Here is a 72,089-nt window from a genome sequence, read left to right on the forward strand (position 1 = left end):
AAGATGCAAGGTTCAAATGTGATTTATAGAACCAGATAACCACAATCAACTGAATGTCAGCTAGTGATAAGCATTTATTTCTATTTATTTTATACAGAATAAATCCTTGGGAAGATAACGAACAATATGACCCAGCTTTACTGGGCATAATGACGTTTGCAAGAATGATCTTATAATTTCCGTTTTTGAAAGCGCATTAATGGGAGTAGACATACACGAACCTGAAAAAGGGGCAACGAGTTGAATGCGACTAAAAGGACGTATAAGTGAAAGTACACACCTGGTATTTTCATCCCCGACTGTGTTTGGGCAGTTTGACATTGGTACACATTGTGTGTGACTTGTAAGTCACATTTAAAACGCTTTATGTAAGAATATTTCCGTTGTTTTATGAAAAGCAATGACAAAACACCAGGCATTAACTGTTTTGTACGTCAGTTTAAAGAAAACCATGGCATATGTATATAACACTTTTGAACAATTATGAGTATCCATGAGTCAGTGGCAGTGGCTTTTATACCATATCAAGATGCAAGGTTCAAATGTGATTTATAGAACCAGATAACCACAATCAACTGAATGTCAGCTAGTGATAAGCATTTATTTCTAGTTATTTTATACAGAATAAATCCTTGGGAAGATAACGAACAATATGACCCAGCTTTACTGGGCATAATGACGTTTGCAAGAATGATCTTATAATTTCCGTTTTTGAAAGCACATTAATGGGAGTAGACATACACGAACCTGGATTATATTTATCGCAAACTGGCATTTGAAAAAAAGGACAACGAATTGAATGCGACTAAAAGGACGTATAAGTGAAAGTACACACCTGGTATTTTCATCCCCGACTGTGTTTGGGCAGTTTGACATTGGTACACATTGTGTGTGACTTGTAAGTCACATTTAAAACGCTTTATGTAAGAATATTTCCGTTGTTTTATGAAAAGCAATGACAAAACACCAGGCATTAACTTTGTTTTGTACGTCAGTTTAAAGAAAACATTGCCTTGTTTTAATATATACATTGTTCTAAGATGCTTCGGTGAAAGATCAAAGGCGCCGACAGTTTTTTTCAGACGATAATGTGCACTTTTTGCATAACGCCACAATGCATTGGCGTCACAGCGCCATTCTCGCCTCGTACAGCCTCCTACAGTAAAGTACTCCGTTGCATCCCGTTTCTTGCTTTGCAGTTGCTTCACTCAGCTAACATCACTGGTGGAAACATTACGTTTATGTTTTCCGACGGATAAAATGTCTCAGTTCGACTGACAATTTTAGAGTGACACGGTAACGTTCGCAAAGTTTACATTCCCACAATGCAATCGTGGAATGTCGATTTACTAGTCAGCTTCATCTGGATATACTGATCAAAACTTACGTTGGTAGTAGAAATGTGACGTTCATATTGCTCCATGTCGTCTACGTTAATCACAGATGTAATTAAAATAATCTAGAGAAGATATTTAACCCGAACGTAAACCGTCATCAAACTGTTTATCATTTATTTTTCTGGTAGCGTTGTCTTAACGTAGGAGGGCAGACACATCTATAGAACAGCGCGTCAGTTAGCCCTGTGAGAATTCGCAATTTAGGTCACCGACACGGCGTTTGTTTTCTGCCTAAGATTAATCGTAATTATCCTTAGAAAGTATTAAATTTGGCATCTTAGAAAAGAAATACAGTTCGCTCTACCACCATATATACATGTAGTGTAATAATGAACACTTTCGCCCTGAACTATTATAGTTAAAGCACGGGGACGCTTGCGTTCTCGTGCTTTAACTATAATAGTTCAGGGCGAAAGTGTGTTTTATTAATCTATACACGGTGGTAGAGAGAACTGTATTTCTTAATTACAAGGTAAACAACCACGAACACATGTCCTTCTCCGTCGTAAATGAATAGATCACATCTGACTTGTGTGTAATTTTGATTTTATCATTTAGATACGAAAACTGTACTTTGTCCGTTAGATTTCTGAAGTCACATATACACACATCACATCCCACCTCAGGAACTGGCAGCTGTTGTAGACACGTCAATATGTGCGATGCAAATGTATGGAGTTGCAGGACAGAATTGTATAATGCATCATTATCTGGAATCTTTGACTGTTATAGATGTAGTTCGTATTAAATGGATTTTCATACTTGACTTCGCATTAATTCCAGAGATGTTATACCAGCTTATCTCAAGCGACTACTCCATTCTGCACACATCAACCCAAATATGTTGAGTTATGTTTAGTCTAAGATATATCTGGAGATTATTAGCTGTGTTACAAAAGGGATCTTCGAGAGTCATAACGTTTCACAGAAAAAGAAACGTTGGATTCGATTTGTTTTAAAGACTTGAGATCAAAAGGTTTGGTTTCCGTTTTCTAGTGTGTTTTGGCATCGGAGAAAAATTTAGCTAATCCTGTGCCGAGCGAAGCAAAATGTAAGGACGTATGTTTGAAATTGATATTTGGTCAAGTGTTTGTCTATTTAATCCTGACATTGATCTAACTGAGTTATTTTGAATGCCCATTATAGGTTGGCGTTAATTCAATCCTTAAACATCTTTACAAAAATCTCGTTGTCAATGTCATTATCACGCGTTTGAAATTGTCAGATTGTAGCAATAGTAAACAAATCCAACAATAATGACAAAAACCTGGATGTAAACAAACTCATAAAATATAAATGAAAAGTAAATACGCTGTATTTGCTCAGATTGAGAGCAGTGAAATGTCGAGATCTTATCGGCAAATGACATGGACATCCCACTGTTGATTAAATAAGTCACAAGTGTTAAATGACGTTACAATCACCTTTCAAATACATGAAATGGAAAACCGTTTTTTATGGAGAGTTCCAGTTAAAAGAACTTGAATCTTGTCATCTTTTACGTTTCAAGTTTGTCTCATTTTGAATAGATTCGTAAGGAATGAATTATTCCACTGAATGCAGTACCAAAACATTGGCTTTTGACTTGGCTTCAAATTGACAATAGATATGACCTCAGAAAGTATTAATATTTCCCTAAGCAGAAAAAGGCTGATGCCAACATTTCCAAACGGTGATAAGTTATTACTTACGGTTTAATTAGCAGTTGACTGCTTGGCCATCTTTACCAGTAGTAGTTCTCGGCAACTGAAAATGGTTGTGTACTGTAAATCATGAAATTAATGCGTCACGAATTTAATGCGAGCTCAGGAATCTGATTATAAAATATGACATCCTGAATCTTTGATGTTGTTCATTTTCTTTTCACACTTGTTATTTACCGAATAAGCTGAATTGAGTTTGTTAAGCATGAATGGAAATGAGCTAACGATGATTTGATTACGCTGCCATGTTTGATCACGTGATTGCTTGCTACTTCAGGATTCAGGATTCAGGATTTTATTCTCATAAATCATACAAAATGATATCGAGAACATACATATATTTTGATAAATACAAAGTGCCATTTTGGCTTATATGCATATGAATATAATATAAATGTATAACTAAACAGGGATAATACAATTTTCGTTAAACTTGACAATTTCTGTACCAAAGAATGATAGTACTATCATAATATATCATTCCTTACGAATCTATTCAAAATGAGACAAACTTGAAACGTAAAAGATGACAAGATTCATGTTCTTTTAACTGGAACTCTCCATAAAAAACGGTTTTCATTTCATATATTTGAAAGGTGATTGTAACGTCATTTAACACTTGTGACTTATTTAATCAACAGTGGGATGTCCATGTCATTTGCCGATAAGATCTCGACATTTCACTGCTACTACTTGTCTTATGACAACACTTATAAACGTAATCCGACTTGAAAAACTTCTGTTGAAAGGAAGCCGCGATTTCAAAGGTGAGCACAGATCGCGATTTACAGTATTCTAAAATATCAGTTGTGGTATGGAAGAGGAGGTAATTATAACTGTTCATATGCTTATCTTGTAGATGCCTCAGCCATGAAACTGGTGAACCATCTAGTGGAAAAGGTTACAGTCAAGACATTCTGTCGAGCAGATAGCAGTGAATTTGGTTCCGTCGCGTGTAATACACGAGCGTTACTTGTTGACCACACATGTAAATACGGAATGCACCAACAGCCAATACCACTTCAGACAACACTTAATTGTCCCTAACCTAAGTGTCAGACCCTTAAAAGACGAAAATGTGCTAGTATCACCATACATCTTATACTTTCTTTCTTGCAACACAGAGATTTTAAAGTTTGTGATGAAGATTCCCTCGTACAGCAAGAAGTTGGTTTGTTTTCTAGCGTCCCCACATAGTCTGTCCTAGTTATAAGAAGACACCTTAGGCTGAATTCTTCACAGAGATATTTTCCTTTTGAATACATTTAGACTATGTTATTTTCAAAAGTGATAGTTTTCGGTTTGTCATTATCAGCACCATATCCATAATTGTAGGTTTCATCAAAGTGGTAAACTTCAGAGACGTTAATATCTTTGGGCGTTCAACCTATATGAAGCTGATAGAACGTAACTAGAACATAACCGGACATGTACAAGATATAGTTAAATCCCACCCACTCACTCACTATTAAACGAAAACACCAGAGAATAATCAGTCTCTATTATCACATGACACGACACGATTATCACTTAAAAAGGAAAAGAAGATGTGAACAATTTATGGTTGATAACTGAAAGTTATAGACAGCAAAGGTTAAGCATGACATTGTCTTGCTCCACCCGTATGACCCGTCAGGAGTTGCTGCCTGGCATCGCACAGCATTGACACCTGTCATGCGACCTCGACCTGGAAACATACCAGAACAAGCACATCTCTACACCTGTTATACGTTTATGTATTCCTGGAGATGATGTTTGAATTGTATTACCCTGAATGGAATAGCGAGCAAGATTAAAATCAATATTCATGATATACGTGTCGGCAGAATAATTCATTTGTAAAATAATGTTCACCACACTTTGTTGCTTCTGACATGATCATTACTGTTATAATCTCTGGTTAAATTGTGGGAAAGGGAATGGTGCTTAAATCCAATTGTGAAATTGGATATAAAAATGAAATGTGTCCCCACAGAATAAGTCTGTCTTGATATGCAATCACAAAATCCTGCTTGACATGTGAATTATCTCTTGCGACCAAGACAGATCTTTTACCAATATCGATTCGCTGAATGCCAATGGTACTGCTGTCCATGTGCATAGTTCCAATGACTTCATTCAAATCTGAGAGGGGCAATATCACACAAAAAAACAACCTGTTAGGAGACTCATCTGTGTAATGGGAAAGGTGAATGCCACTTGTCAGAGGATGGATTCATGTCGCTTCTGTCGTAAATTGGTAACAGACATGGCATTTCCTACATGTTATTATTCCTTGCACTTTTACAGTAGTGTAAGCTTTGTGTGACTGTGTAATGTAACCCACTCGCAAATTCAGAGTCAGATACATAATGTACTGTTATTTATGAGACCATGGAAAATAAATAGTCTGCCTGTCTCTCTCAGTGTAAATACACTCAATTTCTACCGGAAATCGACGTTGGTTTATATGTCTGGCTCATATTTATTACCTATAAGTGATACATAACCTTCTTTTTGATTAAAAAACGCATGAAGTAGACATCAAAGTACCCTAGTCTGAAAGACCAGTAATATTCAGTGACGAACGTAGGTGTGTCAAAATAGTTACCACGTTTTCTCCTGAGTAAAGTGTATGTCAAATAATATAAAAAAAACATTTATAAGAACACTGCATTTGCAGATGAATGAAACATCTTGGTTTTATCAATACATTATTTTCGTTTGTCGACCTGAAATGAATGTTTTATCATTGAGAACTACTGAAACAAATATCCATCGTTTCCTTTTAACAGTAGAGTAACACAGTTTATGCACGATATTGTGCAGTTCATATAGAATACGACGATTTATTGATAAGTTCTAAACCTTAGAAGAATGGGTGAAATCAGCTCTGCATTTAGAAGATATGATATAATAACAATGCTCATTTTTTCGCCTAGCATACGACGCAATGCCGTTCTCTGGCGTTACATTATTACCCTGGCGGAATTGTACTTTCAAATCCGCTACTACGCGCTTCGCTCGACCTTATAGGTCCGTACATCCGCTTCTCAGGTACCCATTTTAAACAGCTGGGTGGACTGTGTGCAATGTGGAAGAAGTGCCTTACACAACACAGTATGAGACCCGGGTCAGAAATGTTTGGTGTCTCCACCGGGATTCGCACCCGGGCCTTTTGCGTGAGAGGCCAGCATGCTAACCACTACACCACTGTGATCCATACAGATATTTCTTGTGGAAACACTTATTTTGGACTCCTAGCAAGGGTTTTGGCAACAATTGGGGTGCATTATAGACGAATGCAACAGCTGATGAATCAACCCCAAACCCTTGGAAAACTTGGACAAGAACTCTTTGGCCTGTGCAGTGGCCGATTAGAGTGTTTTCCTGTCCACGAGGAGACGCTGTCAAGGCCACTCTAGGAGCTCACACTCCGTTCCAACAATTCTGACAGGGTGAAAGTTTGCAGTGGATGGTCATCGTTTATTTTTCTAATAATTCGTTTCATCGTTTATATTACTACCTGGATGATAACAGCACGATAAGCACACGCTACTTGCATTGTGTATTAACTCCTAATTCCCTTCAATTTTTCCTTTCCAAGACTAATATAACATTGGAAAAGTGATGCATATACATTTATCAAACTTGCTCGTTTTCTAATTTAGTCAGTATCTATTTGGATACAAAACATGACTTACTGCCGAACTAAACACCGAATGCAGAGTTCAGTGCATCATTTAAGGAAATGGTTCTTACAAAATTGATTTTCATTGTCCCAAAAGGCCCCCTTTAATACCATATTTTTAACTTTTACGTTCATTTCTTTCGATAGAATCTATTTTAACATGTGAAAATCTGATCTAAGAAAATAATGAATGTTTAACGCATCTGAGGATTATTCCCTTGATACACTCAATAACGAACATGAATAAACTATATGAGCACATCAATTCAAAACAACATTCTGGAGAGACCTTAATTAGATGTAATACTTTATAAATATGTTTCGAATAAGTTTGATGTGAAGGACATTTAGTAAGTGGATGAAAATAAAAAATCTTCAAAGTTCTCAGAATATACTGCAGGCATCCATAAAATAGTATGTTCTGATGTTACAAAACAAAGTATAGTGTCATCCGTGAAAGTGTCAATTGCGGGTGTTGGCATGGCCTTCTGGTGCTTTATGAAAACATGGCTTTTTAGATTATGAATAATCTATTAATGTTCAAATAATCGTACGTAATTTTAAAGCGTTGTCTAATAATGTTTATACTATTCAGAGCAGTTACTCTGAAGTGATATTTATAAGCATTCAATAACGATATACATGAATAATCGTATTTATTCAGTTCTGTGCATTTGGACTGGATCCAATTGACTGAACCATTGGTTCCCGCAAACTAAAAACATGGATTTGTGATAATTGACTTCACTGACAAATGTTAAGATAGATAGTTTTTCATGGAAATGAATCTGCACGTAAGGTGACATAACGAGAACAGTTTTTTTGGTATGGTACAGGTAATCTCTTGACAAAAGCACCACAGTGACGCGATTTTTCACGGGTCGATACGGTATGAAATATACTATATACTTACAAATGATTGGGTGTAAATATTTGTATCAGTAACCCCACCATGTGTATGTCAGCGCTGGTAATATCCAAAACACAGAATACCAATGCAAAAATGCCAAATTGGAGCAAATTATAGCGCATTATGTTCTTTGACACAATGCAGTCTGAGACAGATTAAGACATTTTCCTGTTCGTCCAATTAATTGATTCAACAGTGAGGATGACTGCCTCTCTTTGATCGGAAGTCCTGACACGACGAGGACAAGTGTCTCAGCACACATAGTTTCAGAAGTTCAATTGGTTAGATGGATTGATAGGCCATTTAATACATTGATAAGTATAGATCGTTGGATTAAGACGCCCATCTCATAAGAATTACCAGGCACTTTTGGTAATATCCAAGTCATGGGGAAAACTTGCAATTCGTTTGAAATGTACTTTGATTTTGGGTTTGCAAAAGTCATACGCGATCACGTGGCCAAACTCGAGATTGTATCTCGTATTTAGAGAGCGCTCTTGACATCAAGAAATATATTTGTTTTAGCTTTCCTACACGCTTTCGAACACTTGAAGTATCATTATCAGTCTCACATACGAATTGAAACCGATGAACGCATTAATTACTTGTAAGCAACAAACTAAGAATTTACTAAGCTTTATGCCTTGCAATGATTCAAACAGCTGGTGACGTTAAGCAATGGCAGCTAGTACCTTGCACACAGCAACATGTAGAGAAAGAGATTATATATCACATTCATTTGCATGATACAAAAATGCCCAATTATGTTAAAAACTGTTCATCTAAAGCGTCTTTATACAGTTGACTGAGGAACAATTCACCTTCGATAAGTCCAGAAGGTTTTTTTTCTTCAAAATTTAGTCGCAAGAAGAGATTTATAAAATCAATGGTGAAGGGATATCCTGTAAAATATCTGTTGAAATACTATGTATATCCACTTGCCGCAAGAACGACACAGCATAGAGACCCTCACCGCAGTACCGCTCAACACTAAAATCCGTTGTTGCTTATGCCCAAGAAGAGAGTTTTGCAACGACATCCATATTGTCATTGGGGCGATTAGTCAAATTTAGGAGTGAAACATCACGAGAAGTACAACATATGATTTGCGAAGGAAAATATAATTCTTTATTCCAGTTTATACTTTCAGATACATCTAGCAATGCAGCAGTTAGTCCACAATATATAACACAATCATATCCTCTTTATTCACGATGTACCTGTAGGGTATGAGTGACAGGCCAACAATCTACGATTACTAAACAATACAGACAAAACGAAGAACTATGTTACATGTATCAAATGCTTCACAATTGAATAATAGCTTTTCTTTGGGTTCGATTTTAGTTTTTAGTTTAATATGCATAATCAGTTGCATCTGTCAATGGGGACTAAACATGAATTTCTAAACTTATGAAGTTATGAATAGAAACACAATTGCCAGTCCAATGTCCAGAGTAATAAAGATTTAGTTGTGTTGTTTACCAATTGTAAACAGGTAATGGTTTGAGTTAACGATGGTGCTTGATTAAAGCCTAATACGCTAAATAGTCATTCCTTATCAACCAACACTACATGTAGTTTCCTAGCTAATGACACAGTGGCACCGGAAAACCATTAAACTTCTTGTCACGTTTTCCTTCTTTAATTCTGTTATGGCGGACCGTCCCAGCATGCAGCTGATAATTAACGGAGCTCACAACGTGAAGTGGACAGGCCACTGATTCACTGTCAGTTGATGAATTACTAATGAACCGTATCATTCACACATGTTGCAAATATTCTAGCAGTACATAAATGACCATGAAAAGAATAACATATAAACATGAACTAACAGACATGAATATAAAAGTAACTTGCCCATTAAAAAAAAAGTCGAATTTTTAATGGTATTTCGTATGTACCGCACAAGCTGACCCACATATGTTTTAAAACCCCACTAAAGGCAAAAAATGAATGGCCGATGAAACTGCATAGAAACAGAAGGAACAATCTTTGCTCAAGAACGTGTTTTTTGTATGACGTCCCGAGGGAGTAGAAGTTGGTTTATAGAAAGCACTCGAGCATCCTGTCCGTGACACTGAAAGATAACGTGATAGGTTCCTTCCTATGTTGCTAAATAAAAGACATGCTGCGCTACTGGTGGATACCATTAGGATCATTGATCTGAGAGGAAAAATATAGATTTTTATCCTACAGCGTTTTTACAAGATGAGAATGCCCTCAAATTAATGACAACATAATTTACAGATTTTGTATTCCTGTTTTTTGTTCAATTAAATATACATCAACTCTGATGCAGATACTTTCTTGCAAAGCTGACATCTGTGCTAGACAAATGTCAGGAATTAATTCTGTTGGGTAATGATATCAGAGAATCTCAACAAAGGTCATGTCCTGTGAGATATTTCTCTGCACCAGGAATGGCTTTTGAGTAGTCTCTAACTTATTTTTTTTTCTGTCCCTGTGTGGAATCAGATAAGTTTAACCACCACCGTAAACTCTTCTGATTTCAGGCAGAAATCAAAGAAAAATATGCAAGACTGCGGTATATAATTTGTGACATGTGACGTGTTGAGTTTATTCAAATTGTGATGTGTAACAAGTTCTGGTTAGATAAAGTGTGATGTGATAGACCAGATGTGAGACCAGTGTACAGTTTCACGTTGTAAACCTGGGGATACTTAATATAAAAGTATGAAATACATGTTTGGGGCGTCAGCTGTGTTATCGATTTAAAAGAAACCACTGATACGCCACATTCAAATATAGTAATATTTTCACAAAATATGTATACTTGTATATTTGCTTTTTAAGAGAGCTTGGTGAACCAGCATTACGATTCCATTGTAGATATTGGTGCATTTGATCGATGTATCAAATCCTCTTGTGCCTTCAACAATTTCGTACACTATATGAGTAGATGTGAGTAAGTGGATTTTACGCCATATCAAGATCCGTGACACCAAGAGTGGGCTATAAACGGCACCCATGTGGGTAATCGACCCAGATAACGTCAAGCCTGCCCAACCACCACAACCAATGAGTAATAAGTATTTATTGTTATGAAAGACAGAATACACCCCTGTGCAGATGAAAATAGCATAGCAACACACAATGAGAGCTTTGCTATGCATAAAACATTTGCAAGAATGAACTTGTAATTGATTATATTTATCGCATTTACTGGTATTTGAAAAAAGGCAACGAATTAAATGCCAGTAAACGGAGGTACATAAGAAAGTACGCACAATCCCCAAACACCAGGTGTTTACTTTGTTTTCTACATCAGTTTAGAAGAACAGTTTCGTGCTATAATTTATGTATTTGCAACTACAAGGATCACAGCCACGAACATATGTCCTTTTGCGTCGTAACGAGCTAGTGTGTAATTTTGATTTGATATTGATGCGGCAAATGTACTTAATCCGGTATACTCGATTACGTCAAGATGTGCGATGCAAATGCATGGTGGTCTTGGACAGAATTGTATAATGCATCGTCTTAAAGACGTACGTAGTTCGTATTGGATTCACTTTCATACTTGACTTTGCATTTATTCCAGAGATGTCATACCAGCTTATCTCAAGCGACCACTCAATTCTGAACACATCAAAGCAAATATGTTGAGTTTTGTTTCTTGTCTAAGATATGTCTGGAGATTATTAGCTGTGTTACAAAGGATTCTTCGAGAGCCATAACGTTTCACAGAAATAGAAACGTTGGCTTGATTTGTTTTATAAAGACTAGAGATCAAAGTTTTGGTTTGCGTTTATCATGTGTGTTTTTTGGCATCGGAGAAAACTTTAGCCGAGTGAAAAAAATTATAAGGACGTATGTTTAAAGTTGATTTGGACAAATATTTGTTTATTTTTTTTGTCATTGATATAACTGAGTTATTGTCTGAACACATGAGTAATACCCATTATAGGTTGACGTTAATGTCATTTGAACGCTCTTACCTTAAATGGAATAGCGAACAAGATGTAAAATCAATATTCATGACAAACATGTAGGCAGCATAACGATTATAATTTAATTAATTTTAGTTTAATAATTATTTGTTCACCACAACATAATGTTCACCACAGTTTGTTGTTTCTCAGAAATTGAATGTCTTGAGATATAACCACAAAATCGTGCTTTATATGTAAATTATATCTCGCAAACAAGACAGATCTTTTACCAATATCGATTCGCTGAATGCCAACGGTGCAGCTGTCCATGTGTATAGTTCCAATGACTTCACTCAAATCTGAGAGGGACAATATCACCCAAAAACTGTTAGGAGATTAATCTGTGTAATGGAAAAGGTGAATACCACTTGTCAAAGGATGGATATATGTCGTTTCAACGACTGAATTGGTAACATACATTGCCTACATGTTATTTTTCCGCTTACTTTGTCTGTAGTGCAACCTTTGTGTGAGTGGGTAATGTAACACGCTCGTCAAACCAGAGTCAAACACATAATGTAATGTTGTTCATGAGACCATGGCAAATTATCAGTCTGCCTGTCTGTCTAAGTGTAAATACACTCAGTTCCTAACGGAAATCGACATGGGTTTACGGGAAATTTGTTGAAATCAGAAGCAATGTCTGGCTCATATTTATGACCCATTGGCGATACACCACCTTCTGTTTGATTCTAAAACACATTAAGTAGACATCAAAGAACCCTAGTCTGAAAGGCCAGTAATTATCAGCGACGAACAAAAGTGTATAACCATCGTTACCACGTTACCATGTATACAAAATGACATAAAAATATACATTTAATCATGGGAGGCAAACCATTTATCAGACCAATGCACTTGCTAATCAATGATTCAACTTGATTTTATCAATACATTATGACATTTGTTGACCTGAAATGAATGTTTAACAACTATCCAGAAATATCCATCGTTTTCCATAAATAGTAAACACATTTGCTACACGATATTATGTAATTCGTATGGAAATTCGACGGTTGATTGATATGTTCTAAGCCTTACAATGAATTGCATAATAGTGAACTATTTTGTTCTTGACATAAATTGTATGAGTCATTTGATCGTAGTGTTTCTAATGGAAACTGAGCAAACTTGACACCAAAACACCCCCCTCGAGGTATGAGTAAATGTATTAGCATCGGGAGGGTCAGTAGGCTGGGGAGATTCTATGATATTTTCACACTGGAACATACATATGGCTTTTATGAAATGAAATGAAAATGCAAACAGACTACAGGCAACAACCTGTATCTATACCATAACAAGAAAAGGGCACTGATATAGTAAACTTGTTGGATGGTGAAACGTGGCCACTCCTCGATACAGAAGTAGAGGGCATGTTATCCGTACAAATTCTTTTGTTAGGTTCAGTCTCATCAGGGATTCGAACCCACACTCAGCCACCACGTTATCCGGGTTAGATCGTTGACTTTGTGTGTTCTAGAATCTGTACTTTACCGAGAAAGTGTAATCCGAATTAAACAAACATTACACTATTTGATCACTTTCTAAATGGCATGATGTGTTTATACCTGTATTCAATTTGAGATCTTATGTATGAGTCACTTGAGAAAGAACAGTCTTGGATTGAATACATAGATACGATCATCTTCAGTCAGTTTGTATTCATTAGACTTTATGTCTTGTGTATGTGTTTCGAAAGTATTTACATAAAACAAGTTATATGGTGAATATAAAACCAGTGATTGATGCAGCTGAGAGGGGATCATGTTAACACAAACCTTTTTCACACTACACAACCATAACCTTCTAGTGAGTCAATGAGATGTGTGAGAGAACTTCTAGAATGATTTATAAGCGTTTGTAAATAGCCTGTGTAACATACGGATTCATTTGCAATGTATGCAAAACACTGTAAATAACACGAGTGCATCAATGTAATCATCGTATTAAATGTATAATACAGCATTTAGTCTATTCATATCTTCATTCAGGTTAATAAATACGGCGTTATACTAAGTGTGACAGGTTGGGAATCTCTTCTTCGTAATACCTAAACGTAGGCATTGTTTCATTAAAATTTGTATTGGACCTTATGAGTAGCTAAATAGTATCATCTCATTTAACGCCATATTCTATATCACTTCATCGTAAAATATGTATATGTATAAACAGTATGTGCATTTACATTTGGTATCAATGTTAATTAGGTTTCTCCCTTGTTGTATCTATCTCAAGATTATATTGTGCGTCATATGTATGTGTATTGCTGTAAATTTGTTCGTATTAGCGTTTGACGTATAAACAACTGATTATGTTTAATGGAATACTGATATGTTTTATGTGTTGTAATACCTCTTGTGGCAAGCCTATGGCAATCTTAAAATGTGTAGGGTGTCGTTGATTCTTGCCTTGTCAGGTAATGTCACATTTGTAAAATGCTTACACTCATTCGAAAACAAGTGATGATCTCTGTCTTGTTCTTGGCAACCCAACAACGTACATCGGCGTCATATGTCTGTATCTGTGTCTCTAATGCCGTAACGGAGGGATGTTTCTTATGGTATGTATGCTCATGTGCATTAGTGCTGATCCATGAACGTGAAATAAGTAACGGGGTCAGTGCATCAATCGGTACTCTGTGTTTAGACCCATGTACAACAAGGTCTTTTAGCATATGCAAGTATGCAATTGTTCCTGTATGTTGGTATTACTGTATCACAGCTTTCCCTGTCATAGACGGTCGTTAGGCGTATCCAAATGGCTTTGGCACCGTTTTCACAATTCTGTAATATATGTCCCTGCTTACATAAATGCCATGTTTGGTCAGTGTTCACATGCCCCAGAATAATTTATTCCTGTTCAGAAAATATTTCCCTTCAATGTCAAACAGGCTACATATAAAATGACTAGCCTTTTGTTAAGTTAAAATAACTTTTAACTCTACAAATTATTAGTTCAGTGGGATGCACTCTGAACCATTGGTTGTCGAGTGTCTCCACACACTGAAACAAATATTACCTTTAAAACAAGACGCCAGTCAGGAACAGAAATGCCAATGATCCAATGATTAAGAATTGTAACACAGTGTTAACTGTTTCATGTTACTTGGCCAAAACGTTTATCTTAAGCTTTCGGTATTCGATGACCTGAAATTGTCAAAATGGCATTTGCTTTCATTCATTTACCTTCCTGAACCAGAAATGACTGAGTATCGTGAAAGCGCCTCATAATATTTCATACTTTGACAGAAAAAACTATCCTTAAAACCATGTCAAGAAGGGTGGCTTTCAATTAGTCATTTTTTTCTTTATATCGGACAATATTCCAGAAGCTCCAGCCATAGGGACCAACCGTTTAACGTTTGAGGTATAATCTTCTAAGAAAATTTTAAAGAGCGTCATACAACTTTTCCTCAAACGTTGTTGATCAGGGCTAGAACATTCAAGGCCTTAGAAAGCCCTTAAAATATGGTATATATATATACTCGTCAAATACATTTTCAAATGTCACACATCCGTGACCAAACTGAGGTCAGATCCAATTTTCTAGTTTGACATGTACCACATGTTCCCGTGTTTTTCAGAGCAATTGACTCGACTCTGCATGGGTTTGTGACGAGCGAACACCCGTTTTCATGACTTTGTGATAATGATCAAATACATGATTATGATATCGTCAGAATCTTACAATGAACTCAGAGATATCTTGTGATTATGGAAAGGATATCGTCCATCATATATAAATATTATACATTCTATGTTACAATATGAATAGTGCTGTCCCCAAAAATTCTGATATTACTACCACTGGAAAATACACAGTAACTATATCTAAACATCTTATACTTAAAGTTAATTTGTTGACATAAGTACCCATGTTCGTTTACAGAAGAACATGTGACTTGACTTTGTATGTGCAAACAAATTACACCATTGCTACCAGTGGGACAGGATACGCTTATCTTGCAAGGAGGACCTGGTATCATTATTCTTTTATAGTGCTTCTTCAATACCTGATATAGCAGATTTCCTCTGATGATCGAAATGATGTTGGTCACTTGTATACCATTAACTACCTTCATTGGTTTCCTTGATGTATTAGGCATAGTTGTTAAGAATTTATCGGTAATAACAAATGTATTCCTGTCTTTACTTACACATCTAGAAACGTTTATTCAATCTTGTTTTATCATGTTGGAAGTGTGAATTGCACCGTTTTGTGTAGTACATGTCGCATAACAACGTTTTCAGGATCCTGGCATCCCAGGCTTCGGAATCCTGATCACAAATGCTTCGGGTTCATCATCTGTCGTGAAACTCTACACCGTTTCGAACACAAACAGCTTATTTACTAAACGTTGTGTAACCATGAATAATTTTTACGCGCAGCACTTTCAGTTAAACATTAAACAGGTGACAAAGCAGCGGAATCGTATATAACGTCTTCTTCTCTAAGAAACGTCCGTTGCATCGCTTGGCAATTGCAAGATTATGTCTTTCAATTTTTTCATGCACATACCTGTACAAAAAGGTCAAAACACTTCTTGCCAACGTAATGATAATATGCTCAGTCGACCGTATGGCAGGTCTATCACCATGATGCAGTAGAAGACTGTGGCTTTTGACGCAATTGTCAGAATTATAAAAGTTTCTGCTGTGACACCACCAGGAGAAAGTCTGCACCAGTGGCATCTAAGCATTCCATCACCTTTGCATCATCACTTGCTGATATGAAACAACAAAGTGACCCAATGTATACATTTGCAACTTCAGCGTTACATATACATTGTTGATGCTTTACGAACCATGGTCCTCATCCCAAACCGTGTTTTTGCACCTAAGAGAAGTGTGAATCACATATGCCAGTTAATATTCACTCTTCCCTATGGTGACACAGTAGCTACAGACCCAGACTAACTAGATTAGCGGACACAGATTCGAATTTGTGTTGGAACAAATACCCAAGCACTGTTTGTGTTTCCATAGAAAGGAATGTTTTGTTAACAATAAGGATACGCATGTTGTTTCAATCTGAATGTTACACATATACGACCATGATGGAAAAATATGTACACATTATACAGCAATAGAAGCGACTAAGATTAAAAGCAGGAATATTAAGCTAAAGCGGTTATTCCATGGCTCCCTCCAACCGGCCCCCAGAAAAGAGGACACACACAGAGAATTATTTAAACCAGTTTCTGTCAAATTGTCAAATAAGTAGGGAAAGGCTATCACGGTTAACAAGACTTATTATTTTGTTTCTTTTTCAATGAAATGCCACTTGTACAGTAATGGCCAGGTATATCACAAAAACCTAAATTTGCATGCAGGCTCCAGATTAGACAGAAAAACAACACGTGGCGAATCTTTAGCATTTATTTGTCTTATAGTCTGACAATAATTACACCTGTTCATGTGGCAAGTGAACTTTAAGTGATGTACGGGATTGTGTGAAACGAGACATATAATACTCATAATCATTAGCATAGTTCTTTCATGAAACGTGAAATAGATGGTCTCATTGTTTGCTAAGCTTTGCATCTAAAACGCAGGAAAGCGTATCATTTCTAGTCACTGTATGCTTCAAAGTAAGCAGTTTCCAGGACACAGTGGCATTCAGTAGAGTCAGTCGGTAAGTAAACTCATAATACATGTTGAAGAGAACACAATGAATGGAAAAGGTTAAGAGCTTTTCTCACCCTGCTTTGGTACACCTTAGACAGTTTGTACATCTATAAAATAAACAGAAGGAAATGAATGCAAAATATACCTCAGACCAAATACACATTGAAATACAATCGCAGAATATTGAACTACATGAAAAACAAGGAAGAACCTTTACAATTATCTGTTCTTCAAATACAAGTTACACCGCTCTTCATGCGCAGAATAGCAATGGTTGATTTGGGCAAAGGAATGGGGAGATATATCTTTGATGAATCAGCCTGAGTCACATTTGAAGATTAGCTAGTAAACTGGCTATTACTATTGTGTTTTTAAGAGAACATACGAAATAATGATATTATAATATACATATATCTAATAAAATTCATTCAGGCACCTGGATACCATGCCTGTTCAACATAATTCAGCAGGAAGAGAATCTGGTCTTCGTCTTGTTCTAACACTATACCTGCAAAATTGACAAGTTAAACAAGGTTTGGGCAATGCCGTTATAATTATCTTCGTGATTTTGTATGGAATGTTACACATATGTCATTATTATTTTCGAATAATCGTTACTATGTCCCATACAACTGTATATATGAAGTTGTCGCAGTGATGGTTCCTGCTAGTTTAAATGATATGGGTATTTGGTCAAGATTCATGTTTGTTCTCAATGACAGATCACAAAATATGCACACAGCAGCCACCGCGTTTCAAGCAATAATACGTTTGTCAGTTTTCTCAGAGTGTCAAAAACTACACTCGACACTGACAGTGGCTGCTTCGTGAGGTCCATCGACTATTCACTGTTTGCCTTGTCTCCGGAGAACCCGAAACATACTTAACTTTTCCATCGCAACATGTTAACAGATCCTTGAATCCTTTCCTGAACTTACGGCTGAAAAAGCAATATATCAACGGGTTAACGCAGCAATTCGATGACCCCAGCCATTGAGCAACAGGGAATATAATATCGCTGACAATTTTCTGTGAATTGACGTCAACTTCAGGTTGGATCATTCGCCAGAATTTTAAGCCATACAATGGCAGCCATGAAAATGCAAACAGAATGCAAACAACAGCCAACATCTTTATGACCTTGACCTTTGATCTCTGTATAACGCCTGTACTACTGTTTCTTTCCCCCAGTGTACCGCGTCGCCAAACTTTAATTCCAATAAGAACATAGCATACAACGATCATAGCCAATGGTATCGTGTAGCAACAGAAGAATATGACACCCATGTAGTAAGCTTGTTGGATGGTGAAGCGTGGCCACTCTTCAATACAGAAGTACAGAACCTGTTTGCTGTTGATATACTCCACTTCCTTATAGAAGACAAGCCAAGGAACCATTATGGCAAAAGCTGTCACCCAAATTCCAAGCAGGATAAGACGAGACTTGCGAGTATCGATTTTTAACACAAGGGTGTGGCAGATGGCGAAGTACCTGTAATGAAAAACAAAGATTTGATAAAGTCAACAGAACATTTCACTGTGCTCTGTAAGCAAATGTTCATTTGAATATAAAAATATATTTATGGCGATTTTCATTTACCGTTCGAAGTTGTACATGTTATGAACGGTGAAATGAACAAAAAACATAGAAATTATTTTGAAATGCTTTCATTATACGGAGATAGAAAAATCCAGCATATTTTTTTATGGATGAGATATTTGAAATGTGTTGATAACAGTTTTAAGATGTCATAAACTTCGTTCACCGACATATTATTCTTGGCTTTATTGCGACAGGGACAATTCCCAATACACTGACGGGTTAAAATATTGCTAGGCATTACATTAATGTGAAAAAGGAACTGTTAGCAATCGTTCTAATGAACTATTCCAATATTCCTTGAAACGTATGCGAAATCGTAAAGACGTCTTTTTTCTAATCCTCAATGTTCAGCAATTCGACTGATTAAAGCTTCTTGAAACGATAGCGGTAGCGTCACAAGAGAACGAAATTCTGACAATATTGCATAGCTAAATCACAAGGAACTCGCAGTAGTATCCAAAGGAAATGTATACTGGTTACGACTTTTCATAGAGAAGAATGCTACTTGTGTAGGTCACAATAAAGTTTAAACAGTACAGCATAATTAAAAGGAGAGATGATGAATATTATGGAACCGACAACGTCACAATGCTATTTGGTCCATATATGGAACCGGGGATGCATCTTGCTTCCAAGGGAACGGTTACGGTTATCACAGAGTCTGATGCCAATCATCACATCTACAGTCTATTTGTCTCAAAATGGGGAGATGAATGGCAAACTAACTCAATTCGGGACCAGTTCATGAAATGTTAGCACGGTACATGACGATGGATCCTGGTACTCAACAATATCTGCTGTTTCGTATTTATACCCATCACTGGTAAAAGTTGTTTGAGATACTTTAATTATCTTATGTATACAAGTTGGAAACTTCATCGTGAATGTGTGTGTGGTGGGTAGGAGGAATAGCGCAAACAGGCACTGTACGTGCTACAATATTCGCTACCCAGCTGATTTCGAAACAGTTGATTTTTAAAGGTGTATGATTCTGTCAATGTGAAGCTGAAATAGGAAAATCATTTTTGCCGTAGATAAATACTTGAAACGAGCTTCTAAACCTCCTGGACCCCATTTCACAAAGCTATCCTAGAGCTACGACTGTCGTACCTCCTATACTGTAACATAGACTTAAGACATATGTATGACCAATGGTATATCAAGCTGAAAGTTGCTTTCTCTCGATGGAACTCGAACAATATGGGCAAACGGGTGGGGAACATGTCAAGACCACGTAGTGTTGTTACATTAGTCAGTTTTCAGAAAAATCAAGTCAGACGTGCAATTGTTAAACTGCATTCAGAAAATAAGTACATGTCGCCGAGACTCTGAATGGAATTCCTCGAAACTGTCATTTAATTCTTACAGCACACAAGCTATGGTATCTTTTGCATACATATGGATACAGATACAAAAATAGAGTTAGTGAAAATATATGTTAGGTTGTGTTATGTGAAAAACACAAAATTGTTCGTCTCCAAAATCATTATCTGCGTCTCCGAGTTTCATTATGGGCTAAATAAATTGTATTTATGCTGAATCAACTACAAAATAGTTTTGACCATCAGCAGTGACACAAGCAAGTCCGACGACGCTGGCTGTGACATGGGCGCCTGCGACTCAAATTTTCATGAGACGACCCCTCCACCTTGTCGCGCTGTTCCTCCTCCCGTATGTATTGTTAAAGATGTCAATTTCCACAACATGATAGTTTTTTAACAGCACATATTGTTGGGAACAGGATATTCATTTCCGTGCATCGTATTGACATTTAATAGACCATTCCCGATATTAAGCTACTTTGCAATTCATCGTTCCGAATGGGAGTCAAACGGACTGCAGCTATACGTTCACAAAGATTAAAAGATTTCCCTAGTGGTAAGAGTAGGTGTAATGTGTTTGTCATTCCGGTTGAAGGAAAGTGCTTCATCTGAAAAACCAATAACCCAGAGATGGATTTGTTAATTGTTTCTTTAACATGACATAACTATGTCGCATCAACGTTTCTACAGTAGATTCTGATTGATGAAAGCAAATATGACAAGATGACTCCCGGGAATCCATAATTCCTCCCAAACCGCTACTGACAGTGTTTATCTGTTAAAACCGTTAGGTAATTATAAAGAAGTGGCTAGACATAAAGGTGAAATAATTACTGACGTTAGATTAGACTCGGAATTAACTCGAAACTTAGACAGTAAAGGGGTAAATGTTCTTCCGCACATCAATGTGGCTACAATAGAAAAACGAATGACTGAACTGAATTTACCCTTGGCGGTGTAACTGCTTTGATCCCTTTCAGCGCACCTCAGATGTATTCGGTTATAAAACAGTCTATCAACAGGTCGCACGTCCAAATTATTTACGAACAGAAATCTATTAGGCAATGCTCGCGATGAGGAGTAATTTTGGTTAAATCAGTTATTTTCACGCCTTGCACACCGACAGCGAATGAGAAAAGGCGGCCATTTTGTAAGATGGCCTATAACATTCGTGATGGGTTTTACGGGTGTCATAGGACCTTTCCGGGAACACCTGGCCATGGGATCGTCACTATATGATTAATAGAACATAATAAAAAACAATCATTCAAGATATAATCAGTTTAATAGTTTGTCCCTTTTTATTATCAATACAGTTCAATGATATAAATATGTTCATTAAATGTATGAAAAACGGCAAGGTCAGTCTTGTTGGTTTGTATACATCTAAGGCTGAATATGGGCTACCCCGATGTGTTTTATAATTGTCATTTCCCAGGAGGCCACACATACGAAAACCATGGTTTAACACTGATTGCAAACAAGCTAGGAAGTCACGGAAGAAAGCCGAGCACTATTTCCGTCGTCATCCTATGGTCCACAATTTGGACAAATTTAAAATTTTAAACGCAAAAGCACGACGTACTTTCAAGCAAACTAAACGCCACTCTTGGCGAAACTATGTCTCAAAAAATCAATTCGCGCACACCTATATCAAAGGTGTGGAATATGATCCAGAAAATCAAGGGTAAGGGCTCTAAGTCTAGCATTCACCATCTCAAAGATGGGAATCAGTTATTGACTGATAAATCAGATATTGCAAATAAGCTTGGTGAGACATTGGCCAAACATTCTTCCTCATCTAATTATTTACCTGAATTCCAAAAGTATCAAAACAGCAAGAAAAGAAATCTCTTAATTTCAATTCAGATAATGGGGAAGACTACAATGAAACCTTTTCGATACATGAGCTTCATACTGCTCTTGATCAGGTTTCACGATATTGCTTCTGGAGCTGATAACATACATTATCAACTCCTGAAGCACTTACCTGAATCATGTTTAGAGACGCTCTTACATATTTTTGATGACATTTGGACATCTGGAAATTTTCCTTTGTCGTGGCGGGATGCTATTATTGTTCCCATACCTAAACCTGGACGTGATCATACTGATCCCTCTAATTATAGACCAATTTCACTGACTAGCTGCGTTTGCAAAACCATGGAACGTATGATCAACAATCGACTTGTTTGGTACTTGGAAACCAATAACCTTATAACTAATATCCAATGTGGTTTCCGTAAAAACCGTAGTACCATCGATCATTTAGTGCGTTTAGAGTCTTTTGTAAAAATGCTATAATTAATAAACAGCATACAGTGTCGATCTTTTTTCGATTTAGAAAAGCATACGACACAACATGGAAACATGGTATTTTAAGAGATTTACATGACTTTGGATTACGAGGCCGTTTGCCTTACTTTATATCCAACTTTTTAAATGACAGGCAATTTCAAGTCCGAGTGGGTTCTACCCTGTCTGACCATTATAATCAGGATCAGGGTGTTCCACAAGGAAGTATTTTGTCTGTCACATTATTTAGCATTAAGATTAACAGTTTATCCAAGGTTTTAAATGATTCAATTGATGGATCACTTTTTGTGGATGATTTTAATATTTCTTGTCGCGGTAAAAATATGCATACTATTGAACGGCAAATGCAGTTGTGTTTAAATAAAATAAATAAATGGTGTCTTGAAAACGGCTTTCAATTTTCTAAATCCAAAACTAATTGTATACATTTCTGCCGTAAATATAAGCCTCATAAGGACCCAGAACTATCTTTAAATGGCACTCCCATCAAAGTTGTAAAGGAGGCCAAATTCTTGGGCCTAATTTTCGACTCCCATTTAACATTCCTGCCACATATTAAATCCCTTAAAGCTAAATGCCTGAAGGCACTCGATTTGTTAAAGGTTGTCTCCAATTCAAAGTGGGGAAGGGATCAAACTACGCTCCTCCACTTATACCGATCATTGGTACGATCTAAACTTGATTATGGTTCGATCGTATATGGTGGAGCCTGCAAAAGCAACCTTAAACTACTTGATTCTGTTCACCACCAAGGTCTACGACTCTGTCTTGGATCATTCAGAACCTCTCCAGTTGATAGTCTCTCTGTTGAGGCAGATGAGCCTTCTCTTTCCCAACGCCGTATTAAATTATCTTTACAATATATTACCAAACTATATTCAAACGAATCTAATCCTGCATTTAACTGTGTTTTCAATCCTCTTTATGAGGATTTGTATAACAAAAAGCCTTCTCTTGTTCCGCCTCTTGGGCACAGAATTAAACCATTCCTTTCTGCTGCTGGCATTGAGCTGGAGAATATATCTCCTTCTCGTCTTCTTTCTTCTCCTCCTTGGCAATTGGTGAGGCCAGAAGTTGACTTAACATTAACCACATTTAAAAAAATCAGAAACTAATGATTTACAGTATAAACAAGAATTTAATCAATTAAGAAATAAATATAATACCTATAAATCCTTATATACAGATGGATCCAAGGATGGTGGCGCGGTGGCTTGTGCCACTGTCATTGGGTCCAAAACAATATCTTCCAGACTACCCAATGACAGTTCAATTTTCACAGCAGAAGCAAACGCAATACTAACAGCTCTTAAATATGTTAATAAACACCGTAAATATAAACAATATATCATCTTTTCAGATTCTCTTTCGTGTCTTCAGGCTATTAAAAATCTTTCTTGCAAACATCCACTTTTATTAGAAATTGTTGAATTGTACAATGCACTTGCTACTGGCCAATGCGACATCGTCTTTTGTTGGTTACCCAGCCACGTTGGCATTTCTGGGAACACAATGGCTGATATTGCTGCTAAGGCAGCACTCAACAAATCTGTGACACCACTTCTGATCCCATACTCTGATTACAAAGCTGCTATAAGATCTTACATCCGTGATCTGATGCAAAAGAAGTGGGACACCCAAGTAGGTATCAATAAATTACATGCAATAAAACCCTATATCGGTTACACTTACTTGGGTTGTCAGTCCAGATTTGAAGAGGTCATTATGCGACGATGTCGTATTGGCCACACTAGATATACTCATGAGTACCTATTAAAAGGTGAGGATCCTCCGTTTTGTATCCCTTGTGACGAAAGAATCACGGTCAAGCATGTCCTGCTTGACTGTGTTGAATATTCCATCACAAGGGATATTTATTTCAACGTAAAAACTATGAAGGATCTTTTTAGTCATATAAGTTCTCATTTAATTATTGCCTTTTTAAAAAAATTAGACTTGCTAACTGATTTGTAAATAGATATATATTTTATTATTGGTGGTTTAAATTAGTAACTGATATTGTTCGTGGCTGTACCCTCAAAGGGGGTTGAAGTAGCGTAAAATTATTGTCCTCCTGAGAGGGTACGTAAGTCCCAAAACATTTAGTCAATTTAAGTGTACCAGGGTTTTAATCGTAGAATATGTGTACTTTTAATTTATGGCTAGGTTTCTCTTCTGTCGCCAATGGCTGAAGGGATGGTGTAAATCCAGCTAGGGTCCATGCAGGAAGCAAATGTACTGTAAGTCCCCATGGGCCCTAGTATGGTGATCTACCTTCAGTTGTTGGCGATCAATAGCCTGTTTTTTATATTGTATCGTCTTGTATAGTTCAAATGTTTTAGATTTGTGTTACTAGTTTTATATCTATACCTGTGATACCTAGTTATTTTACTGTCCTTCGTCGGCAGAATTTTATCATTTCACTTAAATTATCGATATATTTATAACTTGCTTTAGTCACGATATGGCTGAAATATTGCCGATGTGACTTAAAATCTTAACTCACTCACTCACTCACTCCCAGGAGGCACTGAACATGTTCAGGATCATACGGTAGATGGACGAGTGACGCTGTCATGTCGCTTAATGTACTGTGTGCTACCGCTGAACAGAAAAGTGTTAGACAGTCTCTTTACATTAATTGCATAATCTAGGTTTCATGTTTACGTTTTGGTGCAAAGTCACACATTAACGGCTGTGAGTAGGAAGTGACTAGGGCTGTGCAGCAGACAGAAGTCCTTCTGTTTAACTTTTCAGACCAGCCAACTTCATCCAGGTGAAGAACTTCGTAAGGTTATTCTTCTCATCAACACGCTTCACAGAAACTGGATGCAGTGGTCGTTCAGGGACCAGAGATTCATTACGCAGTCGAGATTTAATTAAGCATTTCATTTGAGATGACATTTTGGTGATTTCGATGTGACTGGTCCTCTGAAGCCAAAAGAAAGCCATCTGATTTTCGTTTAAGACCCTCCGATTTTATTAAGACAAAAGATTCGGTTGGTCTGCTATTCTTTTCCTCACGTTGCAGATATACACGGAACAGTGGTTTCCCTGAAGTCTTCTCCTTAAATAGTCGACTCTTGGCAGACATAGTTTACATTCATCACTGCACCGTCCAGTTGTACATCGCAACAAAAACATCTGCAACGTTCATATCCATATCCACCTTCTATTATTATTAAAACTGGGCATGGAGTCCTTTCAATACTGTACTAGAAGACCCCCCCTTAAATTATTTTGCATCTTGGCAGGATGGTGATTGGCTGTTTTTCACTGTCAATATGTCACTTTTTCTGAAGACAAATACCCCTGACTCCGAAATACCGTGAGGCGAACGAAAACCCTTCCAAAACTAATGTGATCGCATCTTTACTTTTAACCCTAATCCCTTTAATTCATAAATTAGCCATAGGCTAATGACATCTAAAGTGGAATGGTTGAAGGGCCTTTTGCCTCAAACAACACGTTGAAATTTTGATCGGTCGCTCATAGCGTCATCGAGGCCGAACTGATGAGATATCTAACTGCAATCAGTCCGGATACTTTAACCTAAACGATTCAATCACTGTCCGGGCCTAGCTTTCAGTTCACTGGGTCAATTAAACAGTGTCCTGGACTACACTCTTGACCAGCTACTAACTCAACACTATATATGGGGAGTGTGGCCAAGGCAAGATTAAACACAACATATCAGGTTTATTACGGAGACGAAGGAGATGTGTGCCTTTGGTCTCGAGTATAAAATCTTCTTATGTGGCCTTTGTGGAGAAAGAAAGGCAACTAAAGAGATGCAAATACTGCTCATTATTGAGGGAGAATGGCGTCTGGTGGCAATTCAAGGTACATGGGTCCAATGATTACTAGATGGGCATGTCACTGAGTTATAACAGGAGCCTATTCCAAGAAAACTTGAGGTCCAGTGTCTTTCTAAAGAAATGGCACAAACCTTGCCACCAGTTACTATTGATTGGAATGAGAGACATTTAGGATTTTATGTGGCATGCCTGCTGGAAAACATCAGACAAATTGGAAATTTCCTCTACAGGTCGGAAATGATTTATAGATTTGGTATTTATATGTACTGTGCAAATGTAGTGAGTAGTCAAATAATTAAGAAGAAGAGTTGGATGCACTCAGAATTGCCATTTTCTGTCCGGAGTCTCCAGACGGTTGTCTACATATATAACATCAGAGAACCCTTTTACAGACTAAAAAGATTCACCAAACTATTCAATAATTAAGAATGATCTATTATGTGCCTTTACTTCGATTTAATTATGGCCAACTATTTACAAATATGTCTACGCTACCTACATTAAGGTATATAAATGTGTGTTTCTATACAGTGTGTCCGTCGACATGATCATTTAAGTGCCCCGAGCAGGAATTGTGTCCCTGCACACGTAATCACTCTAACCACAGAAATGTATTTTCTATACAATGATATATGTTTGTCGACATCATTCATACACGGACTCAGTTTGTCCTTCTTTTGAGCAGTATGGTGATAACTTACCTGTCTAATGCAATTGCTGCAAGGGTATTAACGGACGCACACACAGCAACACCTTGGAGATAGGGCGTCAGTTTGCACATGAAGGCACCCAGTTGCCATCCTGAAAACAAACGCAAGCGTTATTTAAAGGGGAAGTGTACACGAAAATTAACCTTTTTGTCTTCCACTTTTTTATTGTAAGAAATGTTTGTCAAGTTGTTTTATAGCCAAAACAACACAGATATCAGAAGTAACGAATTTATTTTTTGCGTTATACCAATTCAAAGTTTCCACATTAACCGAATGTTCTGTCCACAATGAACACATCATGGCTTATGTCCCTTGGAAATGACGTCATTGGTGCCCAAATGATAAATGAATGACGTCGTTAGACCTTATTAGAACCATTTCACGTAGTGCAGGTATAGGTGTGGTTCTTGTGTCTCGATGCGCAGGCTACTGTTTTAATCCACCTGTTGCCTGGCCGTCAGCTGGCTCTGTGGTTGGTTGCACACTAGCTGTGACATTGTACAAAAAGTGTTACCACTTAACCAAATTTTATAACATGCAACCTGAGTCGGTGGTCTTTCCAATCAACTTCTTTCACCAAAATTCGAACGTACCTATGCACTAAATCTAGCGTGCCACCGGTGAACGTGAAGGCATTCTACGTTTGGTACATTCCTACATTTAAATCGTACAATATATGTCCGTCCTGTTCAACCTTCACATTGATGCCGAAACCATATCCAAAAACATCACAAAGATACGCACGCCATTTTGAGGAAGTCGCTTCCCGATAGTGATGTCATACGTACGTCAACATTGTTATACATATTTGATATTTCCATTGAGGTGAGGTTATGAATGAAAATACACACGATCATTTCTATCTTGCTGCTTACATTGTCAGTTCTAATGCTTCTTTCGTATTTGACATCCGTGTTTTTACGTGATTAATGTCAGAATTTACATCTTTTGGCTTTGGGACTAGACAGGAGACCAGTTTAAATCAGCTGGCACCAATTACGTCATAATCAAAGGGCAGTAACTCTGGTCTGTTTAGCTCGGCAAACTGAGGCCTCATAATAGCATAACATTTCAGCACTTATAGTGCGGGTTATACACTCATTGTAAGAAAAATTAGTGTATATTTTCAAACACTGATATTAAGTAATTAAAAAATTCCATTTTGGTTCACATAAGAAAAAACATGACTTTTTCGTGTACACTTCCCCTTTAACGATAATACATAAACGAGATAATACGAGATGTGTAACGCTGCGTTATCTCTTTCGTCTGTATCGGTCCCTGTAATATTTTGTCCATTTCATATTCATGTATTCATGTCATTGTAGGGATTCCGGTTCAGAATCTCCATTACATCATGCCTGTCGATGGCCCCACTAAGATACCTCGGCATGTCTCAAATCAACTTGTTTCCAATAGTTGGATGCCTGCCCAAGGTTATCACCACTTCCCGGTACACGAATGCTCATGTTTTCGTTGCTCATATGCATAAATTTGAATCAGCAAGTTGTCTGAGGCAGAAAAGCTACACAGAGATGCTTATCCTCACACAAAGATTTCACAAACTGTCTACAGGACACATTGTCTGAACACATTCATTAATACTATCGGGTGGAGTTATTTCCATTACAATATTTAAACTTTATTTTGTTTGAATGTCTTTAGGATGAGTTAGAAGTGGATACCATGCATCAATTGACAATAGTTAACTTTTTGTACAACTGCAAACATTGTTGAGAAATATGCCAATATTAACACATGTATAATGTCATTATCGAATATTTCAAAAGCTTGTTTTGGGCACTTGACCTGTATATAACCTGAACAATGTATTCATTGGGTAAGTGTGAAGTTAGTTAATTTGGGCAATGACCCTCTGAATGAAAGTAAGTGAGTGAGTAAGTATGGTTTTACGCCGAGTTTAGTAGTGGTCTGGTAATATAATTGACGTGGGGGAACACTAGAAATAGGCTATACACATTCTACGACTGCAAAGATTAGCACCGGGGCTTTCGCCTTGACAAGCGAACGCTTTAACGACTGGGCTAAAACTACCCACCCCGCCCTATTGTAAATGAAAGCATGCGGTTTTCTTTTTCTAATTTATTACGTTATAACCGATATCAAGAATGAGTGAGTCAATACTTCTTAATCATCATCTTCTAGCTATTTGCGGTGACACAAATATAGATTTACGAATAAGGTGATTAATGTTCATGTATTACAAGATTATGTGAACACTCTGAGATACCATGCATTTTGACAATGATACCTCGCTTATTGTCATTATACTGAGGCGACCGGTCCCCGCCCAGTTGCCTTAATACCAAGCGTCACTTAGGGTAATGGAATATACCATCTCTTAGCTCGTGTTGGATGTAACACCACCAAAGGATCGAACCACTAACCTTCCGCCGCTCTTTTGGCTGATGGTTTATCCACAAAACATCGGAGGCGGTTAACCATTGAAGTAGTTAGACTTTCTAAAAGCAATCTAGTACTTTTCATCGGAGGCGGTTAACCATTGAAGTAGTTAGACTTTCTAAAAGCAAACTAGTACTTTTCTTAACCACTTCCTTGGAAAATCGGAACTATACATATATACAAATATGTTTGTAACCTAATGTTAGGTATAACCGATGCAATGTGTAATCTCAGTACCGTGATTCCAGTCACAGTGTACATTTAGCATTATTTGAAAACGTTTCATTTTGGATAATTAACGTGTTTATTTGTTTTATTTCAAAGACACAAGCCCATTGTCACTTCAAAGCCAGTCAATAAAAATCAGCACTTTCATAACATGGACAAAAACAACTAGTTTGGGGCAAACCTTTGAACTATATCCAACTGTTCATTATATGGAATCAGACAGGGTAAGATCAAAGACCTCTAACCGTCCCATTGTTGAAGGGTATCAAGTCAAAGACAGGTAATTAAACGTGCGCTACTGACGCACCGGGCTAACAGGTCTGATCGAATGATTGACATCAATACCGATCTCGCAAGGCGGTTGTGGCCAAAATTGGCCCTCCCGAAAGGGAAGCTCGATAAACTGTCATCTGTTCATGGATTAAAACAAATAGGAAGGCAGTAACGAGGAACACCAGATTATATACCCGCAATTCTACTTGCTGTAGTCGCCAAATGCAGAACAAGACAGATGACTTGCCAAAGGAAACTATCGAATCCGATTCTGAAAAGTACCGAATGCAGTCAGTTGTATTGACGAGAACAATAAATGATTGGAAATGATGCTATGCCTAAACGTCACGTCTCAAACATAAGAACAATTTGGTTTGTCTGTATGGTTGGAGTTAAGGATAAATTGAATGAAATATGTTCACGTCGTCTTGGATGAAGTTAATGCATTGCCAGAGGCTCTGATCTTAATTTTTCATTGAAAAATCATCCTTATTTCATCCCTGCTAGCCTTTTGCTCCCACCTTTACATAACAAAAAATAATGTCGAATGAAGCATTCATTCAATTGATAGAGAAAGGGAGAGTGACTTTTGATGTTTGTTTTCTAATGGCTTTTGTTGTATCGTCGTGGCTTGAATGACATTCCTTTCAAAGAAATAAAACAACAACACAAATAGTCCTGATTTCATAACTGGTTATCGAAGATGAAAGCATTATTTGATATCTGGGAACTGTAAGCATGGTTTATTACTCTTGACGTGAACATTGTGAATTTGCAACATGTGGAATGTACAAAGTTTGTATCTTTGCAATGATGGCATTTTTCATCATATATCAATTGTCTGCTATTGATCTTAAGAACTTAAAATGGAAACTGACTGTGGTGAAAACCAATTACGTTTTCATACTACGTAATCATAAACTCGCATTCACCCAAACGTTATTGAATCAAGACGAATGGTACTATCTGGAACGCATACGGGCGCCAATCGATCTGACCGTGCTGTTGAAACGATGAAAACGAATTAAGGAACTCGGTAATGGCCACATCTTGAGATTTTGCAATCATATGAGGCGTCACTTAGAAGACATATATTTGTCTAGTGCAAATACGGTACTGGGTATAATGTCACACATATCTGTCAGTCTTGGAAAATCTCCTTACACATAAATGGAGTGCAAACCAGCTGCTCGCCGAAAGTACTCATTTTACAGTTTGTAATTAAGCCTATTTGACTCAAACGTACATCCATTACCTTGAAAAAAGGAAGATTGGCTTCTAAACCGGATGTTCTGACATATTAACTTTAGAAATGTGGTGAAGTCGCGTAATTATACCTTTTGGAACGCTCCTTTTGGCTTTGCTTCTCATAGGGGAATTTTCTAACATTAGGGAGCATTACTATTTAGAAATGCTCACTGTCTCGAAATCTCAGAACTTGCATTAGTGACCAGTCACTGAAGAGGCAAACATTCAAATGTACAGTCTGATAATGTATCGGAGTCAATCTTGTGTGTGTTCCCCTCGAAGGAACGGTGCAATTTCTGCATACATAGCGTTGGATAGATAGAGCTCTGTACTAAATGAGAATTGTAAGCTTCTGAACAACTTTCAAGGGGCAGGTCTTGTACAACGTGAAGAGTCATATTATTTTTATTGCAAATTAATGTGTTCATACAAAGTAGTACATACGCCTTTTTCTGGGCATAAACCGTCATCGCAAAAGAATACCCAGTCTTGACTTTTCAAAACCATAGACTATCATCAGGATCAGTTCAGTAAGTATTCATGTAATGTCGTACAAGCATATATTAGTTACGATACACATGACTACTTGGGGCATATGACCAGTGTTAATGTATAGTAAGCATTTTGTAACCTTCAAATTTACCATTTAAGACTTTGCCAAAGATAACCCCGGCACCCTCAGCCCCAAATAAGAAAGAAAGGAAAAACAAGAAAGCAAAACAACAACAAGAAACTACCAACAAACCCAAATCAAACAAACAAACAAAACAAAACAAATCTAAACATTAACAAAACAACATCAACAACAAAAACAATAATGGTAAAAATATTGGTTTACATCCTAAGGTAACCTACAATGCAGCTCCGAGCAGTGTGTTTTTGTACATATTTTGTACAGATCTTTTGTACATATCGTTTGGTTGGAATTGTTTTTTACATATTTTTCAATTGCTTCTTTTTTCTAACTCGTAAGATAATGATTGGGTGGAGCACAGGTAAGCAAACGCACGCGCACACGAACGAACCAATTTACCTATGATTGACAATAATATGATTGTCACGAATTTAGCTGAATCCATGAGTAATTGAGTTCATTTACGGATATACTCGGACGAACTGATCAAGAGCTATCATTGTGAGTGTTCCCTAATACATCATTTTCTGACAGTACAATTTGCAACTCCTTTCTGGCATAGTCTTTGTGGGAGGCTGTAATTCAATATTAAGGGGATTGCAGAAGCTATATCACATGTGCTTGGCATAACGCCCAATTTATATGATAATTTCGTCGTTCGTATATAATATTAATTGCAAGTTTAATACATTCTTTCTCTAAGTGACAGCAAAAGACGATAAATGTTAGGAATATCCAAAACGTATTACGTCGGATTAGCAATTTTAATACTGCAAATATTAGTTTGGAAGGCTACTGTCGAATTGTGTATTCCGTCCAAACACCAGTTAGACTAAATGTCAACACATCGCTGGATTTACCATCGCTTGACGCATCAATCCTGTATTACTGTTTTATTGGCTCAGTGCAGATTGTCATTAAACGACAGATGGATAACCCGTGTGAGGCTTGCCCATAAACTGACAGGGGAAAAGGTCAACAGCTATTACGACATACCGTCGGCAACAGCACATTAGTTTCTGGATGGAGTTAATTAAACGAGGAACGACTCATAACATGCAATTTTCTTGTTGTTGTGAGACCAACGTTTTGAGCCAGGGCTCCATCAGAAAGTCCAAATGATTTGTTCAAGTTTGAAGAAAAGCAATTTGAAATCCATCGTTATCTACGCATTATGATTGTTTACTTGTTTACGATAACGGCTACGCGTGATACTTTTCATGTATTTGGCTTGAAGTTTGATCAACGAGGATGGGTTCGAGATCTGACCAGGCAAAGAAGACGCCACACGCATAGAAGGCAGTATAATTTACAAGATGGGTGGTATGATTAGAAATCAATGGAAACAAATTACCTGGAGGTTGAATGCATTTGCGGTCCTGAACTGCCCAGATCCGCATTTATCTTGGCTGTGAACGGTACACTTTGGTTTTCACATACATGAAGACGCGGTGACAGAATTGAAAATGTTGTGCTATAAGAGAAGTGCCACCCTAGTCCAAACTAACACTAAGGAGTCAGGATATTTTACAAAACATGCCATCACATTGATCCTGCTTCATGGACGCTGGGTTATGATACTCTAATTTGTTTTTGGTCTTGAACGCCGTAGTCGGCTACTTTCCACCGACATGTGTATCATGGCAGCCTGTATATAAACGAATCTGAACCAGACAAACTCAGTTTGTTATTTCAGCAGCTTCATTCCACGCCAGCAGCTACGTATCAAGCCTGGCCGTCCAATCCTATTTACTCGCCTTTTACCGGCCTTTTAACGGTTTGCGGTTGCCCATGTGAATGTATCCTTACCCCGGTCCCCTGGTTTTGGTACCTAAAATGAGAGGGTAGTATCCTACGGAATCTGCATGTTGGATCTGTCAGCACCTTTCGAGACATGTTAGTGTTGAATAAACTCTCAAAAAGTCACTAAGCGATACAAACCCACGAGCTTCAGGTTCATTTAGACAATAACTACGAAAACTGGCAGAATTAGCCACTATCACGCGAGGTGGTTCAGCGCCAAACAAACGGTTTCTCCAGGGACTTTGTCAATACCTTATAATGTGAACCTTGATACTCGAACATGATACAGGAACTCAAATAAGAAAGGTAATATGGATATATTCGGATCTCAGTGATTGCCAATCAATGTACCATCCGCCGTCTGTATGCATAGTGATTTACTGTTTAAACAAACGTACTATGATTAAGCACACACGTTGTATTATTATCTATGTATTCTAAGCAATCTATTTCACGTTTACCTTAACCTTGTATCGTATGCGTATTGATTTTTCCAAAACTTTACATTAACGTGATCATGCAACTGAAAAACTGTTTAAGGAGGTTTTAAACTAAACCTCATTCACCCACTAGCTCCAAAAGACATTTTGCCAAGAAGAAAGGCTAATATTTCACATACTTATTTGTGCACGTTTGCTTTAAAATAAGTATTAAAAATATATTCCACTCATTGTCAGTTAACTGGGACAATTGCTGTCGCCGAGTTTTTTGCTGTCGGTGATTTCAAATTTGATATTAAATCGAGGTGTATATGTGCAGATATTCTAAATAACACTGTTTACAATCAGTGCCGACATTCAAAAAGATTGCAGTAAGTCATATTGCAGCGTCAGAAGCAAACATTTGGTTCTAAGACGGCATTTTTGCTATGTCGAGAGTGCGTATTCTTTGCATTTAAGCTTGTGCAAAACTTTTATCCAACGGACGTTTTGTTATATTTAATGTCATGAAAGAACCGAAATACATACCGGTTAATTCGCGTCAGATACATAAGGCTCCATCTGATGCAGTTACATACTCGATAATGTGTTTCGGCTTTGATGAATTTCATAAACGTAACTTGTTTGAGAGTCATTTTAGCAGTTGGGACGTACAATGTTGAACAGACTTTATGGAAAACAACTTCTTTATTTCGTGAGTGCGACATTTTGATACATATTCTTTTACCGTTGTCAAGCAGGAATCATTCAAAAACCTCTATCGAAACGTCGCACTCACGAAATAAAGAAATTGTTATCCATAAAGTTTGTTCAACATTCATAAGCGTATTAATAATATCTTCAAAGAAATAACATTTTGAACTGTTGGTGATTTCTAACGGTAAATTATTTCATCCCCAAAGTGACATAGTTTGTGCTATACATACACATTGAACTTGTTATTATGTCCGGCTTTATTTGGAACCTTCTTGGATTCCCTGTTGATACCATTTAATTACCATTTTGACGAAGCCGTATTAACGAGGCCTTTCTAATAATTGAATTCTGGCTCATCTTGCCTGATGATCAGGAGAAGGGTTTGCCAGGGCGTACGTTTGCCAGGGCGATATGTTGTTCCTACACGTTGTTGGACATATTTATCTATCCTGAAACTGTCACAAACAGCTCAGCTAAATGAGATGAACATCAACGTGTTTTGTAACCCTAAAACACGCGGTATCACATGGATGACAAGAAATATAATTATTTATCACTAGTTTGCCCTGTATGGCCTGTGACATCTTTATCCTTAGATATTTGGGATTGGCGTTGATGTCTTGAATTCATTTATAATCAGATTCGAGATTGGAATCAAATATTCAGCAAAAGGCATTTTCTAACTGAATACATGACGACTTTGTATGATAATGTCAACTTAGACTGTGATTTGTGGACACCATAACCAATATTAATACCGCTTGCTGAAAGCAGAAACTGGGTAAAGTGAATGATTTATTAACTGAAACTGATATTATTTCCGTAACCGGAAACCTTAATAAAACGATGTAACGTTTCGGCATGCCTCGATTTGATCCATCGAAAATCAATGATACCTTTGACATATTACAACGTTAAGGCATAATTAAAGTTCTCTACATTTAGACATGATATTTTGATCAGTTGCGGTATATCCCTTATGTATTCATGATAAGTAGCTAATTCTTTCTGATAGGTTTCTTGTGCCATTTGGAAACGAAGTGGTAAATTGTAAAACCAGAACAGGCAATGTGACTGTATCCCGTAATATACATGAATATACTGTGATGCTGGACTCGCTGATGAAACTTAAAAAGAACCATTGAAGATAGAGGTAGATATAAATCTTAGTGTTTTTAGATTATTTGAGCACTTTTAGCCTTGTCCAATGATAATTGTTACTGAAACTGGCCATCGGGTTCAAAACAATTGGTGTAGGAAAACGTAAAGGAGATTTTGATTATTCTAAACCCAATACAACCACGTTTTTAATATACAGTTACAAATTACAGAATTATAGTTTGATGTGATGTTTAGACAGACACTTGACCTACAAGTCGTCTCGTGCAAACAGACAATCAAATAAAGCAGAAGCACTATATGCTCACAGACTCCCGAAACATATTAGACGAAATGTTCGATGGCACCAAAAGACCTCTATATCAGCACATACCTCATGGAATGGTAATGAAGTGTTTTTCATTGATTCTATCACTGCCTGAGAGAAATGTAGACATAAAACAGACACATGGACATTCACTCTGTGTGGAATCTAAGCTAGGTTTATTCAAGTAAGACACTAAAGGGCGACAGTCATTGTGTAAACTTATTTTTGGTACCACTAAAGTGGTTTCAGCTTGAAACCGTTACCTCTAAATGCTGCAGCTTCCAGACACGACTGATTCCTGCTCTTACGGCTGGCGGAGCTAGACTGGACGAAGTGTGGGTAAAGAGTGCTGATGTGATACTCAGGAAAACTTGAGTAATACCAAGTGGAAAATGTGTACGAGTTCGGTGTACGACCAGTGTTTCTGGTTTGTTTCCGCACTCAGCAAAATTCCAGCTATATGACGCCGGTCTATACATAATAGAGACCATCCCAGTGATTGGTACCATGAGCATCAGTCAAGTAATTGTGCTGTGCAATCAACCGGGTCACTGAAGTTCAAACCCGGTAAATTTACAAGACTCATACGGCAGCTTGGTGGGGATTCTCACACGGTTTTACCGTGCAATGGTGAGTGAGTGAGTGAGTGAGTGAGTGAGTGAGTGAGTTGGGGTTTACGCCGCTTTTAGAAACATTGAAGCAATGTCACAGCGGGGGACACCATAAATGTGTTTAACATAACTGTACCCACGTTAGGAATCGACAACGGGTCTTCGGAGTAATCACGCTTTAATCACTATTGTGCCCACTCCCACTGTTCTAAGAGCATGGTAACCTAGTTCAGGTAGTTCCGAAACATCCGATAACTCTCACATCATTGATTTTATCAGTTATATAAGACTGTGTAACAGGATGCAATGTGTACACGGTTGCACGTATGTTTTTATATGGTTACACACGTCTAAAGGCAAGTAATGTTTGCAATGAGCCCGTTATTTAAGAAATGCTGTTCGACGTTACAATTTATAAGAATACAGCAATTCAAATAAAGTTCACGTACTATTTTCCTGGCAACTGAAATAGGCAGTAGCAGCAATCAGACATTTTAACATGTTTTTGTCAACTCTATCTTTTTCAGTTAACCTGTCCCAGTATTGCAGTTCGTGTTCAGTGAACCATATTCAGTTGACTGTTGCAATGGAAAAGAGTCGTTCACAGTTCTCAAAGCTTAGGAATTTCAGAATCCAGTAGTGTGGTACATCAACGCCGACGTAACAAGACAAAATCCTTACCGAAACGTTGGTGTCTGATCGTTTGCGCGCTGTTCCCATACACCGTATGGGTTAAATGTTGCACGTCGAAGACTCGTTTTGTTTAGAAACAACATTGTACAGCCGTAATACTACTGAAACAAATATATACTCGTGATATTGTTACAATTGTACGATTGACTCTGCTTTCAGCAGAGACTTCTTCCAGATGTAGAAAGAGTTTTGTCGCTTCTATTCCCATAAACAGCTGTACAAATGATTATCATCACCATAGTTGTCCAAGATATTTTTTATGGATTAAACTTCTTTTTTAATTTCTCTCACAACGTTTCGAGACCATTCCAGGTCCCTTCATCAGGTGAACTGGCAGTTAGGACTATGACGTCGTCACTATGACGTCATTACTGAGTTATGACGTCACCATTGCACGGTAAAACCGTGTGAGAATCCCCACCAAGCTGCCGTATGAGTCTTGTAAATTTACCGGGTTTGAACTTCAGTGACCCGGTTGATTTCGAGAAATAACAATGACTGGCGTCGGAGAAAACTACAGGAAGCTGTCGAGATAAGGAGACATAAACCAGCAATTAATCGTGATCAAGGTGTATACCTGCCAAGTGCGTGGGACCTCTTGATTAACTTTTGATGAACTTTTGATGAACTTTAGATACAAGAAAAAACGAGTCTACTATTCTTTTTGGAAAGCCTGCTATCAAGTAACCTTTGTGTAATTAGCAGTTGTTGTGTATTGACAATTCAACTTTCAACTCTATTATTTAGCATGAATTTCATCATTATGTAACTAACTCACTTATACAGTACTCTCCCTAGTGTACTGTGATGTCACTTGCATTGTGACGTCATAACTCAGTAATGACGTCATAGTGACGACGTCATAGTCCTAACTGCCAGTTCACCTGATGAAGGGACCTGGAATGGTCTCGAAACGTTGTGAGAGAAATTAAAAAAGAAGTTTAATCCATAAAAAATATCTTGGACATCAATGTACAACTTCTAAATGCCACTGAAAGACATCATTACCATAGTTGTTCTGTAAGAAGGATTATTTATTGGTTTGTTTGTTGTTTAACGCCGCACGCAACACTGTTCCACCCATATGACAGCGGTTGGTCTGGATCAGATAAGGTCTGGAGACTGGCATCATGAGCATTGATCTACAATTGAATCTACAATAGTTTTTTAAGACCAGTTTAACCAGGATCTTCACAGGTTTGTTGAAGTTCATGGACTTATGTTTAATTGCAGTGCTTGTATGATTCCCATGCGTGTATATAGGGAGCATATATATGAACAAAAATATACCCGACAGACGGGAACCTTTGCCGAAGTTGTTTTATTGACGAATGGTGATATATTTGATATCAACAGACACTGCACGCGTCATCAATATAATTCTTCCAGGTGTTTCAGGTTGTAAACAGTAATAAGCAGCGTTGTAGTGTAAAATACCGCTGAACAGCAGCAGAGAAATCCGTGTTGTTATTTGATAGTGACATCATGGTTTTCGAACATTACAATAACATTTAATTATACTTCGTTGTACATGCGTTCAGTTATATGTTTAGCATTTGCATGACTCTCTTCCATTATGCTGCCACTAGACCAGGATGTAAAGAAGACGCACCTAATTTGTATAGGTTCCTTCCTACGCCCATCTATATGTATCTATACTTATGAAGCCTGTCCACTTAAGGCGGCCGACTACCTCAACGCGGCTGCCCATATGGACACAGAAGTGTTGCAAGAGCAAGGCACGGTGCATCACCGAAGATATATCACTGCCCACGGAAATCGATAAGTAATATCCAATCGTGACAAATACTTGCAACTAGTTTCGACATCTTCGTGGTATTTTCTTGTTAATTGTGGCGGTAATTGGTGGGAGCCAAAAACCAAAAAGACACTACTGAACGTTGACCAATCTGTATATTATATCATAGCTTGTGGGTGTATGTAGGATTTTGATTGATCATACGCTCGTAAAAACTTCTAAACCCACGCCATATTACTTTTAAACTGGAAACAGTTGTCAGGAAGTGAAAACAGCAAAGCGAGACAAGCATTGATCAGTTCCAGACTAATTCTTTAAGGGGACAAATAAGTTGTACTAGAGAATTGACTTAATTCAAAGCAATTACGTCAGAGACTACTTATAACCACCTCGATTATCTTCCATTGGGTGTTGATGATGAACCTAACATGGATGGACCATTGACAAGCGTTCATGACAGGAGTTGTTCGCGAAAAGGGTAAGCAGGTCCTCCTGCTCTCACAGTAGCCAGCACCCACCACGCATACTATTTACTCTCAAGGACTGTATCAGTTATAACATGTCGTTGTCAGCATTAGGTGCAATGCTATCCCATTACAAAACTGCCCTATATTTAATGACAATTGTGAGAGTGGGTGGTGCGATTGAGGTGAGGTGAGGTGAAATTGGGTTTAACGTCGTGCTTGAGAATATTTCACTCATATGACGACGTGCATGCGTGTGTATGTGCGGCTGCTTGTACTAGCCAAGACTTAAGCTGTTTCTTTTATAGTGCTAGCCCACTGAGATACCATACCACAGTGAAGCATGAATACCCCACTCAGACACATTATACTGACTCCGAGCCGACCAGTACTTGTTGTACCCATTAATGCCGAGCGCCAGGCAGGGACCAACAAGTACCATATTTAAACGTCTTTTGGTATGACGTGGTCGGGGATCGAACCCGCGACCTTCCGCTCTCCGGGTGGTGCGATTGATGATCGCATTCCTGCCCTCCAGCAAACACCTTATGCCATCACAGTTTTTCCCTTGTGGAATCTGTTATTCGTTTTGAATTTAGTTTTCTTCAAAACATATTGAACTGATCAACTAACAAGTATCCGATATACTATGTACTGATTAAAAGCGAAAAACCCTTCCTATAATCACACGCCTTAGGCCAATACCATAAGCAATATGTTGATGAATCATTGTCAAATGTATGATTACACAACGCCATTTTAGAAAGTGGTGAAATGTAACATACGTTATATTTGGGATTACACTTTCTTAGTTAGGCGGCTGACTTTGTGTGCTGGCGATTAGGTGCCTGACTCTGAGGGTGTGGGTTCGAATCCCGGATGTGACTCAACCTCAAAAGTGCTAGAATCTGTACTTTACTCAGAAAGTGTAATCCCAAAATATAGCATATGTTACATTGTCAAATTATTCGAGATTTTTGCCAATGAGTGAGCGTATCCTGTCCCACCCGTGGCATGGTCATGTGTGTAAAATATGGATAGCATTTTGACTATGGATAGCAAAGACTGAACTGCTTTGGTCAGTACTGTTGTATTGTATGGTCAGTACATATACATGTACATAATACCTGCGACTTCTAAACTGTAATAGGCACTTGACCTCCTACACCTAAGCGACACTTCGAGTCCTAAGAACTTTCAGCTACACCGAAAGGTTAGAAAATAATTCAGAAACAGTTTCTCTGCAGTGTCGTGCTGTATATAGTTATGTCACTTGCAAGTATGTTCATCCACGGATTTCATTGTTTTTAATCGACGTCATTCAAATCAACTATGGTGCGTTTGGATTTTTTTTCAGGAAATAGCTGTGGTAATATGGCCACAACTGAGACCTTTTCTATGAATTCATTCCTGCCTTTGACTGGAATCGGTATTGATTTGTTACAGGGCAGAGCATATTATGAATCACAACACTGATCTCATGATCTCATGAGTGTTGTCAGTTTTAGCTTCAAGCTCAAACAGTGGGGCAGCCCGATTGTAGTAGTTGCACTTTCGCAGGGTTGGATTCCCAATGCGTGAACAACGTGGGAAGCCTATTTCTGGTGATATGGCTTGATAACAATGCGAATAAACCCAGTTACATACATCTATGTGTCTAATGAATGCCCCAGTGATGTCAAAAGACTTATATTGTCAATATTGAAACCCCTGTGATGCCGTGAGACCTGTCTTTCCAATATTGATCCCCTAGTCACGTGAGGAGACTTATCTTGTCAATATTGATACCCCAGTTATGTAATGAGAACTGTCGTTGTTAATATTAATCCCCTAGTGAAGTGATGAGACCTGCCAATATTCAAGTTCGGGTGATGCCATGAAACCTATCTTATCAATAGTCATACCTTAGTGATGTCTTGTCAATATTGATGCCCTAATGATGCCCTAAGGCCTATCGTGTCAATACTGATGCGAACTGAACATTTGAATTGTCGGTTGATGGAAGTATTTTTGTTTTTAGTCAGTGAACGTCATTTCACGATGCAGTGATTATTTCAGCTAAATGACACAGACCGGTAAATAATCGAATCTTGATAAGACATACCACGGGCACTTCTGGCCAAGGGGGAAGTTACGTTATGCTATTTGGCAGAGTCTTGTCAACATGCAAGACTCGCAATATAATGTTCGCATTAAGCATGCATATTTCCTGACTCATTTGACACCATCAGAGAAATGAGAAGTGTAAATGTCATCACCGTATAGCCTGGATTTACGACCGCCATGATATTGGCTTCACTTTATGGACGATAACTCGCAGAGACTGATCGAAGTGGCTCGTAAGCAGAGTGTATTTGTAGAAACGGGGTGACTAGGTTTGTGAGAGAGGGCTAATGAATAATTCCATATGCACACGTACAGCCATGCTTAGCTTGATCCAGATCCAGAATATGAAGTCAGAATATGACATGCATGGTGCCATATACACAATTTTACCGAAACGTAATGTACGTACTGTAATGCATATATAGGCAAGCATCAATGATTGGTTTAAATAGTTATTACAAGTGTACCATCAAATCCCTATCTAATAAATAAAAAAGTCCTTAATACTATCAAGGACAGATTTTCCACATATTCCCAGAACGCATTGGACCAAGTTCAGTTCTGACAAAACATTATATTTTTCAACTTTGTACACTGTTATCCTACATGACATACACAATTCTTCTCGGGTAGGCAAAATCAAAAAAGGTTGTTTGGCCAAAAGATTTAACTTAGGCTTCAGGTATTTCGATGATCTGATATCGTTCAATGACCATCAGCTGATTTACCTAAGTGAACTTAAAATAAAGGATATGAAGCAAAACCGCCTCATGTGGTGTCAGATCTGTGCATAAAGGATTAAGATTGACAAAGAATCTCATCACTGGGTTCCTTTTCAACTTCCCAGCAGTCAACTTTCCCTTCCTGTCAATAATATTTCAAGAACTTTGGCGTTTACATTTGAGATTTCAAAAGAGCATATAAAGTTTAAAGATAGACATGTTAAGGGCCAAAATGTGGCGCATTTGAAAAATTGACTACACTCTGTATCATCACTACATGACAGTGATTCATAAACATATGTCAGTGATACAGTAAAAAGCGTACAATCGACTCCACTCTTGACAGACGTCTTGATATTCATAACGAATATCTCCCAAAAGCTAAGTCCATTGTACGATTTGCGATTAATCAGCTTGCGAACGGGACCAGTGCCTTCGCCTGCATGTCAAACATAGTGCCATATCTAAATCGCAAATATATACATGAAATAAGCAATGTAATAGAGCCCGAACGAGACACTTAATCGGACCGGATATTGAATAGGTATTGTGCAGTACATCATAAACCGAAAGGTCTACTCAGATTTGGCTTCGCTGTATTGATCCCTTACTTGATCTGTCAATACCTGCTGAAGTAACTTGACTTTATTTTCATGCGCGCCGTCAATAAGCATATACCGTCTGATTCATCTAGGTGATACGGACGATATATGTTTCAATTTATCAATACAGGCATGCTTATATTTTGGTAAATACTTGCTAATCGGGATACAGCAAACTGTTTGAGACAAGCAAGTCACACAAAAAGAACGTGAGTAACTTCGGTTTGACGCCACTTTTAGTAACATCAAAGCAATGTAATAGCTGCTTAACGCTTTGTTCCCGTCTATGAAGTTGAACCCTGGCGTTTACGTGGCCAACATCCGTTTTAAGTCCCAGGCTACCTCGTTGTGGGATAGGGGCATACAGTCATGCACAGCATTAAAACAGAGAACAATATTTGCTACTGGGGATTCCCACAACTCAATGCAGCTATGCCCCCCTCCCCCCTCAGTGTCAAAGACGTTTGACGACAGAATAATTAAACAGATGCATAGGCATGCTTGAAACTGGGTCAGCACAATGTCATGTTGCCAATGTCTTTGGTGTCAGCCAAAATTGTGATCAGCAGGGCATGGACTCAGACGTTTGGATCATTTACCACGCGGCATTCTGGCGTCCCATCACACTTCGGGAAGACAGGTGCCTCCTGATTGTAGCGAAACGTCATCACTACGTGACTGCCACTGCACTCAGAAATGACCTGTTGAACGCCAGTGGCATTAAAGTTTCTACTCAGTGCGTATCTGTCTCGGCTAGGCTGGTCTCCGGTCACGGAGGGCATACATTCGCTTACCACTGATCCGACATCACAGGCTGGCACGTTTAGATTGAGCTGAAAATCACATCAATTGCCAGCACTGGGATTCATCACTATTTTCTGTTGAATCGAGATATTGTCTAAACTTCACAGATCGTCGTGTCCGAGCAAGGCGTAAACAAAGAGATATATTTCAGGATTCTAACGCAGCCGAACATGAATGCTATGGAGGGTAATTAATCTAATTGCTTGGGCTGGACGAACCGATTACCATGTCTTCAATGGGACCCGTCAGCGGGTGTGTGCTGCAGGGTTGGGAGTCTGGGCGTGTACGTGGTACCGTATGCTTGTGCAATTGAACGGACTTCATCATTATTAATAATAACGTGCACAGAGAGGCCAAAACGTCACCAAACCACAACCCTATCGAACACAGGATGCCGTGCCCTTCATACAATTCTAAAGGAACTCGGCAGTGCTCTTTCTTAAGAGCGGAACAGTATTCCCTTCCCAACCATTCAGACACGTATTGGGAGCATGAAACGAAGGTACCAGCCTCTGGTCGCATGATGCGGATCGCATACGCATTTATCAATAACTTTCGTATTTCTTGGACGTTTCAGATTTGGTCAGATACTTTTATTTTGACTGATTATTGGTCACATGTTGTTAGTTGGCACTTTGTTGGAACTGTAAAAGGACCCATGTTCATTAAACATGTCACCATGCAATATTATCTCAGGCTATTACAACCGATGAACAGAATTAGACGTTTGAACATTTTAAGAAGAGTCGAACGCTAAGCCGTATGAATATGAACTTTCCAAATATTGAATGAGTTATTTCCAGATGACCAACCACTTACTTTGGTCCTTTATTACGAATCACAGATTTTATGTCAGTGAAATGCAGCGGTATGTTTCATGCTTCAGTGTTTCTGTCTCATCCGATTTAATCATGGTAATACACATCTAAGACAACCTGCGCCATGATCATGTTCGACTTCTTCTGACATGTATAGGTACTTGACAAGGCTAAAGTACGTAAAGTCTGCATAAGACCCAAACCAACCTAATTCACACACAAATATATTTTTCAAACCACAGTAGTCATATTTCAGTATAAGAAATCGCATCCATTAGTGACGCATATTTTTCTTACATAAATAGCGTAACCGATATTCCCAAAAGATGCACAATTACAGAAAAACCACGTATCAGTGAGTAATGGCATCTAAAGTCCGCGGCAATGCATGATACAGATATGAAGTTGGCGTGCTTTTGAGTCAGAACAATTTCGCTTGAGGAAGGGTTTGGTTTAATAGAATTGAGTTCAGAAAAGCTTGTGTTAAATGAAATTATATCTCGGGAATAAGAACATTTATTTCTTGTAAAGGTGAAATGTTTAAAAATTAATGAAATTACGTTTCTTTAAACGCATGGTTAGAAGGAACACATGACAATTAAAAAAGGAATACAAATTCAATGACAATGTGAAAATGGCCTTTCAAGATTACTTTGTACGTTTTCTTGCCATTTTCATTTCATTACCCGGTCAGTGGTTTCTATTACAGTGATCACTTACCGTTATAAAGATTAATCATCAGATTGACAGGCACACAGAACACGGTGACAAGAATATCGGCTACTGCCAAATTCACCAAGAAATAGTTCGTGACAGAATGCATGCTCCTTTTCTTAATAACAACCGAAGTCACCATTGTATTCCCAATCACTGATGTCAAGAAAACCACGGCATAGGCTGAAGAGTAAATGATAATCATATACAGCGGTTGTTTAAGCACAGGAACAAGAACATCTGATGAATTGCTGGAACTTTTCTCCATAGTTTCCGAGAGGTTTTCTTGGATCATGGCCGAGTGTTTAAAATAACGAAGAATTCATTTGAACACCTTCGCCAGAAAACGATTAAGCTGACTCCACTGGTTCACTGTACCGTTATGATCGAAGCAAAGCCTCATTTGTCAACCATCATGGAGACACACATTTCGACTCAAATAATCAACTGTCCATTCGTACTGCTTTGACGGATCACCAAATTAGGACATGATCTATACTTTCTTTCAAAGCAAGACAAAAGGTAATGACATCCCCTCGTGGGCATGTCCAGAAGACTCTCTCCCTCCTTCATCTAATACCAGTGTTTAAAGAATAATACTTCTGGAAGCGTGTAAGAGTCTGCAAGCCTTAGCGTTCTAGTTGGTAAGAAAGGAAACGGAGGGTTTGGCGCTCCAGCTAGACTCCACCTCCATGCTATGACCATTCATCATCAGCTGGTGCGTTTTGATTGATTTGGATTTTGCATTATAGTCCACTGACGGAACTATTAGAGTCTCGCGCCTAGCGCTTGTGTGGATGTAATTAGAACACCTAGTGACACGGTATTATACTTTAATGCTTCTTCGATCACAACTAACTTCTTTATGTGACTATCCCAGTGACTGCTTCAAACAGATCTCAGTAAAGGATGTGATTAAGTACTATGGATATGGCATCAACTGAAATCAGCGTGTCGGTGCTAAACCTGAACTATTTACTAAGGTTATGATTGAAGCCTTTGAGCAAGCTTTTACGATGTAGGCAGTCGAATTACTGGTGACATGAGGATGTCCGCCGTGTGTACTCAGAGTGTTCAGGTTTGTTTTATGACGTTTAATCTAACTTTACAAATAGATAAAAAGGATTTATTGTGCAGTGTTTTGCATTCGGCGCGTTTAATAACTACGACGCCATACATGAAAATTATTCGCAATCTTTGGCAGGAAAGTATGATTGATTCTCAACTTAAGAAACAGTTTAACTACACATGGATAAAAAGGGTAATTTACAACGAAGCAATAATAAATATATAATTACAATAGTTGATAAAATCGTGCGCATTTCATGTACACGTTCTCTCTAAGTTCTAACGTTGGAAAACATTCCACTCCTGTCGTCTTATCGTGCTGTGTGCCACCCTCGCGGTCACTGGATATAGACAATATGCGACACATGAGGCATGTAAACTGGGATATAATCGCTTCTGATTTGACAAATGTCGCAGTATCTTTGACAGCTCAACTGTTTACACTTTGCTACAGTTAATATGCTGAAACATCGTCGACAGGTTTTAATCTTCAAAATGTTTCCACTTTTTATTGTATGGATTGTTTTCGTCACGATATGGCTGAGATATTGCCGATGTAACGTTAAATAGTAACTCACTCACTAATATGCTGAAAGGCAAAAGAAACGTCGCTGGAGATTGTGTAGACGTCCAATGGCTTGCTGTCGTTGATCTCTCGTTAACCTAGCCATAGCTGCTGTGTTCAGAAAACAAGTGAATGATTGCCATTCAAGCCGGCAATTTATGCCTGAATGCATGCATAAAGCACATGCATCTCGATTCTAATGTTGTGTTTGTGCGAATTCTTCCCTTTCCACAAACAAAAACATTTTTAAGCTCAATCTCAAACAATATTTTATTGGACAAAACAGGCTATACAACCACGATTCATGTATTCCTCAATCTTGACTTCCGGTGTATATTTAAAAAAACAATAGGTTCAAATACTCCATTGATACAGTATAACTTAAATGTCATTTCCAATATTACGAAGTTTCTTTTGCCTTTCAGTATATATTGACGTATGTATTCAAACATATTCGATACACGACAGTTTGAGTTGTGCATTTGAACCATAGTATTATTATGTACATATGAATTTATTCCATGACAAGACATCTTACCCATCAACAACGATCTTAAAGAGAAAACGAAGCGAAAACGAAAATGAACTGAATAAACACAGATAGGAACGTTGAGGTACACGGATGCTTCCATGTATAATACTTAATTTCATAAGAGGAGCGGTGGGGTAGCCAAGTGCTTAACGAGTTTGCTCGTCACGTCGTCTTGTATTCCTCGCCGTGATATTGCTTGCAAAAGCGGCGTAAAAACATACGCATTCACTAATTCTATTAGAGGAAATTTATGTAAAAAATATGACATTGGTTGTGAATATGCCATCATTTATTTAAATGCATATATATTGTCCATTGTAATATACATCCACGGTTATATTAATTTTGTATCACACTATGTCTGATGATTGTTAGTGGCAGCAGACTGAAGCGATCGTATAATCCAGGGCTTAAATCACAGGGGTTCGAAATGCAGTTAGACAAACTGAATACGATGAGCAGAAAGCCAAAAGAATAATCTACAAGCTCAACACATTGTTTTGAGGAAAAAAGGTAAGGTTTGATTGAACGCGTTTTAAAATAGTCAGGCTATCCGGTTTTCGATCAGGCTTTTAGCATCGCGAGTGTCACCCCTTGTGTATTTTATGTAATGAGTGTAGCGGGAGAATTTTCTTAAAAATCCATTCCTTCACCGATTTCGTTCAAATTTGAAGTATAAGTTACTCATAACATATAAAAACAATATACGGTTGCAAAAATCGAGATTTTTATTTTTAGAACTTATTGTCCAAACAGTGATTCGAACCCCTGTGGCTTAAATACTAAACTGTGACCATCAGAGCACGTGAGTTACTTCCCTTGTTTGTTGTTGATTCTGGGATGGACAACCCACTTAGTGGACAGTCTGGAGGCAACATTTTCTGGGAGGCTTGCAGTGACTTATAAAAGCAAAACTTGGGCGAGTCGAGACCTTGGGATTTATCTATTTTCCTGGCGTGGGCAGAATCCCTAATTGAGACTTTTTTGCCAGCTGTCAACTCTATTTCCTGCCGAATGGCGCTTGTGTATCTCTCAAGTCATTTGACTGTGAGAAATTCTGAATATCTGTGAGTACACTGACTTACGTAAAAGGGATTGTTATTCATTGCATCCATGTTCATGATGTTACACCGACTAATGTATGATTCAGTATGATTTGTTAATTATTTGCTGATTTCACAAACTGGTTTTGTATGTGCTGTTGCTGGATTACCATTCGCGTTTCAGCCCAACTCGTAACATTTTCAGCATCACACAAGTTGTTTTTATTTTATAATCCACTGTCAAAGCTCTCGCGAGAATACAGTAAATCGTATTTCACCCGACTTAAAGTAAGTACTTGAAGTCCTCACTGACATGATTAAACAAGTGACTTTAATTGCATTAACTGGTTGAGAACGGCAAATTCGTGACGAAATCCCTAAAGGCGGTTTCTTTCACAAGGGGGCGACATTTAATTTAAGTGCAGTGATGTATCTATTCAAAACTTTAAAGCAATCTGTTTTCACCGAGAGTTCGGCTTTGCCACTGACAATGCAGTAAATGTTGTTCTGAATTTTATGGCGGTCTTGTTCGTGTGTGTAAACATGCAGATGTACACGGAAAACTAGAATACAGAAACTTAAATCACAGTGTTGGCACATCTGATACTTCCAATTTTACAGAGAACAAGGAATTGCATCAAATTCGACCAGCTATCTACAACGGAAGTAAATTAATTAAGTAGATCGTGAACACTGGTGATTCTACTGTAATGCCTGTACTGGGTGCTTCTTTCCCGCGACATTGAAGAGGCATTAGAACTGGTTGGTGTTCCTTAACCCATGCTTGTCGTAACAGGGGACTAACGGATCGGATGGTCAGGCTCGCTGACTTGGTTGACACTTGCCATCGCAATTGCGTAGACCGCTGCTCGTGATGTTGATCACTGTATTGTCTGGTCCAGACTCGTATATTTACAGGCCGACGCCATATACTAGTAGCTGGAATATTGCTGAGTGCGGCGTTAAACAGCCAACCAACTTGTGTGATGAAATTGTCGGACATTTAACGGTTGAGTACTGGAAGAAGGTTACACAAACTGTGTAGTCGGATGTTGGAACTGAGTAAAATGAAAACAAAACGGACATTACTATGGAACCTAACCATGTACATGTAACTGAACTCATTTACAAACAATAATGAATACTACTTCAACGACAGGAGTTCAGGGAAGACTTAAATGAAGATCTATACTTTTCCAACTACAGAGTGATAAGAGCGGAAGAGGAAACCCGGTTTCCTTATTATGATACCGTTACTGGAAGAGATCAGAAGCAGAGACACTAGCGTACTGAGACCAACGGCAAATAGATATCCCCGTGGATTGATAGATTCATCAATGAGATATAAACATGTTGAAAATTTACATATGAATTTTAATAGACGTGAGCTGCAATTTTGCCGTATATGCACTACGAATCTCAGTTCATGAAACATCATTACCTAGGGAAACTACAATGTAAATAATATGATTCTTTTGAAAACCTCGACTTGCAATATCAAATAGCATTCCAGATACTTGCATGTTGACAAAATGCATATCTTATCACTAGATTGCATGAATAGATATAAGATACGCATTAAATTGTATAAAATGTATAATCTTGGTTCTCTGATTCATATTTTCAACCTCTTCCGACTTAGAAACAATACAGCACGACAATTTCATCGACATCCCCCACGGACATTCACATGAAGTACTGCAGGTATAATCATTCTACAAACAAGGTTAACCCTAAAGCTTGTGCGTACAACTGTCATAGTAAGAATGAAAAAAACTACATGATTCCCTCTGTTCTCTGCATGGTTTCTATACCTCGAAAAAATGACGTAATCTGATAAACAGACGTATAACAGAGCGTGTACACTTTGTGCTTTAGGAACAGGTACACAATGCTTGAGACTAAAAAGTCACAATCACTACACCGTTTCGTATATGTACGATGTTTCTTTAATATTATTCCCAGACACAAGTGGGTACTTTCTTTTCTACGTCAGTTTAGCAGGTCTTTTCAGGAGACAGAACCTTAAAAGCAATGCCAGACATAATATTTCGAATAAAATTTCTGAAGCAAATAGCAAACACGTCAAACAGTTCCTGCTTTGATATATGATGCTGTCATTGTTATGTGAGTACTAAGATATGAACAATGGCTCACTCTGTCATTGTACAATTTGAAGCAAGCGACCTCTTTATTCACGATCAGTTGCCCCTCAAAACAAACACAAATATTATGGGCCTTTTTTGAATCTAAGAGTTGTGTGAAGTATGTATCTTAATTACCTTTCATGCAAAAATACTAACGACTTAGCAGTAATTCTCCATATATAACTCAAGCTATCGGATTTGTTGACGAGGGACGGCTAACAATATTAAAGGAAGGCCCAAGTTCAGGGCCGCATCTGCGTATATTGTTTCATGAGGAAATATTGAACGCACTATGAGTTCTACTGCCAAAACGGATGGATTGACAAACAGAACTTGTTTGAGCAGGGGTTAAAAACTGATTGAAAACGACGGAATAAAAAAGAAATGTAAAGGTCATAGTGATGACTCCAGGTGTTAGCAAAGACACTAAGCAGGCATTGTGTAACCTGTCCATGTCTTAAATGTATCATGTACGTCCACCTACACAACCATAAACACTTACATTAATGGACACCCTATTTTGGATAAAGAGCCTTTGTTCCATATAGGCATTATGATAAGTTCAGTATTTCATAATTTCAGGACTTCAGTTGGATTAGGTGCAAATTTGAAACATAGCGATTCAACTCGTGTACTTTCCGAGTTAAATATGTTCTTATGATTTATTACTGATTCTGAAGGATCGATAATCCCAGACTTTTCCGGACTGATCTCCTACACCTGATATATCAGTCGGAAAATAGACAGGCTATAATATTGATTGCAGTAGTCGATGAATTCCCCCTATCGCTAATGGTAGCTACTTCTCAGCGTCTACTTACACTAATGAGAGTGGCATTTTGGACGTCTCTCGAATGTTCAAAGCTCATTAATGAAGCATGTTCAAGAATTCCGAGGGCTGAACATCTCTTCTACAAATTGAAATATATTTCAAAATGATATATCGGAGTGAAGCAGTGACTGGTACGCAACGTAGTAGTCAGAAAATGTCAAGGATAAGTGCCACTAATCGAGTATCGACAAGACAAAGTACACAGCATGGGCAACATCATGTACTATGAGGCACGGCAACAACAAATATCACACACAGAGGAACAGTCTCAGGGCGTAGTTGTCTGGAGGCATCGATATACTACTCAAAGTTTGCTAAGGATCTAGTTTTCATAAAAATATCATATAACAAATAAAGATAAAGATATCCTTAGAGAATAATGATTGGGTAACAACTATAGGACCTCGATTTCATGATGACGGAGAGACAGAACAGCCACTGATACGATGTCCGCAAGGTGCTTGAAAACCTATGTTTAGGTGTCACATGATAGAATTGTTACTCATCATTATCAGAGAGTACAACAGCATTCCATAAATACTGCATCAAATGAATGCACTTATACCCGCCCCTTACCATCCAGCCTTAAACACATGGTTTGACGCAAAAAGAATGATACAGATGCATGTACACGCTTGAAAATGAAGCAGCACAGCGTCACTTTGGAACCGATTTAAACTGATGTACAAAAGAAAGTACCCACCCGATGTTTACCATATATGTAAAAACCCAAAGTTGTTTTGTGACATACACATGTACGTGTCACAAACATTGTGCTCGTGTTGGCTAAACGCCACAGACATCATGCCCAATTCCGGAGTTGTAAGTCACAATCAAACACATTTCAATTTTCTTTCCTTGTTGGTTTTTAAAAACAATCCCTCAAATCCAAATGTGTACTATCTTTTGTACGTCAGTTTATTTCCACAACATTCCACGGGAAGACAGAAAGACAGGTATCTCTTGACTGCAATTCCGCTCAGAAATGTTCTGCGAAACGACTGAGGTCCTGCTCAGTTAGTGCGTAATCGTCTCAATGAGGCTGGTCTCCGGTAGGGAAAACATGTATTCGCATCCACTGACGTCACAGTCAGATACGTTTGGATTGGGCTGAAGATGATATCAACTGCACAGATCAAGACAGGGCTCCAGTACTTTGACTGATGAATCGAGATACTGTCTAGACTTCAACAATCGTCGTGCACGATTAAGGCGTCGACAAGGAGAAAGCTTTCAGAATTCTAAGGTAGTTGAACATGAGTGCTGTGGAGGGTGCTAAATCTTGACTTTTGAAGGCCTGGACAATCGCCATGACGGTCAGTGTGGCCCCGATGACGGATGTGCGCTACAGGAATGAGAGCCTGGATATAAATGTGTTCGTGGTGCCGTATGCTGGTGCAATTGGACCGGACTTCATCCTTATGGACGATAACGCAAGAACTCATCGCGATACAGAGGCCAGTCCTGTCACCAACACATGTGGAACGAGGTGCGGGTCGCCCTTACATGACGCCTTGTATTTCCGTTGTGAACAAGTTATATTAGGATTTCAAAGTGGCCGAACATGACAGCTAAGAAGGGGGCTCAATCATGATTTGTGGTTCGATAAGTGGAGCTGGAAGACCCAATCTCCATGTCTCCAGGGATGACAGTTTGGATATGTACACGAGACCGCATGCTCCGTGAAATGAGTCCGAGGTCACCTCGCGACCTTTAATGCAAACATTGGTAAATGCGTGCGAATTTATCTATAAGTTGAGATATAATGTGCAGAATATATATACTTTAGACAAACATATTCAGGCTCGTTCATGTTTTTTAAATACAGAAATATACTCAATCAAGTAAAACCTGACACATGTTCAACTGAATCTGACATGGAAGGATTGTGTGTATTACCATGAAGATAGATATGTATCATACTGCTATCATTCAGGTAACAAACAGATTATGAAAATTGGAATTTGGGCATCATTTTATTGGGAAAGAAATGCATGCTGTTCCATGATCCCCAACTCTAAATTCGCAGTGAAAAGAGTGTTGGGACAGAAAAAGTCAATAGCGAGTGCGACCTCCTCAGGATAACCTGTCAGAACGCTTATCCCATATGTGTAAGATTTTAACACTGGTGTTAAGGATTAAGTAAGGACTGCAGGGTGGGCGAAGCGCTATCAAGTTGAAATGTCAGCCCAGGACCATGTAACTGCATGAATAGCAGAAGAACTGGGGTATTGTTGAAGAAGAGCTATTCTGTGGCAGTAAGATTTCTCCGGACGACAATAAAATGACATCGATCATCAACACAAAATACTTCCAAAACCATTACGCCGCCCCCTGACATCGGTCAAACATCACAAACATGGCACTATGTGAACTTGGTAACGTTTAAGATACAGTTGTTAATTATTGTACATTTCTGTGCTTGGTGGGTTTTCACATCTTCTTGACAAACAGCCTACATGTTATTGCCGTTTGTAGGGCACAAAGAGAAATGAAACGAATTACTCGAATCACTTATTGCCGAGAACGAGGGTGTCAAGTTATTTATTTTGTTGTAAACATGAACTACCGGGCGAAAAGAAAGTTATCAAATTTAAAGTAATTGTATATAAAACAAAAACGTTGCTACAGGTTTGAGCCGAAAACGTTCGCCAAAACGCAACATAGCCCCCACAACAATGCAGCCGTCCAAAACTTTGTACAAATCGTGCATTTTTCAAAACATGAGAACCGTACTTGCATGTGCATGATGGTGGCATAAATACCGATGTTGGACAGAGCAAGCATGCAGTAACAAAGAAAACAAAAACCAACAACACCAAGACTTATGCCAAGACTTACGCAAGCACAACGTCAGCTGGCAAGAACCTTCTACAGCACCTTGGCCACCATCAGCAAATTGATAAACCGCTACCAGCAAACAGGCCAGACCCAAGACCATCCACGATCTGGAAGACCAAGACACGCCATCAGCAGACGAAAAGTCCTTCGACGACTTGGTATGGCTGGTATAAGAGCCTACCATACTTCCGTAGAATGGCCTTAACCCGTCTTTACCGTCAACGCAGACTGCACTGGGTACGAACAGTACGTCAGTGGCAGCGACGTGACTGGGAGAGATTGCTCTTTACGGATGGAATTCGGTTCAGCCTGTTCAGAAATGATGTCAGAGTTCGAGATTTATGACGTAAAGGAGAGCGATTGGCGCCAAATTACGTTGAAGAAGTTCATCCGTTCGATGGAGGAGGCGTCATGGTATGGGGCGACATTTATGGCCAGAAAACAATAAGACTAGTTATCTTCCGATGAAGTCTGAATGTCCAGCAACAGAGGGATGAAGTGTTGAGACCTTTCGTGGTGCCCTATATTCGGCAACAGCCACGAGGAATCACTCTGCAGCAGGACAGCGCACATCGCCAGAATTGTTCGGGAATACCTGAACAACGTTACCGTCAAAGTATTGCCTTGGCCAGCGCGTTCTCCAGACATGAACACCATTTAACATATCTTGGATCATGATCGTCAGCTGAGGCAGCATATACCACCTCCAGCGAACCGACAGGATCTTGAACAGACTCTCTCGGGCTTATGGAACAGGATACCTACTGACGTCAATGAGGAGACATGTGTTGGCGTGTACGGATCCCCAGGGTGGTCACACTAGCTTTTAATGACGTATCCCCAGACTCCTGTCTCATTATGTGACTCTTTATGCACTTTTTGAATTGTGCATTTTTTAATGTGACCCTTGACTCCTTAATAAATTGCGGCAAATGCTAGGCCATCATTACAATGAATTTTCAGTCAAATTGTTGGAAAATGATGTCTGTTTGTAAACTAATTATCATCTCGGATACGTCATTGTTTCGATTTTTGGCGAAGAAAAGTCCGTGACAACTTTCCTTTGCCAGGAAGTTTATAATTTGTTGCTACAGCCGAAAAACCACAATGACAAGTTCCGGCCTTTTTCGTACATATCACGAATAATTCAGGAATTTTCATTAAAATGGGCTGACTTGAGAACTGCATTGTAATGAAGTAATTATTGTGAATCAACTGAAAATAACCATGGTTGATATTTCAGACAGTTTAATTCTAAATGCGTTCAAGCTGAATGAGTACATGACTATAGATGTCAGCTGTATCCGGACGCAGACCTCCATTAATCGTCTTGCGTCACGTAGCCAGCACCTGAACAAGGTGTACGTCATACACTGGAATATAGTTTCGTGCAGTGTAAATTACATGTGCAAATCTTGTTATAATGATCCTTGCCTATACGGCACTAAGATAAAAGAATGAAAAAACACGTAATCAAAGGAAGATTAATTTGCTATCTGAAGATGCAGAAGAATAAGAAGTTGTTTTTGCCCACATGGTCATGAGCATCAAACCATATCGAGATAATAATATTGTCGGAAAAATCAATCAAGGCCTTATGTCTTCCTGATGTAAATATACCGGCTTCACTCGGTTATCAAGTTTACTTGGTTTATTTAATTTCACATAATATCCTGTAATGTACAAGAATAAAATAGGATGCTTTCAAGTTGATCAAATATGTGTCTCAATGGGCTTTATTGCGTGAACTATGGCGTTATTTGTATTGGATTATCTCGCAATCAGTCACAAAGACCTTTAAGATAAATACAAACCGCATGCAACCATTTACGAAAGATGAAATGCATGTCATGATTAAGAAAACACAAGCTGTTTGTTCGTCCACTTACACCCATTTGACGGTAGGCCTATAAAGTAAGAGAGATGTGCTTCAAAGAATGCTTGTTCAAAGAATGCACATGTGCATGAATACACTTACAAATGACACAGAAAAGAACCTTCAAGCACAGAAAACCAGTATTTTAAAAATACGTCTCCACGAGTACACCAGAAAATAAAATGTGGTAATACTTACTCTAATGATATGGTAAGTATGATACAGTATTATTCAGATTCGATTCTGATATGATACATAGTCCAGGATGCCGGTGGTATATTTACATTAAGACACATTCAAAACGTAAATCTGATTTCCCACAATCAATTTGATGTGAAAAGAGTAAATTGTCATCAAATAACACTTCATGAATGACAGCCATAAATAGGATTGAATGGCGTTAAAAAGACCTTAAAATGACCCAGTCCACGAAACAGTTGGCAGGTTGAACGAAAACTCGAAAAGACTTGTACAAGACTTACGTCTCATAACCACTGATGGTATGTTTCTCCATACAGCAAAACCCGAACGGTCTTTAACGTTATTTGGCGGTGGATGACGCTGGTTTACGTCCCAAGACATCCCACATTAGGGTTTACGTTCAATGAAACTGCTGCCAAGTTCATGACATTGATCCCTGCTTACCGGAGAAAGTCTCGAGTGATCCGTTCGTGTGAGTTCAAGCGTTCTGATGCTGAAGCAACAGTTGTTGAAGACGTCGGTGACGGCGCATGAGTGGCTGAAGGACAGGTCTCAAAATTTCGTTGACTTACGGCTGGGCTGTCAGACCTCCATGCACAATGATGAGAGCACTCTTCAAGTTTGTGTTGATTGCTACCCATACCACGCTGCTGTTGCCGCCGACAGATCAATTCCTCTCCATAACATATGCATATCAAGTATGAAGTTCTCGGTTCTCACATACACTCGAGACCTTACATCAGCGAATGACACGGAGAAAAAGGACTCGTCAGGAAACACAAACAGACAGATAGATTTTTCCAGTTTTAGGCTTCTATACCCAATATGATCGTTTGTGTAAAATAAATGTGTTTTTATACCGCCTCAATAGTTATTGCATAATTGTATGTGTATTAGATTTTGTATCTATTCATAATCCTCATGTAATCAACTAAAACCCAAAATGTAAATGTAGTTATGTTGATATACTTTGAAGTATTTTCTACAAATTCCAAAAGCAAAGTCATTGTCTTCAGGAAAAACAAACAACACTTAGAAGTCAAAACTGAAATTATTGAGAAATTGTTTATTCTCTGTAATGCAAGTATCATTACTCACCAATTTCGAGATACGTAACCTGGCTGTATCGTTGAAAGTGAAACAATTAAATTAACATGTAGAAATTAACGTTGTGGGGTTTACTGTAGAAGTTGCATGCACAACGGTATATAGTCGCACGTTATGCCTACCTCATATGTTTCTCTTTAATTACATAACGAACATCCGTCCACATCACGCTGAAAATCGATCCTACCGAACGAAAATTGTGTTAAATTCCGGCTATGATATAATGTGTGAAGCTATGTGTCCGATTAAGATACCATCACTTAAAGTTAAACGACTGCTAGAAGTGTAGAACATCAGAGACGTAACTGCTTTTCACACCGTGAGTAATACGTTTTGTAACATGAAAAAAAAATCACATGATCATAAAATGTAATCAGTAGGAATGTGTTTTTCAGTACACAGTCGGATGCATTTCAAAGAAATGCATAATCTTGGCAAATTGCCAGTGGTTTAATACCGTTCGTGGATGTTTGTGGTATGTAAATATGGAGACGTAATAGTCGTAAATAGTTTGTGGCAGGGTGTTCAATAAATTTTCAAAAGCTGCGAAGATGCATCCATATCTAAACTCTCAAAATTTTAAAGCGTAATCTCCAGTATCGAAAAGGATATTCTCTGTTTGAAAGAGCATCATAGGAAGTTTACAGAGCCACCAGAGACATGCAGAGTTCTGAAATATCCCGAACTGCGTATCATGTGGCTCCTAAAATCTTGATTCAAGAAGGCATCGATTGTACATAGTCACAACCATTTAATTCGTGGTCTGTTCATCCTTCGTGCATCGTAAACATCTCCTAAGAAACCACAGGACAGGAATTTGAAGCTTTACAAATTGTACCCACCTACTGGGACACCACGATTAGTTCAATAAGTTGGAATCCAATTTAATATTGACATCCTGGCAATCATCGTAGGATGCGCATGATCTTTTATACGTGACAAATTGTACAAAATAGACATCTACCTCTCTGTAATATTTCTCGAGATGAAGGCAAGGTTGAAGTCATCCCTCCTGTTGTATATATCAATAAAAGAAAATTGTGTTTTTGATCATTCCTAGACGATATCATGTCATCGACACAATTATAATTAACATTCAATGTGTGGGACTAAATTATCTCGTTTTTATTTCGTCATTTCTAGCAAAACATCTGACTAGTATGCTCACAGGAAAAACATCAGAAGGGATGGGAGCACAAAAGATGTTTGGATAGTTCCTCGGTTGATAATATTTTGAAGCAAAACTACGCAATCAGTTGAGGGACGTCCAGTAGTACTAGTAGTTCATTTTGCCTAGCCTGTATGAACAACATCTGACATTCTCAAGGCAAGACTCGGGTACAATATAGTGTTCACAGAGAAAGCCAGGTTTCGTCTGAATAGCTCTTATCATCGTGCAGGGGTCTACAGGCGTTTTTGCAACGCTTGCGTAACTCAGTGTTGAATATGCAATGATATGAAGAATACAACTCATCATTGTTAATGACACTAAAACAAACTGAATGTCGTACTCTACTGGAATGATCTCTTTAAAGATCATGCTCTTCACTTAGTGAAAGCGCAGGAACGTATACGTAACCTCACGTTGCAGCAAGATAATGCATAACTGACCATTTCAGGCCGCAAAACGCCGCTACACTACCATGACCGGCTGTTTCAGACCTCTCTCTTATGGGACATGTCTCAGGTGTGGCACTAACAACAGAACAGTAATGGTAACGGTAGGTCAGTAGTGCCAAGCTTCGGTTTGACATTTGGAACCGCCCCTTCTGGTATCTTTAATGCCCGATGCTTCTCCTTCATCAACGCAAATGGTGGCTACATCTGACACTGACATTATTTGTGAAATGGGTTCTTACAGCAACTCTGTTGCAGGTCGTGTCACCTGTTACCAGGTATGGATACGTGAGTTTTTTATGATAAATCATTGATCAGACCAAAGAAGAAATACGTTGTTATTTTCAACAACAATATGTTCACCACCTATGAATCACAGTTGTTCCTTTTAGGATGCCTGGTTTCTATCAGGAAGTTTCGCTGAGAACTTTCTTAGTAAACTTCGGACGACATTGCTTTCATTTTTGACATTTTTTCTTAAAGTATGTTCACTACGTTAAGTGGCGAATGATGAAGAAATGTAGCTTTCCCATTATCGGGTGGAATAAAGGTGTAGTAAACTGTGTTAACTGCCGAGAAACTGGAATCAAATGCGTTGCCATTATCTGCCTTTATCTTCTGAGATCGCAAAACTCGTTGTTTATTCTTTGGTTGTGTAATTACCGCTTGACAGCACCAATTAAGAGGCCCTCAAAATTTTCAAGCTGAAGTAACTCTTCCTTTTACGAAAAAGAGACCTCCTTCCCGACAGGTTGAGTATCTAATGCCAACTTAAAGATGAAGTGATGAATTATAAGATTCACTTAAGATGACATGCATCGGATACGTGTGATAACAAATACATTTACTGCATAGGAAGACACTTCATAGGTCCTCCTCCATCCCATCATCACTCCTTAGATATCCTTGCGTAAACGTGCTGCATTGTGGGGATGCTGAAGTCTTGAATAGGTTCTGATTTCGCGCTAACACTTTGTCAAGTCTGGAATCGATTGTAGCTCAACATATGAAGTATGTGTACTGGTGGTCACCTTGAAGCGGCTATCAGAGGGGTCGATGAAGCAGAGAATTGCTCTTCATGTTGATAATGCCTGTGCTGTGAGGCAGACTGCTTCGTGGAAGGATGTAAGCCTCTTATGACTGGCAAAATAGCCAGTAGCTGGTGTATAGTGTTTTTGCAATCTGTAGTAATTAAGTGAATTGTTCAATATTTACCGTCAGACTCATGCGCTATTGATAACATGACGGTAATGGTTGTTGCTCTGAGGGTATCACAGATACTTAAGACAGCAATTTGAAAAGAAAAGTTTTCAGGCAACATTAGTTTCGCTTTGCTGAGTTTTTGATCCGTCACTCTTGATCACCATGGGTGAAGATTATTTCGGGTGTCCCCTGTGGGACGCGGTACTGCTGAAGTATTGATTAACGCGGCGTAAGCCCTAACGCACTCATTCAGTTAGGTGTGTGAATCCATAGTTATAATCACTCATGAACCTTTCATGACCAACATTTAACTTTCGAAATCAATGCGTGCATCTAACAAATCATCCTGAATGTAATTCTTATTATGTTCAAGTAACCTAATTTCCTCATTGATAACATCTATGTAACATTTTGACGTAAAATATTAAGAGTAGAACTAGGTATCCTCCATGGGCAGCGACCGCCTCCGTGGTGTAGTGGTTAGAACGTCCGCCCGGAGTGCGGAAGGTCGCGGGTTCGATCCCCGGCCGCGTTATACCAAAATACGTTAAAATGTGGTACTTGTTGGTCCCTGCCTGGCGCTCGGCAATTATGGGTACAACAAGGACTGGCCGGCTCGGAGTCAGTATAATGTGTCAGAGTGGGGTATTCATGCTTAACTGCGGCATGGTATCTCAGTGAGCTAGCACTATGAAACCAGCTTAAGTCTGGGCTAGTACAAGCAGCCGCACATCCACATACACAAGCATGCACGTCGTCATATGAGCGAAATATTCTCAAGCACGACGTTAAACCCAATTTCACCTCACCTCTATGGGCAGCAAATATGCTCCCATCTTTGCGGAACCGTTTCTTAATGCATATAAATCAGATCTCCTGCTCAGGTTGGCAAAATAAAAAACAAGTTAGTTTGCCCAAGAAGCTAACCTTAAGCTTCAGGCTTTTTGATGATTTAATATCGTTCAATAACCATCGAATAGCAATTCCGTTCTCTGATTTACACCCCTGAACTTGCAATAAAGGAAACAAGTGAGACCGCCTCATGTGTTTCATATTTAGATCTATGGATAAAGATTCAGATAAGAAAAGAAGGCTGTAAGACCAAAAGGATGACTTCAACTTTCTAAAAGTCAGCTTTCCCTTCATGTCGAGCAATATTCCAACAACTCCAGCCTTTGGTGTTTACATTTCATAACCTTGAGGTACAATCAGGTATGCTCTTTTATACAATTTTAAAGAGCGCCATTCTGACTCTTGTTCAGAAGTTGTTTGAATCAGGTTGCAATATGCAAGGCCTTTCAAAAAGTGTTATGGTAGACATGTGAAGGACGTTTCAAAATATGATGATAAAAAATGATGTCCAGTGCAATTCCCTGTTTTGACTTGTACCAAACGTTCGCGGAATTTTTCATATGAACAATTGACTAGCCTTTGGATATGTTTGTATGTTATGTTTATGGTGGAGCTGGATGTGCTTACCTTTTCGAGAAGACGAGGTGTCATCACTATTTGATCGTGATTCATAAACACGTGCTGTATCATCGTAATTTACACTGGATTGTCTGGTCCAGATTGGATTATATAAACACCGCCGTCATAGGTTGTAATATTACCAAATGTGATATTAAGTAAACACACAAAAAATGCTTATAATATAGTCGGAACTGTACAATCGGCTCTCTGGGTTTCCAGTTTGAGGTTTCTGAAGTTTTAATTTTGATGCTTGGATTTCGAACAAACGAAAACAATGAATACAAATGATTCCGGTCCACATCAAACAAGAAAGCCATGTGAGGCTAAATAGTTCTGTCAAACATTTTAACTCCTCTTCGGTCAAACAAAGCATTCAGTCTTAAATGTAGTTAGACTATTTACGCCAATCCCTGTCTCAATTACTGTCACCAATTTGTGGTTCTACAAATATTTCCAAACTAAACTTGAAACTACATAGAAGATTGTTCGGCATTTGTGATTACAGAATGCAGATATTGTATTCTCTTCATGTCAATTCCATGCTCTTTTTCCAGACAGCTTGTGATTGATCTTTATATTCATAGCTGATGCAACTCTAACACGAATCTTCTCGCAAGTATCAGAAAATACAACGTAAATAACAGAATTCAAAACGTTCTTCAGAAATGTCACGGGTAACCAATATCTATTAAAAATATAAATGGATATATATCTAAATGCCATAAAAACACTTCATTACTTGCGTTCTCTGAATTTGAACTATAAAATAAGAGTTTATTAAACATAAATTTACTCAAATATACATCTAAATCATTGGACCCTAAACAGATATTTATGTATTTGATTTATTTGACACAGACATTAAATCAATGTCCAGGTCCAATGTGAAATTCAATTCAAGTTAAGTTTCTTTGAATGGTTCATTAATTTGGTTATACAGTTTATGATACAAGATAACGTTCATTCGAAACAAGTATTGTGTTCGTTAATATTATCCCAAAGGTCACGATAAGCCCCATTGTTTGTTAGCCAGCGGTAAATATTTAACGAGTGATCGGAAACTACTTACTCTTAATGACAGACAGAGCCTACACTTTAGACAAAGTTAGGTGCAAATTGCGTACGGGTCGGCATCCTCGTCTGACATGAGCCCCTACAGCTACTTTTGTGAAACCCTTTTCATTGCGAAGACCAGACAACAAGAGTGCTTTGCCTATCGCTATACACTTCAAGTGTGATGAAGAGGTTTGCTAATAGAAGTTCGAAAATAGAAGATCGATGTTGATACAACCAATGATTAGGACCAACGCAAGATTGTCTGTTGTGTAATCAAAGATATAAAATGTTGCACATGCACATTATTTACCCTGACTACAAATATGAGATCTTTGATCTTAAGTGAAACACTGAGATCATTTGCATCCGTAAATAAATGCAATCACTGGGCCGGATACAGGTACAAGAATGGACCACATAACGCATTGAGTACTGAAAAAACTGCTTTGTCTTTTTTATTGTCCGTATTGATTTCGCACCGCGACCCAATCATTTTGCATTTGGCTCCAATTTTAAAGTAGATTGAAAACATAAGCACATAGCGAGATTATTTCGGGGACAAAGCGCATGCAACTGTTTTAAGTGAATGGGTTAGTTTCGTTTTCTCATCTCAATATATGTTATCCTTCAAATTACATGTACATATACGTGTAAATGTAAAAACATATATTCACATATACGTTGTACCAAACAAAAACTGTGTCTTGAAACCTGTCATTTTTGTCTTGTAACAACGCTATGTCCTTAAATCGATTCTGCTTTATATTTTGTCGTAGATTGGTAAAGAAATATTAATTTTACTTTACTGATAATAAGATTTCAAGCAAATTTGATGTTACAACTCATTTTAAGTTGACTTGGGCGGACTATGTTGCAATTTCAGTCCACCATCAACAGTCAATATTTTCTTTCGAAATAAACGCAGACTCAAGTGCTCCATTAAACGTTAAATGCGATTACCATCTCATGCATCAAGTTTTCCTAATTCTGTTCTGACCAATAATATCTGTATAGCAGTAAAGTGTGAACTATGGTATATGGCGAAAATGATATCATATGGTTGTGTATTATCATAAAGACAACGTAACCATTATTCTATTATAAATAAGTAGATACTGAGCAGATGAATGTTGGTATATATTTGACGTGCAGGTTGTATTAAGTAGGTTCGGATCATACTTAACTGCAAATGTTAAGACTGATAGAGAAAACGTTAATTAATTCTGGAGGAGTTTTTGTAACGCGCTTCTTAAAATAGACATCATCACTGAAAACCCTTAAGATGTGTATCGTTTACGTGTATTAGATGTTAACTTTGTAACAGTCTCATTTTCATGTAAGAGCTCGGATATTCCTGTGACTAAATCAGCACTATCATTACACCATAATTACCCCTCTGTGGGCGTCATACAGGAGATGAGATCAAAATTATATACCTTTTCCCTCGCGCAAAATTGTGTGTCAAATCGTGGGCTTGCAGAACAAAACTAACATACACTTATGTTTTTGTGCAAAGGTCAATATCACGTATGCGATTACTTGAGATTATATGACTCATGGGAAACTTTATTAGTCATTAAAACACCGAGAAGTCCTGAATCATATTGTTATGAGTTTTGTTCACATGATATTGTATTTATTTCTAATCAAGGCGATGTCTGACAGTCGTGATATTGCTTGAAGTTTGGTAAAAGAGGCATAAAGCTGTACACACTGACTTCAGGTAGCCATGAAGATCACTACCAGGGTGTTTGTCCTGGCGTTGCTAAATCAAGGCAAATCACAGTGTCCATGTGTTTGACACAGGCCTGACTAACTTGCAGGTAAAGAAGAATACTGAAGTATCTTTATAGTGGGGTTGTTGTAGGTCGCGCCCTTACTTAGAATTCCACACCGGAACAAGGCTACCCATATTTGTATCTGTGTGGATCTTTCTGGAGGAATATCTGTCTGATAGGATGAACATCTATCTGAGAGCCGTACCAGAGGGGGTTCCTACATTTCGGCCGTGGGAGCTTTGTAAATGATCTGGAAACCGCGGTGGCTGACAGTGTGTGCTGGTGCCTGATTCTGAGAGTGTGGGTTTGATCGGACTCGACTCCCTAAAATGTCCTAGAATCTCTGCTTTGCTGACAAAAATGAAGACTTAGTCCAAAATATAACATATGTTACATTTGGCCACTTCTAAATGGCATTGTGTATTCTTTCTTAGTTTTTGGCCGAGAGAGCCGTGACAATTTACACTCGCTAGAGCGGTACACAAAGCTCGCTAGATTTCCATTTGCCTGTGTGGGTTTACATCGCTGACTTTGTATGCAGGCGATTAGGTGCCGGGACCCTGAGAGTATGGGTTCGAATCCCTGATGAGATTCAACCCCAAACTTCTGGAATCTGTACTTTACTGAGAAAGTGAAATACTAAATATAACGTATGTTGTATCTAATAGAAGTGTGACTTCAACTTCTTCTCGCTTATCAAACAGTGTGAACATAATTACATCGTAAACGTGTTGCAATAACATTAAAAAACATTAATGTGCTAATGCATTATAGCTGAGATGAAATCCTTCTTTTAAGTACCTTAACATCAAACTATCTTGTATGACCCAATACGTATATATAAGGTTCACCTTTGACCTTACCCAAAGACTCATAACGGGTCATCGTGCACGTGTGTTCAATGCTATTATTAGGGAAATGATAATGAAACCAATAGCGTACATACATCTGAAATGAAAAGGTAAACAAAACAAAAACATAGGAGGAAAGAAATGTGATGATGAGTTGTCTACACGATCTCAGTTAATGAGAGAATACCATGCAATTCAATAAGTTGAGGCACACATCATAGCGAGAGCCAACATCTATATCTGCCAGAGCGGAAATCACAGAACCTTTGCCCGCTACGATTTCTCCAGTGAGCAGGTACAGTGACTACGTGACGGGCGGGCTTGAATTTCTGACATATTTCGCATCCGGTTTCTCTGGATTGCTGTGCCAGTGATACAAGTGCGAGCACCGAATATATTGGCGATCTGATAAATCCACATTTGACATACAGAAAATTTGGCACAATTCTATTAGACTAGTGAATATATTGTTCTATGAAGTACATAACACAACGTAGCATAGTTGACAATGAAGTAATTACCATATCATTCATGTAATTCAGGATATGATTTTAATACAATTTGCAGATTATGCGAAAGGAAATGTACGTGTAAATATGAACATTTTTAGTTCCAAAACCTGGGGTATCATACATGAGACATAACATAAGTTTGGATGAAAAGAAATACGCATACTGCTGTGCATCAAATGCATAAGAAAAGAAATCACTATTTGCAGATGTTTTGCACAGACAGTTTACCATTACCAGTCATAAAAACGTGTTATCAGACGTAATTGCAACTCTTAATTACCCTTTTTCTATAGCCAAAGGGGATGACCGAGATTAAATACTTTTTCAAAGAATAATGTTTTGATTAAGGCAACATAATTACATGCCATATGAAGTTCAGTCCTCATAACTTTAAATTGATGCAAAATAAACAGAACGATAAAAAAAAGATGTCACTTTAATGGAGATATGATCAATTGCAAGATTATCCACGACACTTATCCTCCTGATGTTAAGTGAATGACGTGGACACGCAACTGGACTATGTTAACAAGAGGACTAGAGAGCTGTACTCAGAGTTGTCAGCAATCCACGATACAGCCAGAAGCGCTGAAGTACTGTGTAGTGCACCTCGTCAATCCGGGCACCTGCCCACACAGACCCCAAGACCACGTGAGGTGGAAGACAGGAGCTATAGAGATATCGTACCGGAGTCACCTGGCACAGAGAAACAAAACCAACGACAAAATAAAAAGTCCACACACGACAATGAAAACGACGAGGAGGATTCATCTACCCAGAGAAACAGTGTGAACCTTGACACTCCACGTCGCCAAACAGAACGACAGAAGACATCCAATACCACTGTGAGGTTTGACAACGAATGGGAAAGGTCATTTAAAGGTACTTCACCTCGATACAAGAGAAAACGACTTGTCTTATCTAACGTTAAAGCTGATAAGTCGTTTGATATTATCCGTGATGCAATTACTGACTACGCTAAAAAACGAGATGTGCATATCTCTCTCATTAGACTACTGAGACACTGGGAAGGTTGGAACCCTACATACACTGTACGTGTGAACATAGATAACAGGGTAGCTGACAAGGTTTTACAAGATGACAATTTCTGGCCTCCAAATGTGAAATGTAGAGAGTGGGTTCCTTACACCCGTAGAGGTGATAACAGGGCATCATATTAATTCAGAAAGGCAATTTTTGTTTATCTCATACTTATCAACATACTGAATATAGGAACATGGAATGTAAGAGGTGTATTGAATTGCCACCATTACCTAGAGAAACTAGCGAGCGACTGTGACGTTCTTACAGTGTGTGAGCATTGGCTGAGTGATGGAACGCAAGGCTGGTTCGACTGTCTCAGTGAGAAGTTTGACGTTGTAGTTAAGGTAAAAGCTAATCAGAGAGGGTGTAGAGGACAAGACGGTGTAGCAATTTTAGTTAAGAAAAACATATACAGGTACGTAGTAATATGTGAATGTGAATATGATAACGTTGTAGCTGTGAGACTCTCCCGTCCCCAGTGTGCTGATCTCTGTATAGTGTGTGCTTTGCTCCCCTCCACTAACCACAATACAACAGTGTATGAGGAGAGTGTCCTGGAGGTGTTTGATATGGTCGATGAACAAGCAGAAAGCAGTTATGTTGTACTGTGTGGAGATTTTAATACAGACATTGTAAACAACCACGCATCCCCTCGTTCCGCAATACTGCGGTCATACTTGGATGCAAGGAACATGATACCATCATACGCAGGTGGTGTTATTCAAGGAGATCTCAAGACATGCCGCAATAAGGCTGGGACACAATCATCTCTGATTGATTATATATTCTTACCAAGTGCTCTTCAATCGTCTGTGTTGACAACGCTTGTTGATAACAAGACCAGTTATGATATATCGGATCATTCACCAGTGGTTGTATCATTCCTTAGTGATGCGTTCTTAACAGGCCAAAAGCTATGGACTCCTCCAACCTACAAATGGCAGAAAGCTAATGACATCGAACTAAGGATGTACTCATCTGAAGTTGACAAAATACTTGGTGACACCCTACCAGACTTGACACATGCTAATAGTGAGATGGTAGAATATTATTTTGATGCCATAGTAAGCTCTCTCCACACGTCAACAGCGATGTACATCCCAACAGGATACTACAGGCCATACCTCAAACCCTATTGGAGAGACTCCGGTCTTGATTACTACCACTACCAGATGCGTCAGGCCAGACGACAATGGGCATCTGAAGGTAAACCTAGAGGAGATTCGCATGACTCTTACAAGCAATATAAAGCAGCGAAATGCGACTTTCGCCGACAAAAACGAAAAGTAGAAAGGGATTGGGACAGACATGCACATCCCTACATTATAATGACAAGACAGCTGGCACACCTGAGGAAATCTGCACTATGTGGTCTGATTACTATAGGGATCTGCTGTCACCTCTCGACAAGCCTGAGTTCGACAAGGACTTTTATGAGGAAACGAAATCAAAAGTGAGTGATATAGCAAAAAGTGGCATACTTGAGAACGATCCAATCCTAAAAACAGATATTACATCCAATGAAGTGAAAGCAATTATTAAGAAGCTGAAAAAGAATAAGTCTCCGGGACCTGACTGTATTACTGCCGAGCATCTCCATTATGCCGGCACTCTTCTGTTTAAACACCTCTATAATATGATCGTCAGCTCCTGTCACACGCCTGTCATGATGAGAACTGGAACTATTATTCCAATACATAAAGGAAATAACAAAGATAAACGCAACTCAGCTAATTATCGCGGTATCGCTCTCACATCAGTGATTGGGAAGGTGTTCGAGAGACTGTTGCTTGACAGACTGGAATCCTACATCAAAATTGTAAATCCTGATTTCCCACATCGCCTCCAGTCTGGATTCCGGAAAGAGCATGGAGCCAGTGTAGCCACATGTGTATTAAAGGAGGCTGTTTCATATTATCGAGATAGACACTCAAATGTCCTTGTTGCCTTTCTCGACAACGAAAAGGCCTTCGATAGGATATGGCATGAGGGGCTGTTGCTGAAACTATTCAATCCTGGTGTCAAGGGCCGTGCATGGCATATCATCCGTCAATCGTATCAAGAAGCAAGTGCGTGTGTTAAATACAATGGTAAAATGAGTGATTTGTTCAATGTCCAACAAGGAGTAGGACAAGGTCGTGTGCTCTTAGCATGGATGTTCCTAGTCTATATCAATGACCTGATATCCCAACTTGATGATTTACAATACGGGCTAATCGTTGGTAAGGAGCACATCCCCTCAGTATTATTGGCTGATGATACTACTGTTGCCAGTACTACTGCACATGGACTGAACATGTCCCTTGCTGCTATCCACCAGTATGCCCTCCGCTGGAGACTGACATATAACGCCAGTAAGAGCTGTGTCTTGTCTTTCATCAACGACAGAAGACAATGTAATAGATCTGTCTTCAAAATTGAAGCCGTGACATTGCCGATCCATACTAGCACGATTTATGCTGGCTCTCTGATACACACAGAGAAAGCAAGTGGACGAACTACTCGAGCTTGTACTAAAGCAAGACAGACAATCAACTCCCTAAGAGAAGTTGGCCTCAGAGCTGGAGGATTTAGCCCTATATCTTCTTCGAATATCTGGCAAAGAGTAATCTTCCCATCTGCTTTCTATGCATGTGAACTCTGGCCAAATATCAGCAATTGTGAAATCAACGGTACTTTGCACGGCGAGTCCAGAATTTCCACAAGAGGTCGTCTACAGGTGCTACAATCCAGGTCCTTGGATTATGGACAATGCTGGGCAGAATAGACAAGATGAAGCTTCTCTTCCTAGGACGACTCTGTAGAGCAGCCGGCACAACCATTGTGAATCCGATCTTCTATCCGAGACTGTGCCAGTATGCCACCACTACCACACATAGTACCAGATCCATAACACATGATCTATTAAGCGTAGCCAAGAAGTACGGATTATCAGGCGTACTAGACAAATTTATCAAAGCGGAGAATTCCCATGTAAAAGTATATGGGAAAGCACAGTCCAACGAACCTTGTGTAGATTTGAACATATTAAATGGAGAAACACTTTGCAACAACGTCATGATATGCATAGGTTTAGTGATATTCACACCCAGCTTGCTCCACATCGTCTCTGGAATCTGTGTGTATGGTATGGTATCGCATCTCCTCCTGTTTATGCCCTGGTTAAGCTCGGCATATTACCTGTAACATCGGGACAATGTCTGCTCTGTGACTGCGAAAGTGAGGACATTGTTAAGCATCAATTGCTTTACTGTGAAAGCCTCATTGAACAAAGAAATGTGCTAAGCGAGACGTTGTTTGAGAACCTCAACTTTGACACCTATCTCAGACTCGAGGACACTGCTAGTGATGAAGCTAAGGTCCTGACATACCTCGGTGCCATTACGGATGTGGTCCATGATATGACACTTGACAGCTGGGCAACATTCATGAGCATCGTGGCTAAAAATGTCAGCTCATGGAACTTAAGGTGTATATTATGTCTGTGAAATTATGTCACACACCAAGTATATACAGCTCTTCATATTTCTCTTCGTTGTGAAAACCCTGTTGAATTGTCATATGTATGTTTCTATTGTCAGTGCGACGGACTAGTAATATAATCTAATGTACTCTCCAAATCATTGGGGGAAGTAAAGAGTATTCATTCATTCAACGTAGCATAGTTGACAATGAAGTAATTACCATATCATTCATGTAATTCAGGATATGATTTTAATACAATTTGCAGATTATGCGAAAGGAAATGTACGTGTAAATATGATCATTTTTAGTTCCAAAACCTGGGGTATCACACGTGAGACATAACATAAGTTTGGATGAAAAGAAATACTCATACTGCTGTGCATCAAATGCATAAGAAAGGAAATAACTATTTGCAGATGTTTTGCACAGACAGTTTACCATTACTAGTCATAAAAACGTGTTATCAGACGTAATTGCAACTCTTAATTACCCTTTTTCTATAGCCAAAGGCGATGACCGAGATTAAATACTTTTTCAAAGAATAATGTTTTGATTAAGGCAACATGATTACATGCCATATGAGGTTCAGTCCTCATAACTTTAAATTGATGCAAAATAAACAGAACGCTAAAAAAAGGATGTCACTTTAATGGAGATATGATCAATTGCAAGATTATCCACGACACTTATCCTCCCCATGTTAAGTTGTCATTGGGCATCAACACAATGTGGACATCAGACCAGTCGAGAGAGTATCAGTTTAGCAAGCTGCGTTAATGATACACATTAATATGTAACATAAGCATTGATTCGACGAAGTTAATCATATGTCTCTTTCGAAATGCATAAAAGAATAACTAGATATTCGTACATGTTCATAACCAATACGAGAACGTTATGGCACTTTCTGAATCGATGTTTTATGTCATTCTTGATGAGGCTTCACGCATAACAAAAACTAATCACAATCTGATAACCATAAACATTTTAGTTTTTGATAAAGTACAAGAATTATTCAGACGGATATTGGTATTTGAAATCTTGAGTGCCCTGTAGTCATTAAAACAAATTGGTATCAAGGATGATCTGAAGCTGGATGGAAGTACACGAGGCTATACCAGATACCAAATATGCAATCGGTCCGTGTTAGAATATTGATCTTCAGTAACCCATGCTTGTCGTAAGAGGCGACTAACGGGATCGGGTGGTCAGGCTCGCTGACTTGGTTGACACATGTAATCGGTTCCCAATTGCGCAGACCGATGCTCATGCTCTTGATCACTGGATTGTCTGGTCCAGACTCTATTATTTACAGACCACCGCCATATAGCTGGAATATTGTTGAGTGCGGCGTAAAACTAAACTCACTCAGTCACCC

The 72,089-nt window shown here is 38.5% G+C and overlaps 1 protein-coding gene across 1 annotated transcript; it reads right to left on the minus strand.

Annotated features, from left to right (window-relative positions):
- Nucleotides 1-17,003: 17,003 nt before the first annotated feature.
- Nucleotides 17,004-45,789, minus strand: LOC124263818 (neuropeptide SIFamide receptor-like). The gene is made up of 3 exons (XM_046698548.1): nucleotides 45,507-45,789; nucleotides 27,027-27,126; nucleotides 17,004-18,758 (listed from the first exon to the last, which is right to left on the minus strand). Exons 1-3 carry the CDS (start codon nucleotides 45,766-45,768, stop codon nucleotides 18,065-18,067), a joined length of 1,056 nt encoding a protein of 351 aa, XP_046554504.1. The 5' UTR covers nucleotides 45,769-45,789; the 3' UTR covers nucleotides 17,004-18,064.
- Between the last annotated feature and the right edge of the window lie 26,300 nt (nucleotides 45,790-72,089).

This window comes from Haliotis rubra, unplaced genomic scaffold (assembly GCF_003918875.1).
Source record: "Haliotis rubra isolate DU_JTF1 unplaced genomic scaffold, ASM391887v1 Scf9, whole genome shotgun sequence".
Lineage (NCBI taxonomy): Eukaryota > Metazoa > Mollusca > Gastropoda > Lepetellida > Haliotidae > Haliotis > Haliotis rubra.

Coding starts and splice junctions, on each gene's coding strand:
- LOC124263818 (XM_046698548.1), bottom strand. CDS start 45,768: ATGGAGAAAAGTTCCAGCAATTCATCAGATGTTCTTGTTCCTGTGCTT. Junction 27,127..45,506: donor GATGATTAATCTTTATAACG/GTAAGTGATCAC, acceptor GTTTGTTTTCAG/GATGGCAACTGGGTGCCTTC. Junction 18,759..27,026: donor GCAGCAATTGCATTAGACAG/GTAAGTTATCAC, acceptor TTTTCATTACAG/GTACTTCGCCATCTGCCACA.